We start from the raw sequence: 65329 nt of genomic DNA, 5'->3' as shown, positions 1-65329 counted from the left end.
TATTTGATTTTTTTTTTTTTTTTTTTAGTAGGCCTACACTGTAGATGACACTCAGTATCACACTTAGTACTATATCACTTTAAATATTAAGTGTAAATCAACCCCAGGCCGCTCTTGTAGCTGAATTTGCTCCCATTTCAGATTAAAAACCATAGATGGGTAAAAACATGCCAGGCTGACAATAGGATGATGGAAACAACACTGCTGCAACTGTGCAGCTCTTTGACCTTTTATCTATTTCTTCTCTGTGTAGCCAGTAGGGGCAGTTGCTGACTTTGCAAAATATTAATAGAAAGATTTTTTTGCTAAATGTGTTAATCTGTTGTCTGCTTCCATGGTCTTAATCACTGTGGATTACAATCTAACTACAACAAAAAGTTCTTCCATCTAGTTTTACAAGTGTATTTGTAATGACAGGGAAGAACATGAAATACGTTTACTGTGGGTGTGTGAATGATCAATAATCAGTATTATTGGCAGTAATGGAGGGCTCCAAAATCACATTTTGCGTAGGGCCCCATGGAGGCTTGGGCCGGCCCTGACTGACAGTCTTACTTGTGCTGAGAAAAAGAATTTAGGAACTCTGTCATGGCCTGGGACCTTACGAGGAAACCTGCACAGGTAACTTCTCTCCGTCCAGGTCACATTTGAGGCTTTGCACCATGGCCCACTGGCTGATGGTAATTTGGTAGAAAATAGATTTTATTGAAAAGAATAATACATTATTAATCACAAAGGGAAATTCTCTAAATACTGTGTATGTGTGTAAATAACTCATATAATATAGATACATTCATGTTACTGATAATACATGAAATCAAAATAAACATGTGAAAAATTGGAAAGTAGACAGAGCAGCGTGATGGAAGTGGATGCACTGCTGTTACCTAGCAACAGCTCGACTGGTGTCACCTGCAGCGTCAGCAGAGTGGCGAGCACGACTTCTGTTCCCTTCAGAAAGACCAACTCACTGCTAGCCACGACCAACTCACTGCTAGCCCCCCAAGCCCCAAAATGCACCTACCAAGGTCTGCTTAGAACCCCCAAATCTCCTAGAAGCTGAAAACAGCTCGAAGATCCCTAAGGTTTGGAGGAATGCTTTCAAACTTCTTAAAAAACTTGTAAAAATCTTTTAGGTTTATTTAAACTGCTTGGTACAGAAGAGTATTAGGGCCATGCAGGAGAAAAAATATTTGAGAGGGGAAGATTTTTTTTCATTGTGCACTTCGAGAAAAAAGTTGAAATGTCGAGATTGATGTTGAAATACAATATCAAGAATAAAGTCGAAATTTCGCCTTTTTTCTCAACATTTCAACTTTATTCACAAAATTTTGACTTTTTCCCCAACATTTCGACTTTTTTCTCGAAATTGTACTTCAACATTAATCTCGACATTTCAACTTTTTTCTTGACATTTCGACTTTTTTCTCGAAGTGCATAATGGAAAAAAAAATCTTCCTCCTCTAAAATATTATTTTTATTTTTCTCCTGCCTGGCCCTAATATTCTTCCGTAGCTTGGAAGTTTTCTGTAGGCCTCAAGATTCTTCAGTTCCCAATACCTTTGAGGTGGTTGCTGATGTTCATGTGAGTATCAAGAGAAGTGCAAGGAACCTTTTGAGGGACTGAAGAACCACTGACGTGTAAACGTCTCAAGGATTGTTCAGTAGGTCAGAGAGCTTCTCTGGTCTCTTGGATGTGTTTTGGGAGTCTGCCATTGTGCCCTTGGGCAAGACGCTCCTGTAAGGCCTGGTTGGGAGATTAGTACCCTCCTGCGCCACAGGCACCCCTGGTCTTTGGCAGGGTATCACTAGGCTACTAGAGCATTTCTGTTTGTTTGAAGGGAAGTTAGATGTAACGGGACTTATGTTTAATTAAGAGTTCTTAAACTTAAACTTAAACTTTATTTATTTGTATAGCGCCAAATCATACAATATAAAATGCAACACATGGTGCTTTACATGCAGAATAAAATAACAATAAAAAACACAATTTAAAACATTCCATACGACCCCACCCCCCACGCGTACACACACACTCACTCACACTCATATACCTGTGCACACACTCACACGCCCACACCCACACACACACACACACAATAAGTGGACTGGTGACATGGCTTAGCACTAACGATCCAGGTGAGGAAAACACTACCTATGGGTGGCCGTCCACACCGAGAGGCATCACCGACCACGACCACCAGAAGCATCCCCACAGAGACCCCCCCAACCCGGACAGACCGGGGCAGACCCCACACAGAAGGTGGAGCCCCCCCCCCCAGCTACCCAGGCCTGAGGGATCCCCATGACGACACCCCCATGGGCGGAGCAGGCACACCTCCCAGTGTGAACGACCCCCCTGAGGAAACACTGGAGCTAAAAACTAAAAGATTAAAAGAAAGTAAAAAATGCCTAAAAGTGTAAAATTTTAGAGAAATATATATAAAACTTAAGATGAATAATAAATAACATAAAGTAAAAAGTCACTAAAATGGATTAAAGTTTTAGAGATGATAAAAGAGCTAAAGAAGTACACACAATACATAGCTAAAAACACTAGGTAAATGAGATCAGATAAAAGCCAAACTAAAAAGGTGTGTCTTGAGCCTCCTTTTAAAAATATCAACATTCTCTGCGGCCCTGAGGTTCTCTGGCAGGCTGTTCCATAAAGAGGGGCCATAATGGCTGAATGCAGCCTCACCGTGGGTTTTGGTCGCGGTTCGGGGAATGGTTAAAAGGCCGGTGCCAGAGGACCTCAGGGTCCGTGAGGGTTGATACAGTAAAAGCAGATCAGATAAATAAGATGGCCCAAGACCGTTAAGACACTTAAAAACCAGTAAAAGAACCTTAAAATCGATCCTGAAGCGCACGGGGAGCCAATGCAGCGATTTTAAAACAGGTGTAATGTGCTCCCGCCCTCTGGTCCTCGTCAGCACGCGAGCGGCTGAGTTCTGTAATAGCTGTAAGTTCTTAATACTCTTTTTAGGAAGACCAGAGAGCAGGGCATTACAATAATCTAAACGACTAGAGATAAAAGCATGCATCAGCACCTCCGTGCTGGCCTGAGAGAGAAACGGGCGGACTCTGGCTATGTTCTTAAGATGGTAAAAACCTATTTTCGTGATATTCTTTATGTGTGGAATAAAAGTGAGCTCAGAGTCAAAAATAACACCCAGGTTCTTTACACGTTGCGAAGGTTTAAAATCTTGTAGTTTTGGTAAAAGTTTCTCTCTCCGGCCTTCAGGACCAATAACTAAAACCTCTGTTTTGTCCTGGTTGAGCTGTAGGAAATTATCTGCCATCCATGACTTAATATCTAAAATACAGTTAAAAAGGGCATCAAGTGGCCCTGTGTCATCAGGAGACACGGCGATGTACAGCTGTGTGTCGTCAGCGTAACTGTGGAAGCTGATGCCGTGTCTCCTGATGACGTCCCCCAAGGGAAGCATGTAAAGGTTAAAAAGAAGTGGACCTAAAATTGACCCTTGGGGGACCCCACACTTAATTTCATGCATTCTGGAGGAACATGTATCCAAACTTATAAAGAAAGATCGATCTGTGAGATAGGAGCGGAACCAGTTAAAAACAGTACCAGAGAGGCCCACCAGGTGCTTCAGTCTGTTTAATAAAATGTGATGGTCTACTGTATCGAAGGCGGCACTAAGATCCAGTAGAACCAAGACTGTCAGTTTGCGGTTATCTAAATTGCACCTGATGTCATTTAAAATCTTTAAAAGGGCTGTCTCGGTGCTGTGGTTCATCCTAAAGCCAGACTGAAATTTCTCTGAAATATTGTTTCTTATTAAAAAATAATTTACTTGGTTAAAAACCAGCTTTTCTAAAATCTTACTTAAAAAGGTTAAGTTGGATACAGGTCTGTAGTTATTAAAAATGCTGTGATCTAAATTACTCTTCTTCAGAAGGGGCTTCACCACCGCCATTTTAAAGGCGGCAGGGAAGACACCCGTCTGAAGAGAGTAATTTACTATATTTAAAATATGTTCCTCAAAGAATTACACAACGCGGAAGCAGCACAACGCGGAAGCAGCACAACGCGTTCTTTGATGTTTACAATGATAATTAAACTACAACTAAATTAAACTTTGTCTAAGTGGGCATGTGCACTTTAAGTGGTCAGCCAAGAGGCTAGATCATGAGAACTAAAGCTAAATAGAGGCATTCTATCCTCATTGGCACCTCACAGAGAAATCAAATGTACATCATTTTACCCCCAAACAATGTTGAATTTGTGGAAACACGTCCTGCATATTTCAAACTAACAGTATTGTTGGGAGACAGTTTGCTCTGGTGTTGTTTCTAATTAGATCGTGAACGAGGGAACCAAATCCTATGTGATTTCTGGCTTGTGTTGTTCTCTCAAATGTAAGTTGTGTTGGATAAAAGCATCTGCTAAATGACTGTAGTAGTAGTAATAGTAATAGTAGTAGTAGTAGTAGTAGTAGTAGTAGTAGTAATTGATGATTGCAGGACCATTTGGGAATGTGGTCATCAGTGTTGCATTTACATCAGGAGAAAGTGAGGCTCAGCACAGACTAATCACATCTGAAATGCACCACCCAGCCACCTTTGACATGGTCAATATATCCTGGAGAAAAACGTCTGCTGCTGCCGTATATTGATGGAACAGTAAATCAATCCTTCTCCCTTGTCTGTTCAAACAAACGCTGCACTCTTTGGACTCCGAGCTGCACAGCAGCTCCTGTGCTGCAGGATCAGGCCATGGCCTTTAACAGTGGGATATCTGGGATTGTTTGGGCTGTCCTGTTCCTGATTGGTCAGCTGACCTCAGCTCTACCAGAGGAAGATACTGTCAGCCAATGAGACAGTTGTACACTTTATCTTGGGGCATCACGCCATGTCATAAGTGGAGGTGGACTCCAACTGTGCAACAGCCCCAACACCCCCCCACCCCGACTGTAGCAGAAAACTGCTCCTGATGAAGAGTCCCAGTTCTGGGCAAGATAATATCTTCTGACAGTGACTACGTTTACATGCAGTCAAAATTCAGGAGAGCAACCAACATCATCAAGAACTCCTACCACCCAGTACACAGGCTGTTTGCCCCCCTTCTGGTTAGATGCCAATCTAATCTAATTGGGGTTATGGTCAATATTCCGGTTACTGAAACATTGGGAATAATCTGTTTCCATATGTGAGCAAACAGGGTTATCCCTGTATACATGGTAATTAATCATTTGGGATATCTGGATCAAACCAGCGACGCATGGAGAACGTCATGACGCAATTCCCGTCATTTCCACTTCTTCTTCCTGTATCCGAAATCCAAAACAACAATAATAGCAGCAGCACGGTGGATAATGAACAGTCCAGTAGAAGTCGTTTTGTTTCTCGGCCCTGTAGTTCACCTTTTTCAGCGTCTTCCAGCGGAGCTTGATCTGGTCTGGCGTTCGTACAAATCCTGCTTCACGCAACTTTTCGCTCACCTTTTTGTAAATCTGGCTATCCCGGTACTTTCTACCGTCTACAAATGCCAAAATGTTCATATCTTTCATTACATTTATGAAGTAATTAGTCTGGTCTTGCGTTTTGCCATGTTTATAAGAACTTCCTGGACTCAAAAGACCAAGATTTCTTGCAAAAAGAGCATGCGCAGAAAACAAATTCCTGTTCCTTTTGATGGGGATATCCCGTTAGGCGTATACATGACCAAATATTCGGGTTAGAAAAGGAGTAACCCAGGAGTCATTTTCGGGTTTTTAAAAACCGGAATATGAGCAAATTCGGGTAATTCAAAGGGGTTATTGGTGTTTACATGGCTTTTTCTAACTAAGGTTTATGCATTCCTGAATAGGCATATTTCTCTGGTTTAAGGAGACCAAAGACAAACCCAAAACCCGATTAATCCGTAGCATAATTGAAAGTTCTGTTTGAATCTGCCAACAGTTGTCAGAACTGTTACATCTATATTCCTTATTCAGAATAGTCCGTTTAACCTACATCGTCCCAACATGTTATCATGTCAGGATGAAAGTGGAGTGGACATTAGCCCACCCCCAATTTCTGACAAGCTGAATTTGTATGACTCGTCTACTTTCATCTCTTAACAGGAAACAAAAAGGAAATTTGAGTTAGGAGAACTTTGATTTTGACATGGAATGTACCTCCAACTTCATGAGACAGATGTACTGCGTCGTATACTTGTTAATGTGCTCTTGTCTATGCAGACCCATGAAATCAACCATGTCAGACTGCAGGATTCTGCTTGGAAACACAATCCTAAGTGGTCATCGTGACTTTTTCTGTTAGTTCACTTGAAGTCCAAATGCACTTAAGTAAGTTGAATGTCCTCCTGGTCTCCATTTCTTCTGCCCAGGGACTTTGATTATTTGATTGCACTTTAGTTTATAATGTTTTTGCTAATTCACGTTGCATAAGAGGTGAGGTCAGACAGAGGCGACTGGAGCTGCAACGTGAACACCGGCTTAGCTTGACGCTATCACAGAAGTCTGTTGCACAACTGACTCACTCACTCCACTAATGGCGCTTTTCCACTAGTACCTACTCAGCCCGACTCCACTCGCCTTGCCCTCGTTTATTTTCAATAGCCAGATGAGAAGTAGGAGGTTGGAGCGAAGCTGCTGTTACGTATTAGATTTTTTCCATTTTTGGTCTATTTCGGTTTTTAGCATTTTATACAAATGTAACCCCAAGACGGTATATAAAGTAATGAAATATAGACAGATATAATGAGGCTCTGTGCTGATTGGCTGCCTGAATGACGCGATACACCGCTACGAAAAAATGGCGGAAGCTCCGGCCGGCGGAGTTAGTTGTTGTTGTTCCGGCCAGAGTTAGTTGTGGGCGTGGTTTCACGCATCGGAGGCCAACCGATGCAAATGGCATTTTGGTTACGTAACGAAAGGGAGCAGAATCTGAACGGCTCGTAGATCCACATCACACTGGACGGCTCATCCGGGCGGCTGTACAGACACTGCAGAATTTGGTTACTTTCCTCCTTCTCTGAGTTGGCAGACTGAGGGGAGACCACTTTATATATGTTAAAGCAAGAAAAAAGGTGTTTTTCATAATAGGTCCCCTTTAAATGTTATTCTCGTGTCCAACAAAACATTCCTTTTTAGGCATAAACAAAAAAATACCAAAAGTTGTAATGTAATGATGAAAAAAAAAATTCGATTTTTAGGAATTAATATGAGAATCGATTTAGAATCGGAAAATCGATTTTTTTCAATACAGGCCTACTACACAGACATGCATTTTCTGTCTAGGTACATGCAGGTTTTAGTCTGGTCCCATTGGCATTCCTGCATTGATTTCTTACTATGCGAGTGACTTTAGCCCCCACCACTGAATTTGGTCCTCAGCTTTCCATGTTTACATGGCTGTACTTCATCTAGAGACTTGTGTAACTCAGAGCTGAGGGCAATGGAGGCTTCAATGTGGGCCATGAACAGATTGCTTTGCTTTAGTGGCTCTGGAACTTTGAGGCAAACTGTTAAGCTGTGTACAAAAAGGGCGCCTGTTTTTCTGAGAAAACTGTCCACTTTTAACATTTCCAGGACCATGCTGATCTTGTTTTATCGTGCTTTTATAGAATCAGTCTTGTCTTTCTGTCTTGCTTCATGGTTTGGAAATGTGTCCTTTAAAAACAAAAATTGTTTAAACCAAATCGTGAAAGCAAGCTGACTGGTGAGTCTCAGCTTCATCCAGAATCCCTGTCTACTAACCAGTTACAGAGGATAGCTGGCTCTATTTTAAAAGACAACTCCCCCCTCTTAAAGGTGAGTTTCAGCTGCTCCATCAGGTCGGAGCTTCAGGGTACCTGCTTGCAAAACCAAACGCTACAAAAACAGCTTTGTACCAGCAGCCATCAGTGCTATTAACAAGTGAGAGAGACTGCAACATAACCTTGTATTTATGTTTTGAATAGTTTCCTTTATCTTGTTTTTATGACCTTTGGCTTGGTTTGAATATTTTAGTGTTTTTTATCTACTGATGTTTTAACTTATCTTGCTTCTTATCCGGGGGCCGTCCTTTTTGTTCTTTGTTCTTTAGCCAAAGCACTGTCGTCACTTTATCTTGTCCTGTGTTGTTGAGTGTATGCTTTTGGATTGTATGTATATTTACGAGAATACTCACTGTAAACCAAATTTACCCAAGGGTACAATAAATAAATCTAATCTAATCTGGAGAAGAAAGAGAGGGAAAGATTCCACAGCCACCAGAATAATCAAACATGAATTAACTCCTCAGAATTTGTGATAAATTTAGTTTTCTATTTCTGTCTATTGCCACATTTATCTGTAGGTGAAATGTGAAGCAGTATTCCTGTGCAGGCTGGTGACAGGACGGGTAGTACCTGCTGGTATCGGATCCTCTCTCCTGGTTGGTTCTCACTCCTGGAACTGCCCCTCCTCTCAGAGGAAGTACAAAAAAAACGAAAAGAAGGTTTACAAAATAAAAGGAAACATGCTTGCTTGTTGACCTAAGCTGCTGGGGAGTATTAGGCCCAATCCCAATTCTCCTTCACTCGCCCTTCTTTTCTCCACTCGCACTTCTTTTCTTCCCTAAGCCCTAAAAAAGAAGGGGGAGATTTTAGGGCACTTGAAATCTAGGGCACTTGGCCCAGGTGCCTGTCCCAATTCTCCCCCTACCCCTCGTTTTCATCCCTTCCCTGATCAGGAAGCTGAGAGCCAGCTGTAGCGCTGTTAATATGGCACTTTATTAAGTTTTAATATTTTTTCAGGTATAATGGTAACCTTAAGATCCCCAACCGGGGCTCAGTTTATCCAAATAACGCCTGTTAAGAAATTTGACCCGATGTTTTCGGAGATGAGAAGAGCCGCCGGCCCCGGGGAGCAGCCTCAGCTCACAGCCCGAAAACAGACGTGATCGCTGGGTCAGGCTGCTCCGTCAGCCCCGGGAGAGACACTCTCTCCCGGGACGCAGCTCTGTTGAGAATCACGCCGGCTGAAATAAATCATTTAGGAATATGTTGGTTTAATAGATTAAATCTAACAGTTGTAGCTACGCCTGTTAAGAAATTTGCTCCGAAATTTGGAGATTTCTGTCTGCCGGGTCCGGAGCTTGGGTCCGCGTTAAATCGACGCAGAGCCTACGGCGTAGGTTGCGTAACCTCCGCCGTAGGATCTGCGTTGGTGTAACGCGGAACCATAAATCCCTTTATTCTGGCGTGATCTTCCGCAACTTTATCTGAAAGTGTGTAAATTACCCAGATAACAGCTGGATTACTTTGTGGTTTCTGAAGACTATTATATCAGAAACATCCAAAACAAATCTGACGAGTCACAGGATTATTTCTCTCTATTTCTCTGAGACCAGTCTGCCTGTTTGCCTTCGGTCGGCGAGTCAAATCGACGCAGAGCCTCTTTTTTTCATACCCCCTCGCTCGCCAAGTCAGCATCTGAAATCCCTCGATTTGAAGGGGCTATTCTCAGCCCCTAGCCCTCGTTATGCCCCCTCCCCCTAGGTGAAAAGAGGAATTGGGACACCACTACCTTCACGGGAACGCGCAAAAGTTAGGGTTAGGGAAGAAAAGGAGGGCGAGGGGGAGTATTGGGACGCACCCTTAGTAGACCAGCAGGTCCAATAACACAGGTCCAACTGCAGGACAGGATCCATGTCAGCTGTGGAGCCTCTCTTGGTGGGGCCTCACTGCTGCTGCACTGAAAAAAATACATCTAACATATTTAAATCTGTGATATTAACAATTAAAAATGAAGTTTGTTGCTTTACATGAATACATCTAGTTTTGAACATAATCTGCATTTGTTCAAAAAAAACAAGACATTGCATTTTTTCCTTAACAAGCAGTATTAATGTAATCCCAGGCAATCTTTTCATTTACACATAAACAACAAGCAATGATCTTGTTGTATTTACCTTTCCTCTAACTATTTATTTTTTTATCTATTGGGCAGATTGACCAACGTTTAGATGAAACATGCTTTATTTGTTTAAGTAGAACACCACAGTAAAAAAATATCTTGCTTGATCTACTTTAAAAAAAATGAAGGCAACTTTTTCGCAGGAGATTTTTATGAAGATCAAGAAAGACTAGTCTTAATCATTCCTGGCATTATCATGATACATTGTTTCATAGTGTATTATTATATTAAGTTATGAAATCTCATGGGATGTTAAACTATAGTATTATTATATTGTTATATATTATAGTATGGTGATATAATTTGGTTATATGTTATAATATTTTATAAAAATTATGTTATATTAGGATATTACTATATTATTATGCTATATTTATATTATATCGTGCTACACCACTCTATATGATAATTATTTATTTGTTTACTTATATACTCTCGAATTAATATTCTTAATTTATGTATCTACTTTCATCATCTTATTTACACGTACACGTACACGTACACACACACACACACACACACACACACACACACACACACACACACACACACACACACACACACACACACACACACACTGATGTCGTCTTTTGTCGTTTCCACTGTATGTTTATACATAAATTTTAAAAAATAAATTAAATCTTAGTATGTACAAAATTAATTTGCAAGTAAAGTCATCTTAATTTTGGCAAGTAAAGTCAACTTAATTTTGATAAATAAAGTAAACTTAACACAATTAAGTTGACTATACTTATTTACATAAATAAAATTAAGTAGTGTATACAAAGACTAGTCTTTCTTGATCTACATAATAATCTCATGCAAAAAGTTGACTTAATTTTTTTAAGTAGATCAAGCACAATCTTTGTATCAGTGTGGGGCTTCTCTCTCTCAGGCTGTTATTGTGAAGAGCAGCGCGCACTGCTCCAGTTTGAACGCAGGGCGCTTGACTGCTGCTGATCAGCGCTTCCTATTGGCGGTGCGTGTGCCAGATAAAGGCTGATTTATGGTTCCGCGTTACACCAACGCAGCGCCTACGGCGTAGGGTACGCGGCAACACGCACCGTACGCCGTAGGTTACGCCGTACCCTATGGCGTAGGCGCTGCGTCGATTTAACGCGGAACCATAAGCGCAAGGGGCCGAGCCGTGGGACCGTAGATCCAGATGTGCGTCTGCTGCCACGGACGCGCAGCTCCGCGGAGCGCACTCGCGCTGGTGCCCGTGCAGGATGTAGTGGGGGCTGAAGGAGCTGCACCTTCGGAACGGTGATCCCCCCCGGGACTGGAGGTCGCTGGACTCTCATAGGAACGTCCCTCTGTGCAGCCGCAGCTGTCAGACCCCTGTCTGCCCTCCGGACCTCCGGATCCCCGGACCCCCTGATCCCCGGACCCCGGACCCCCGGACCTCCGGACCCCCGGACCCCCAGACCCCCGGACCCGAGCATCAGACCCCCCGGTAGGCTCGCCACCCCGTCCCTTGAAATACGGAATTGTTACGTAATTGGGAATTAAAAGTCGCGTTCCGTGTTGAACCAATACAGACACATATTATGCTCTTATTTATTGGTGTCATTATATACAGTTGAAGGTCGAAAAATTTGAATATATTGCAAAACTTCATTCGTTTCAGTAAAATCAACTTAAGGTGAAACAAATATATTATTTCATGCAAAGTGGGATATTTCAAGCCTTTATTTGTTATAATTTTGGTGATTATGGCTCACAGTTTATGAAAACCCCAAAATAAAAAAATATAATAAAAAATGTAATATATTATGAAATCAATAAACAATTCAATCATCAACATTATAACAAATACAGGTTTAACATATCTAGCTTTTCATGTAATGAGACTAGTCTCATTGATGATAGACATATGATAGATATACATATGGATAGATAGATAGATAGATAGATAGATAGATAGATAGATAGATAGATAGATAGATAGATAGATAGATAGATAGATAGATAGATAGATAGATAGATAGATAGATAGATAGATAGATATAGTAGTGGCAGTGATAGTAGTAGTTAGATAGATAGTAGTTAGTTATTATAGTCTCATTGATGATAGATATTAGTTTAACCTTTTAAGTTGAATTATTGAAATAAATTAACTTTTACACCATATTCTAATGTCCCGACCTTCACCTGTAGGCTATATTATACATCTGGGCTGATGGACATAGAAGCATAAGCAGAGGCTATTTCAGTTGTATGGTTGACTGTCTCTACAGTCATGCAAGTTCAATGCTATTAAAGCACTTTAAACTTTAAATCAAAGCGTTTTGTTTTTTCATATAAAATAAATACATTTCTATGCAGTTTAGAAGTTTTGGGGATGTCCCTTTTTTTTGGTGCCTGCACTGCTGAAATTGGGGTGTCCCTTATTTCTATTTCTGAAAGGTGGCAACCCTACACCCCAGACCCCCCGGAGCCCCGGACCCGTGCGCCCCCAGCCCCCCCGCGCCATGGGGGGCAGCCTGGGCTGCCACCGCTCCATCCCCCGGGACCCCACCGACCTGAGCTGCGGGAAGCAGCGCAAGTTCAGCGCGGCGTGCAGCTTCGGGCCGGTGCTGGTGAACCAGGAGCGGCTGAACATCAACTGCGCCACCGCGGAGGAGCTCATGACCCTGCCGGGCGTCGGGCGCGCCGTGGCGCAGAACATCGTGGAGTACCGCGACTGCATCGGCGGCTTCCGCAAGGTGGAGGACCTGGCCCTGGTCAGCGGGGTCGGGGCCACCAAGCTGGAGGCCATCAAGCTGGAGATCTGCGTGTCCAGCAGGACCGGCTCGTCGCAGCACTCGCCGTCGTCGCTGCGCCGGGACGCGGAGCCGGCGTGGCCGTGCGCCGGGATCAACGTCAACACCGCCACGCCCGCGCAGCTCATGAGCGTGCGCGGCATGACGGACCGGATGGTGCAGAACGTGGTGGCCTACCGGGCCGAGCACGGGCCCTTCAGGAGCATCGAGGACCTGGTCCGAGTCCAGCACATCAACAGCTCGCTGCTGGACAGGATCCGCTTCCAGGTGTACGTGGAGCGCGCCGCCGGCACGCCCTCCACCTACACGCACGGGGGACACCCCACGTCCCACCCGAGCCCCACGTCCCTCAGCGTGGGCAGCGAGGACCTGGAGCTCCCCCCCGGGGGCCCCAGCATGATGCTGGCCCTGCGCCCCAGGGTGGAGCCGCCGCCCGCGCTGCGTAACGGCAGGCGCGTCCTGCGCCTCGCCACCTGGAGCCTGCAGGGCTGCTCCTGCGAGAAGGCCAACAACCCGGGGGTCAAGGAGGTGCTGTGCATGACCCTGCTGGAGAATGAGTGAGTACAGCCCGCACAGATCCCTGCTCTGGGGAGGATTCCACTCACTTCAGTTCAATTACATTACATTACATTCAATTAGCGTTGTCAGGGCCTTTATCAGGCTGGTGTGGTGAGGACCCAGATGCAGGAGAGAGAGGGAGGCCGGAGGCAGGAGTTCTCAAAAACAAGGATTTATTCCACAAAACACAAAGCGCTGCTTAGCAGGATCCAAAACCGAAACAGGGATCAAAAAACCTGGAGGAAAACCGTGGCAGGAAACATGGAGGGAAGAACAGTACGGACCGACAGGGAACAAGGGAATGACAAGACCAGATATACTCAGGGGATAACGAGACACGACGAGACACAGGTGCAGACACAATCAGGGCAGATGGGACACAGGCGGGGCAAAACAGAAACTCAAAGACTGGAGGAGGGAAGTGTCAAACCCTGACAAGTGTCTATTACAACAGAAGTTGTCTCTAGGATCTTTCCAGAGACCCAGAACATGACCCTCGAGCAATTATTACATAAACATAACATAAACAAAAGCAGGTAAAAACTCCCCTAGTGGGAGAAAAACCTTATACCAAGCAGTGGCAAGAAAAACTTCACTTTAGGAGGGAAGAAACCTGGACCAGGACCTGGATCATAAGGGGGGACCCTCCTGCCGGAGGCCAGACTGGGGTGGTCAGGGGGAGGGGGCAGGCCAGGATGTCAACAAGCATATAGAGCAGGGGTCACCAATCCTGGTCCTCGAGGGCCGGTGTCCCTGCAGGTTTTAGATGTTTCCCTGCTTCATTGCACCATGATACAAGTGACTGTGTCATTAACAGAATTGTGCAGCCCTGGATGACAAGCTGATGACGATGATTAATTGAAATCAGGTGTGTTAAAGCAGAGGCACATCTAAAACATGCACCGGCTCTCGAGGACCAGGATTGGTGACCCCTGATATAGAGGGTATGCATTGACATCACTTTTGCACTGAGTGGAAAAACATCAGCAGAAATGGCTGCAACTAGTGGAGAAGACGGGATAACACCCGATTATGGGCTTAAATTAAAGGCAGTTGGACTTGACAGTGACCCGTACAGTTACCCCAAGAACCAGTGGTCCATGGACATTAATATTTGGCCACGAATCCAGTTTCCTGATATTTATATGTACTTAATTTCTACGCTGGGGAAATACACGAAGCAAAGCTTGAAGGCATACAAAAGTCTTGACGCTTGGTTCTACTTCAAGGCAGGATTTGTTGTAGAAATTAAAGTGATGAGGACACTGAACTTTATGATTTGACCGTTTAACGTTAGCTACCCAAAAATCCAACATGACCTGATACAAAATGGGAACCGCAAATCCACGTTTCGGTGCCTGGAATTAAGTTGTTTCTGTGAATTGCAGCGATCCATTTGTCTCTCTTAAGCTTATTTTTTGGCAGTCTGTAAAACCATAACTCTGATTTCTTGCTAAGTCTATGAGTACAGTTGATCCCACAACAGCTCTTTCCCATTTTGGATGGTGAGTGGTATCGGAGAATTTTTGCGAGTACGAATACGAGTATATGAGAGCAGTATCGTCCCCGATACCGATACCAGTATCGCTATCGGGGACGTTTTCTTTGACTGCGCGGTGAGTCTGCAGAGCTGAAGCTGTAGCCTGTTGATGTCAAAAGGGGGCCAACCCCATAACACTAGCAGACACCTATAGCCATAGCTCCGTTGCACATTTTGTACTGTATATACTGCGTTACAGAGTTCTATTCTATTTTATTTTGTACTATTTTATTTTATACTTATTCGACTTTTTTTTACTTAAACTTTTGAAGGAAAACACCACTTCGTGCTACTTTAATATTGTTGTATGCCTCGTACAATGACAATAAAAGTCTGAAGCCTAGCTATTGCCAAGTGGTGCAGTTGGTTTTTCAGTTAAACTGTTCATTTGTAAATTCATGTAAATTTCATGTATTTCACTCTAAGGACAAAAACTGATAAGTACTAGGCTATAAATATGTAACCAGCATTGCTAATTTAGCTATCAGGTAATCGGGGAAGAAGTACATGTATGCCAGATGCTTAAAATGTGTTTGAAAGGCTCTCAGCCCTAGTGCACTGGGACCGTTAAAAAGTTCACAGCTGTGTCATTTTATGTAAATAATTTCACTTGCACTTTATTTTTGCTGTTTGGGACTCCGACTTGTGAATGTAGCTGCTGTCCCTGGAGGATGCTGCCGAACGAAATGTTGTTGTACACTGTACAATGATAATAAAGCTTCTTATCTTATCTTATTTGGAGTGGGCTGGACTTGGATGACTCAGCGAGAACACTGGGCAGGATTATGACCAGAGTACCTGACAGGTTATCTAGACATGTGTTCAGTACGAATATGGACCTTATATTATGTTTTCTCACCCCAAAATGGACCAAACCCTCAATCCTAAGGCATATTCACAGTTGGACTAAGATCATGAAGCTTTCAATACAAGGAAAAAAGGGTGAAACATTTGAAAAGGTGACCTGAATAAAGGAAACACTGAAAGTCCTGCAGTCAGACAGCAGTCCGGCAACAGCATGGAGACGGCTGGCATTTGGCTCAGATCTGTGGGAGGCTACTCCGGCTGGCACTAGCTGCAATTGTCATTTAACACCTCAAAGTCTTCGACTGACTTGTAAAGAAAATGAATGAAGAGCAGGGAGCAGCGTGTTCAGCATCTGTCCAGTTAAAATGACGTTTTTTTGCCTTCAGTGTAATATCTGAGTGGATAGCAGGATTAAGGTTAATCTGCCTAGATAAACTCTTGAGTTTGTACTGTCAATGAATACCAAGATTTATTAAAAGGGCTTGTCATTGTGTTTAGACATTTATGGCGCTTTTCCACTAGCACTTACTCGGCTCTACTCAACTCGGCCTGGTTTCTTTTCCATAACAATCAGCACCAGGAGCAGAAGTAGGAGGTTGGAGTGAAGCTGCTGTGACGTATTTGATTGTGTGATCTTAAAGAAGAAGACAACAACACTAAAGATGTAGAACCTGGAGGAGATGATATATGTGCTGCTGGGTCTGTGACTTGTGTTCAATATCAAGTTAAAAAATGAGAGTGAGAGAAGCTTCAAGCGTCTACGCTTTTTTTTTTTTATTTGTTTGTCTCGGCGCTGCTGAAAAGTCAGCTGGAGCCGTGAGCAGCTATGAAGTGACAGATCTCCTGGTAGATCTGGTCGTTCCTTATCTCCGTCTAGATCCATTTTTAATTCTCTCCTCAGCCACCAGGTTTATGAACATCTGCACCTCAGAGTTGGATCACCAAACAGACTTTTGCGCTGCCATTGCTTGTTGAATAAAATGAACAATAAGCTGTCAGAGTCGCTCTTTCACTGATTTCCACCTCCTGACTCGGACGTCTGACTCCAACCCCCCGACCAATCGGTGGCCTGTAGTTTGATGACGTCAGATACAGCCGACTCAGCCGCTTAGAACCTCGGCAGAGTAGTTACAGAAAAAGTATCTACTCGGCACGTTAGACCCCTAGTGGAAAAGAACCAAGCCGAGTCGAGTCGGGCTGAGTAGGTACCAGTGGAAAAGTGCCATTATTAGACTAGAAACCGCTCAGGTTACTCTTTCGGGGCACAGCAGTGTAGTAAAGGACAGATAAAGTGCCCTAGTTGTGATGAAATGATGACACACTTTGTTGAAGCAGGTCTGGTGATTGTAGGCTCTGGCAGGCTGCTCCAACACCGTGCAGGATCCTGGTTGGGTGGAGAGCCCAAACCTGTTTGACATGTGGAGGAATGGAAGGAGGGACATTTTTCCTTGCCACTGTTTGGCTTAAGGGTTTTCTCCCACTAGGGGAGTTTCTGCCATTGTTTATGTTATGTTTATGTAATAATTGCTCTGGGGTCATGTTCTGGTGTCTGGAAAGATCCTAGAGAAAACTTCTGTTGTAATAGACGCTATATAAATAAAATTGAATTGAATTGATTTGAATTGAACATAAAGTTATAGAGGACATTCATACCATTATGTATGTAGGATATTTATTTGCTTTTCTTTGCTTTTACTGTTTGACCTTTCCCCTGTCTGTGCAAATAACTGAAATTCGACTTTATCAAGTCAGAATTTGAGTTTCCAAAGTCCTTCAAGATCACAAATCTGCTGAAGCAGAGATATATCTATGATTATACTATAGGCTCATTGTTTTCCATTTTTAAAGGTTATCATTCCAGGTACATTTGAATAAATACTCTGTAGAGTTGCAGCTGTTCACCACAACTACTTTAACACACGTTTGGCTTCAGTAAGAAACAGAGTTGTGAAAGAATAGGAGTTATTAACGTAATAATACTTCAAGGTGTTGAGAAACAACTGTTTGCATCACACCATTTTTTCCTCATCACTCTTCAAAAACACATCCATGACAGATGGACACACTCTTGATGTGAAGCTTAGCAAGTGTTGTGTTTAGGAAAAGCAACTCAGTCTGTGATACAGGGACAAGGCCATGTTCCCAAGGCTTGTGCCAAAGGGGAATTCTTTCAGGATCATTGTCATGGAGGAGGCAGCAGCAGCGAGAGGAAGGGAGATACCGTGTTTGCACACTACCGGGGCTCTGCTGTGTGAGCAATCACAAGATCCAGCCGGCTTTGCTGCACGCAGAAGCACAGCTACTGGAGTTCAATGAACTCTCGCTTACCAAAGGTTGCTCTATAAACTGCTTTCAGCTGCCACAGTGTCGCAAGCAGGCTGCTGTTGCTAATCAGCTGGATGTTAGTCATTCTGAGTGTGTGAGCGACCGAGGCGCCGCAGCTTTGCTGGGGGGTCAGTATGGATCAGAGAGAATCGGCCACGGGTACATGATGTTTTTTAATCCGGAATTTGCACACACCAGTCCCCAAGACCTACTGTACCACACCCGAAGAGCACAAGTAAATACTGCATATAACACAGTCATAACAACAAGAACAACAATATTAATAATAGTCATTGTCATCATCATTATTATGCAATATATGAAAAAATAGATGCATTATGTATAAAAAAAATGACACAAATGACAAGGCAATACCACTAGAGGCAACTACATGGTTTATTGAGATTGGAAAATAGTGAGTTTTTAAAGAGATGTAATGAATTGAGTTCTCTCTCTAGGTTGTTCCAATCTGATGGGTCTTTGAACTTAAAAGCACGTCTGCCAATTTCTTTAAATGTCAAAGGAACGAAAAGAAGGGTTGCTGAGTGTTTCTGAGAGAATATGAGGATGTATACGGAATCAAATATTGTTTTAAGTAAGATGGATAACTAAAGTGGATACATTTGAATATGAGTTGGAGCCAGTGGTATTGTCTTCTTCAGCTGAGGGGTAACCAGTTTAATGATTGATACATCACAGATGCTCGTCATCGCTGATCCGGTTTACCTTCTCTCAGAAATGAAAACAGTTGGCTCATAAAGCCATAAAGGCTCAGAGTTTAGGTGTGGCAGCAAAAACTAAACACAACATTACACAATGTTTCATGTTGACGTTTTATATTTTTTCACAGATTATAACTAGTGATCATTTTCCTCTTAAATACCATGGACAAACAAAAGTAAATGCTAAACCTCACTGGCACTGGTGGTTGTTAGACCTGTGGAGAGTCGTTTGCTTTTGCACGTCTCGCTGTCGGTCTTTGTTCTAAGCTAGTTTTACCTGAGTGAAATTACATTTATGTTGATCGTCTCGTCTCACTCCTGGTTTATTCTTTGTACTTGTGTGTAGGGCTGGGGATCGATTCAAATGTCAAGAATCGATTCGATTCTGATTCTTAAGATTCAGAATCGATTATCACGCTTTGATCCGATCCGGTTAGTGTTATTAAAACTGTTTTTTGAGCTGTTGCATGAATTATATGACTGTGTAGTTCTGCAACATATGAATACTAGTATTATATTGAGATTCAACAGCAAATATTGGCAGCTAATGATGCTGTAAGGACCAATCACCTCCCAGAATGCTGATAGAACTGCTTTCAGAAACATCGTGGCAGAATTATCAAAACGATCCAGGGCAGCAAAAAGGAGGTAGGAAATCGGTTTTATTTTTTCCCACATTCCATTTTAATTTTTTCCACTTTCTGTGTTTTTCGGTTTTTAATTTTTGAGAATTTGGTTTTTAGCATTTTATGTGAGTTTAACCCCAAGAAAGTATATAAAGCAAAGATAACTTTTAAACATATTTAAAGGCAAAAACATGGCACAAGTTATTCTCTATCCAACAAAACATTTCTTTTTTGGGCGTAAAAAAAAAAAATACCAAAAGTTATTTGTATTAAATAAATAACTAAGAAATAAATAATTCAAATATGCCTTTCAATATCCATTTAAAGTGCAAAAAAAGAAAGAAAAGCTCAACAGCGCATGTGTGAGTTAAATGACGTGACTACTGGGATTAAAGTTTAAGATTAAACCGGGCGAAAATGTAATAATGAAAAAAAAATCAATCTTTAGACATATTCATCCATTTTTAGGAATTAATATGAGAATCGATATAGAATCGGAAAAATCGATTTTTTCAACACAGGCCTACTTGTGTGATTTAAAATGTATTCAAATGTATTTGTTTACATGAATTTTGGCCTTTGGTTTGGAACTAGACTGTGCAAACAATCGGAGTCACTTCCAGGCTTTGTGCATGTGGAACTGTGCACATTTGTGGTGCAATACACAATGTAGTTTGCTGACCCTTGCATGCACTAGTCTGCTGTTTTTGAGATGATGTGTCTAACATCTGTGTTGGGGAGCATTCATTTGGAAATAGGCAGGGACCGTGTTTGGCAACACGGACACACATTCTTTAATCCTTTCTCAGACTAACGAGTGTATGAGAAACACACAGCAGACGCAGTGATGACTTTATTCATTCTCTCTGTCTGTTTTCTCTTTTCCTGCTCTGTCCAGCTGGTCTTCAGCAGGAGGACCCCCCTTATGATCCAGGTCCTGGTCCAGGTTTCTTCCCTCCTAAAGGGAGGTTTTTCTTGCCACTGTTTGGTTTAAGGTTTTTCTCCCACTAGGGGAGTTTTTACCTGCCATTGTTTATGTAATAATTGCTCGGGGTTCTGTTCTGGGTCTCTGGAAAGATCCTAGAGAAAACTTCTGTTGTAATAGACGCTATATAAATAGAATGGAATTGAATTGAATTGATGTGGCTCCACTGAAGATCCCTGGTATTTACTAGAGTCCAGGGGTTATGGCATGCATGTCTGCGGGCTGCAGAAGGGCAGGTTGTTGCTAAGAAGCCGGATGCAGAGCTGAAATTAGGTGCTGGCCGTTTGTGTGGAAATTTCCATTGGCACATGATTTCATTGCTCGGACAGTGAGTTAGGAGTATTGCCCAGCAGGCCCTGCCAGCCGGGAGTCAGTCAGGCCAATAATGTGCTTTCAACAAAGCACATTTATGCTCATTTGTCCGCCTTTGCAGCACCCCTGGATGATAAGGGCAGTTACTTTTTAATCTGCAGGATGTAAACAAAAGGTGCATTAACCTTGTAGTGTCAAATGAAAAAAAAAGAAACCAAGGGCAACGGAAAACATTGTCCAGCAAGGCTCTGAGTCATTGCTGATTTGACATTTTGGATTTGCATGGACTCAGAGCTTCTTAGAAAACATCTTATGTTTGCAACAATGGCACGTTTGACTTTTATCATTTTTAATCAAAGAAAGGCACACTTACCTGCCTTTTTCACTTAACAGTCATGGGAGCTGTTTTTAAACACAAACATCACCAAGCTGAAAAATACTTGGTCCTACTTATGACCATGTGATATTTCATGTGATATTTAGTTTTTCTTTTTTAATAAAGTTTCAATAATTTCTACATTTCTGTTGTTTTCTGTAAAGATGGGGTGCTGAGTGTATATTAATGAGAAATAAAATGAACTTTTTTGATTTTAGCAAATGCCTGCAATGAAGCAAAGAGGGAAACATTTAAAGGGGTCTGAATACTTTCCGTACCCACTGGACTACCTCAGCTCTAGTATAGTTTCAAGTGTGTTTTACGTCTTTATTTGGGTGTGTGTTGTTTCCTAAAATCTTGACATGTGAGTAAGAAGATAGTTACTCTTTAGATTGAGGTATAAAAGGATCTAAGGATCTGTGAGCTTTTGGATGCAGAGATGCAGCCTGGACCTTCCCTTTGTCAGTCTGGTCTAGAAAAGGGTTTTATCTCTATTTCTGATGACACAAGCTAAGCTGCACGAATGCCACCCATTACTCGTGATGAGGCAGCCTTGGGTTTGCCCTTGGGTGTGCTTTAATCCGACAAACGCTGAAGCAGACACTTTGGAATGCTTCTTTCTTTGTGTTTATGTCTGTGCAACGAAGAACATGACCCACGCGCTTTGTTGTCACGGTGACGTCAACGGATTAGACCTGCTTTATGGGTTGTCATGCAACCCGTTTGTGTATATTTTTGTATACATATACCATATTTGTGCTCTTCGTGAGATTTTCAGAAATACGGTTGTGCCACGATTCACTTCTGCAGACAAAGCAAATTTGAGTTAAAATATCTGTGTCAGCACTACCTGAAGGAGCGACTCAGCGCTGCCCTGGATGTCCCGATGACACGTGTGAACCTCAGGCTCACTCAGGGTGTGCTGGAGTGTGGTTCCTGCGATGGCAGTGGGAGGAGTGCAGTGATGGAGCATTCATGCGTCCAGCCCGCAGAGGAAAGGGGTATTGTGTGTGGATCTGCAGGTCTGTTTGCTCTGAAAACAGAACCTGCGTTCACAAAGGCCACATTGAAGTCTGTTTTGTGATCTTGCCGCTTGTGAGTTACATAACGGTGAGGCTATTCGGTTCCTGGAGAGTTATAGTTTTATTTGGATCCCCATTAGCTACAGCAAAACTGCAGCTATTCTTCCTGGGGTCCCACACATTGGTTAAAATTAAAAACCGAAATAGACCGAAAAAATAAAATGGAATATGGGAAAAAATAAAAGCGATTTCATACGTCCTCTGTTTGCTGCCCTGGATCTGTTTGGTAATTCTGCCACACGATGTTTCTGAAAGCAGTTCTATCAGCATTCTGGGAGGTGATTGGTCCTTACAGCATCATTAGCTGCCAATACTTGCTGTTGAATCTCAATATAATACTAGTATTAATATGTTGCATAACTACACAGTCATATCATTCATGCAACAGCTGAAAAAACAGTTTTAATAACACTAACCCAAATCAATATCGGATCGAATCAAATCTTGATAATCGATTCTGAATCTTAAGAATCGGAATCGAATCGAATCTTGACATTTGAATCGATCCCCAGCCCTAATTGCAGCTTTTTGTGTGTCTAAGTTTTCTTAACTTGATCAGAGCTGCATGAGGTTAAAGCATAGGTGGCACTAGCTTAATTTTACTGTGGTACACGGCGGTAAATCAGTCAGGCACGTCTAACGTAACAAACAGCTCCCGTTAAGCCATGGCAGACTGTGGCTGTGAAGAAGGAAGCTTATTTCATTCCTTTGACTAAATAAAACTTTACTCATCTCCACATGCCATTTGAAGCAGACCTAAGTTCAGATTAAATATTGAGGGATTCCTTTTTCAAATCCATTGTGAATTACAGTTCTTTCTCCGAGTGAAATCAAGCCAGAGGAAAGGAACTGGTGCCTCAGAAATGTCCTGCTCTTTATTGTGCTGACTGTTGATCTGGAAAGTATTTCAAAAGTAAACAGATAAGGGTTTATTGGGCTCTAAATGCTCTTTCTTTACTCTGTAATAATGTGGTGACACATTGAATCTAGGACAGCCGTCCAAAGTGCCTCAGTAAGAGTCAGATATTCTCAGCTCTCTGTCGGTGAAAATTCAATTCTATTTGTAAATTCCCATGTTTTTATGGAACAAAACCGTTGAAATGATCAGCGCTTCAGAAAAGTAGGGGACCCCTTGAATAAAACAGCTGAAACCTCCTGACAAGGGTGTGTGGAGGACCCAAGTGCAGCACAACGGCACCGAGTGTTCAGTAAAAGTCTTTATTAAAGCCAACCTCACAGCAGGCAGTAGAGCAGAGTTCAGTCCACGCTTAAATACCATGGACAAACAAAAGTAAATGCTAAACCTCACTGGCACTGGTGGTTGTTAGACCTATGGAGAGACGTTTGCTTTTGCACCTCTCGCTGTTGGTCTTTGTTCTAAGCTAGCTTTACCTGAATGAAATTAAATTTATGTTGATCGTCTCGTCTCACTCCTGGTTTATTCTTTGTACTTGTGTGACTTTAAAATGTATTCACTAACAATTGTATAATTTTTTTACAATGAACTTTGGCCTTTGGTTTGGAACTAGACTGTGCAAACAATCGGAGTGACTTCCAAACATCACCAAGCTGAAAAATACTTGGTCCTACTTATGACCATGGGATATTTCATGTGATATTTAGTGATGATCAGGGCAGTTACTTTTTAATCTGCAGGATGTAAACAAAAGTTGCATTAACTTTGCAGTGTCAACTGAAAAAAAAGAAACCAAGGGCAACTGAAAACATTGTCCAGCAGGGCTCTGAGTCATTGCTGATTTGACATTTTGGATTTGCATGGACTCAGAGCTTCTTAGAAAACATCTTATGTTTGCGACAATGGCACGTTTGACTTTTATCATTTTTAATCAAAGAAAGGCACACTTAGCTGCCTTTTTCACTTAACAGTCATTGGAGCTGTTTTTAAACACAAACATCACCAAGCTGAAAAATACTTGGTCCTACTTATGACCATGGGATATTTCATGTGATATTTAGTTTTTCTTTTTTAATAAAGTTGCAAAAATTTCTACATTTCTGTTCTTTTCTGTAAAGATGGATTGCTGAGTGTATATTAATGAGAAATAAAATTAACTTTTTTGATTTGAGCAAATGGCTGCAATGAAACAACGAGGGAAACATTTAAAGGGGTCTGAATACTTTCCCATGTACTCTTATAGCATTTCCCTCAGCTTTAGTATAGTTTCAAGTGTGTTTTATGTCTTTATTTGGGTGTGTGTTGTTTCCTAAAATCCTAAAAAGAGTTGATAGTTATTTTTTAGATTGAGGTATAGAGGGATCTAAAAAATAGGAAGGGTGTACAGGACCTAAACTTGGAAACTTGGGAGTGGAGTCCCAGCCAGTCACTGCCAATCTCTGAGTGACATTTTTTTTATTTCACTTGGAGATTGTAGATCAGCCATGGCTGGTCTGATCTACACTCAGCCCAGGGATGATTGAAGATGCACATAGTCTCATACCATTTTGACAATTCCTCATTACAGAGTTGCTTCATATGAGAAACACTTGTTGGATGTGTGAACAGCTCTCTGGAGCTCATTCCACAGCATCTCCACGGGGTTAAGGTCGGAGCTTTGACCATTGTTTTTTTTAAAGCCAATAAGTGGTGGATTTACCTCCATTCTTAGGAGCATTGCTTCATGATTGAACATCTACTAAGCTGTAGCTGGTAGGCAACCACCCTCACATTACCCTGGAGGATATTTTGGTAAACTTGGGAATTTATTTCCCCCTTCATAATGACAAGTGACGTAGGCCTTTTAGGCAGTGAGGAAATCGTACCGTCCACTGTCGAAAGCAAATCATAAAAAAAACAGACTGGAATTGGTCAAAATGCATATTGACACACGAGAGATTGTACTTGGACAGATGAGACAAAACTGGAGGTTTTTAGCAAGTCACATTCATTGTAGATGCTAAGGTGAAGGCTTTGCAGAAAAGAGCAGCACATGTTCTGGAGCTGCTCTGCTGCATCTAGCACCGGAGACAGCTGGAGCTGCCTCGTGTTTGTTGGTCGTTTTAAACAAGAAACTGAGTGATCGAACACACATTTGGTATATAAATACTGTTTTTCCATGTTTAGTTGACACATAAATAGTGTGCATATGTAATTCCCTCTTTCTGATTGCAGCATCAAGTTACTGGCGGTGCAGGACCTGTTGGAGCCGGAGGCGCTGGAGAAGGTAGAGTAAAGGCCACGTCTCTCACTGCTGCTTTGATTTTCAGGAGTGTTTGGTCAAAATATTTAGTTCTTCTTTTCTTTTTTTGTGGGGAAAACTCTTCTACTTAACGTTTAGCTTCCCTAAATATTACATCCCTTCTCTCTGTTCCAACCTTGTGTTAGATAGATAGATAGATAGATAGATAGATAGATAGATAGATAGATAGATAGATAGATAGATAGATAGATAGATAGATAGATAGATAGATAGATAGATAGATAGATAGATAGATAGATAGATAGATAGATAGATAGATAGATAGATAGATAGATAGATAGATAGATACAGGGAACAACTTTGCTTCAGTTAAGCAGTAGTCTGAGTTACAACCGATCATACAAAAAGTGACCATCATCAGTGTATGGGCATTTTCCAAGTAAATAATAACACATAAACACCTTTATTGCAATATAAACTGGCATTTTCTGACAACAAATGGCCTTTGTGTACAGCAATAACGACATGGGTATATACTCTAGAGCAGTGGTTCCCAACCCTGGTCCTGAGTACCCCGTCCTGCGTGTCTTAGATGTGGCCTTGCAGCAACACACCGGATTCTAATGAACGGCCCTCAGCAGCAGGGTAGCATCTAATGGTGCTTTTCCACTAGTACCTACTCAGCCCGACTCGACTTTCCTCCATTCGGTTTGGTTCTTTCCCACTAGGGGTCTAACGCGCCAAGTAGATACTTTTTCTGTAACTACTCTGCCGAGGTTCTAAGCGGCTGAGTCGGCTGTATCTGACGTCATCACACTACAGGCCACCGATTGGTCGGGGGGTTGGAGTCAGACGTCTGAGTCAGGAGGAGGAAATCAGCGAAATAGCGACTCTGACGGCGGCTTCTTGTTCATTTTATTCAACCAGCGGCTTCTTGTTCATTTTATTCCACCAGCAATGGCAGCAAAAGTCTGTTTGGTGATCCAACTCTGAGGTGCAGATGTTCATAAACCTGGTGGCTGAGGAGAGAATTAAAAAGGGATTTAGACGGGCGATAATTTTTTATTTTATTGTTTATTTAACAGGGACGATACATACAACATTGTCACAAAGAATGAAAAATGTGATGCATACAAGACGTCTAGCTTCAGCTAATTTGCAGTCTTTGTCCCTGGTCAGGCAAAAGAAGGATAAAAGTTACTGAATACAAAATACAATAATACAAATACAGTGAATAATGCAGTGAACAGATATCATAAACAAATAAACACAGCTCCAAAATTTTGATAAAAAATTGCACAAGTTAAATACATTAAACATTAGTAAAATACTGTACTGACAGTGACTTGAGAGAAGTTTGGTTCTCCGACCAGATCTATCAAGAGCTCTGTCACTTCATAGCTGCTCGCGGCTCCCAGCTGACTTTTCAGCAGCACCGAGACAAACTAACAAAAATTAAAAAGCGTCGCCATTTGAAGCTTCTCTCACTCTCATTTTTTTAACTTGATATCAAACAGAAGCCACAGACCCAGCAGCACATCTATCATCTCCTCCATGTTCTACATCTTTAGTGTTATTGTCTTCTTTGTTTAGATCACACAATCAAATACATCACAGCAGCTTTGCTCCAACCTCATACTTCTGATCTGGGTATTGAAAAAAATGAGGGCAAGGCAAGTCGAGCCGCGCTGAATAGGTACTATTGTAAAAGCGCCATAAGACATGAAGAGCAGGGGACTCGGGGACCAGATGTGTGAACCACTGCTCTGCAGCACTGAAAACAGGAAGCTGTACTTAAAACCTTTGATACAAAACCGGCAAACTGCTCACATGAATATGCTCTTAAACAACCACAAATGTGTGTTTGTGGTTGCGTTAAATTCTGGGGTAAGTGAAGGACATCACGTGTGGACACGAGGGAGATTAATTGTTTGCTATTTTAGGGGTAAAGTTCTAGCACATATGACTATTCTAAGAGCAGCTCATGCATACAAGCACCATAACTGGAATATTGGATTGTTTAGAAAAAGCTAAAGCTGAGATTACTGCTGTCCCTGTAAATGAGGTCAGATTAGTTTTAAGGTTGTGGGAGGTTCTGTCACCAAAGGTTGAATGAATTATATCTGAAGGAGACTGTAGTCAGATCATCCACTCCTCTAACTGAGAATAAACGAGGAACTAAATGAATGAATATGCCTCCATATCCATTGAAATGTGCCCCTTTAAAAGGTCAGTGTTCTTCATTACGGGCCTCTGTTCAGCCTCCACATGAAGCTGATGCCAATGTCTGCACAGGTTTCTGGATGGATTCTTGGCAGGGGAATGTGAGCCCGGTGAGAGGGAACTAGGTCAGCAGCAGAGTATTTTGGACTGAGAAGGGGGGGCAGTCCCCTCTTGACAAGCAGTAGCCCACATAGCCGTTTTTGTCATCCCTGCCAGTCTACAATTACATTCAATTCAGTTTTATTTATTTACCGTCCTTTGCAAAGTGCTGTACTTTAAAAAAATATATATAAATTAAAAAATGTTATTAACGGATAGCCCCTTGAGATGAATCATCTCGTTTTCAAGGGGGTCCAACATAAAACATACAACACAGTACAAAACAGTCACATGCAATATATATAAGCTGTATATGTATAGAGAGAGAGCGAGAGAGAGAGCGAGAGAGAGAATAGACAAGTAAATACTGCATATAACACAGTAATAACAACAAGAGCAACAATATTAATAATAGTCATTGTCATCAGCATAATTATACAATATATGAAAAAATAGATACATTATGTATAAAAAAAAAGACACAAATGAGAAGGCAATACCACTAGAGGCAACTACATGGTTTATTGAGATTGGAAAGTAGTGAATTTTTAAAGAGATGTAATGAATTGAGTTCTCTCTTCAGGTTGTTCCAAATGTGATGGAGCTTTGAACTTAAAAGCACGTCTGCCAATTTCTTTAAATGTCAAAGGAACAAAAAAGAAGGGTTGCTGAGTTTTCTGAGAGAATATGAGGATGTATATGGAATCAAATATTGTTTTAAGTAAGATGGATAACTAAAGTGGATACATTACATATTATTTATATAGCATCTATTACAATACAAGTTGTCTCTAGGATCTTTCCAGAGACCCAGAACACGACCCCCGAGCAATTATTACATAAACAATGGCAGGTAAAAACTCCCCTTTAGGAGGGAAGAAACCTGCACCAGGACCTGGATCATAAGGGGGGTCTCCTGCTGAAGACCAGCTGGACAGAGCAGGAAAAGGGGGATAGGAAAGGGAGGATGAAGTACAGATACAATATAGACTTTGTGTATGGTGTATATAATAAAATACCATGCATTGCGATCTGTATGTGTAAACTAAGGATTTACTGTAGTAGACATTTATTGCTAAAGGGCCACATTCATCAGTTCAGAATAAAATGAGTGGCACTACAGAGTTGAGATGTCCCTCCATATTTCTTGGAATTAGCTCAGGTTAAATCTGTAGTAGTATCTGGAATCTGAACCTTTCTGAGCTAATCTTCTGACACTTATTCTGGTTCCCTGGAATAACCTTTTCTGCAGAACCACTTCTCTACTGTTTCAGCCTGCTCTCGTGATGTTGACATAAGGGGCTTCCTCTTTTTCTCTGCGTTTCCTCATTGACAAGAGGCTATTTGAGTTCACCGAACTCTGTATTGTTTCTTTTCCACTACAAACAAAAGACACGTTCATCACCAGTTAATTTGCCCTCCAGTGTTTCAACAAAATACTGCAAGCCCTGAGTTTAGGTGATATTTATGTATGTTTCTTTATTATATTTACATCATATGTTTATACACTATAAAGTTAGTGATTTTTTAAATAGATTTTTATGATTTCTTAATCTGAAGTTAGTCATTCTGTGAATTTTTTTTTTTTTATTCTTTATTTAGGTATGGCAGTACATATCACTAAGTAAAAGCAGTAATATTCTTATCCGCCATCCAGTTTTTGCATTTTAAGTAAACATATTAAGAGATTAGAAAAGGAAAACAGAAAGAAAAAACAAAAACTACAAGAACTCTATACAATATGGGCGAGACGGACTATAAACATAAAACCTCCATACAGAAGAAAAATAACATGATTCTCAGTTGGGTGGAGAATGAGATAATAATAAGGATAATGATATGATAGTATTAGTGTCTGTCTTCAGATCATTCAAGAATGTAAGGTAGAAGGAGGAGAAAAACAACATTTTATGTATTCAATACCTGCATCTGTGAATTCCTTTTTATTTTTCATGTATAAAGCATGAAGTTAGACTAATTAATTGAGTCTAACTTATTCTGGATAATCTCATATTTACTGAAAGGCCCAAAGTTTATGTCTGTGTAATATACAAAATAGCCCTCACAGCAAGGTACTAGAACCATTTTAGTCAGCACAGCAATAAGTCCTCTTCCTTATTTTATATTTCAGTTCTGTGTGGAGTTAAACCAAGGAACACTTGCCAGTGTACGGAAGTGGAAAAGGCCGCGAGGACTGTGGAAAAGCATTGTGTCTGAAAAACCCACCGGACACTCCAGCAAGGTACGGTAGCCGCGTCTTCATCTCAAACACTTCTCGTCCTCAATAAGACAACACGGTACAGTGTTTTGTTTTGTATATTTCCCTTCATAAAAGCAAAGTATAGTGCTTTCACTAAACTCCAAAAAGTCTGTTTTCTCCATATTTTGAACTCTGATATCAGGAAAACACTGAGGAAAGAGCAGTCAGTTGTTTGCTCAGAGTCTAAACATTAACTGGGTCTGTTATGTGTCTGCGGGCTTGTCACATGAAATGGTTGAGAAACATATCTTCAGAAACATTCCTTTTTATTTACAATTATTTCATGAAAACATAAAATTATTTTATTCCAATTTCATGGGCAGCAGAGTATATGTTGCATGTCCAAACCTGGCCAGATTGTCAGCTCTCTTAAATGGTTTTCACAATCTCAATCTTTCTCTCTACATTTTTTGAAAATTTCCATCTTTAATCATATGGAAGCAGCAACAGGGTAGTATTGCCTACGTGTTTTTTTTTTGTTAAATAATTGCACAGTGAAAAAAAATTCCCTGAGCTGACATCAGTCGTGAATAGAGCTAGATCATCCACGTGTATGTTAGACCCAATCCCGACTCGACTATTTAAAAATGTTCTTTCTCTTATTGGCACGACAATACTGGACCAGGGGTCCGTTTCACAAAGCAGGTTAAACAAACTCTAAGTCTAATCCTGAACTCTTAGTTGATCTACTCTGAGATCGGAAACTCTGAGTTTTCGGTTCCAGAACAGCGGATTTGAGGTAATTTACTCAACTCTAAGTAGTTTCACCTGGAGTTACAAGCGTGCGCCACAACTATAAAAAGCCAGTATCTATAGAGCCCTGATACAAGGATTCACCATGGCAACCGGCGACAACAAAAGATACACATACTTTTTCTTTTTTTTTAAACTTTATTTAACATTTCAATTTACAAAATCCCTTTGAGGAAAAATTAGTTTGCATCTGAAGATCCACATACTTCACGCCGTGTCCTTTTTCAGCCGAATGGAATTAGAGATTTTAATGCGCGCATACGGCGAATTTGAACACGTTTTTTGAAAAAAAGAGTAACACCGCAGCACAGAATATAATATAAAATTAATTTAACAGATCTTTACATCATTCACCTGCAATCCTGTGGAACTCCTCCTTGGTGGCTTGGACAGGTTGATCATAAACCTGTCCAAGCCACCCGTCCCTTGAAATACGGAATTGTTCCGTAATTGGGAATTAAAAGTTGCGTTACGTATTGCAGTGTTTCCCAACCCTGGTCCTCGAGGCCCACTGTCCTGCATGTTTTAGATGTTTCCCTGCTTCAGCACGCCGTGATACAAGTGGCTGTGTCATCAACAGAAGTGTCAAGACCTTGATGACAAGTTAATTAGGACCATTAATTAGAATCAGGTGTGATGATGAAGGGAAACATCTAAAACATGCAGGACATTGTGCCCCGAGGACCAGGGTTGGGAAACACTGCCGTATTGAACCAATACAGACACATATTATGCTCTTATTTATTTATGTAATAATATACAGGTGGAGGTCGGAAAATTTGAATATATTGCAAAACTTAATTCGTTCGTAGTAAATTCAACTTAAAGGGGACCTATTATGAAAAACACGTTTTTTCTTGTTTTAACATATATAAAGTGGTCTCCCCTCACCCTGCCAGCACAGGGGAGACAAAATACCATGGAATTCTGCAGGGTCTCTGACCCCCACCGGACAGAGTCCCCCAGTGTCACGTGACCTTTTTTTGAGCCATTCTGAATCTGCGCCTATGGTGACGTCACCATAGGCGCTCATTTCCATAGGTTCAGCCTCCGCTGCTGAAACCACGCCCACAACCAGCTCTCTCCGCTGCTGGAGCGGTCCTTCCTTCAGCCAGTCGGACGCGGCGCCGCGGCGGAGCGGATCCGGGTTAAATCGTCCAGCTTCCCGGGTGGTTTGGGAGCTGGGTCCTCGGGGGTCTGTCCCAGTCTGGACCAGCTTCACCCTCAAAGATTTTCAGGCAAATCTGTCGGTTTGATCACCGGTAATGGGCGATGCGCCGCGGATGCGCTCCGGAGCCGATCTGTGCGCCGGCCGTGGGGTTGCGGCGCCCGTCGCGCAGCAGCCGCCGGGCAGATCCGGCTGAAATTGCGCTGGTCGGTCCCCGGGAGTCCCTGCTACCAGTCCAGGCCGGTTCCTGCGGTCCCGGCCGGTCGGAACCGGTCAGATTCCCCCGTTAAAGCCGCGGTGACGCGCGCTGCTCCAGCAGCGCTGCTCCCGGGCGCCCGGCGTGGCTCCGGGGCCAGCGTTCAGCATCCGCCGGGTAGACCCGGCTTAAATAGTGCATAAATGTTATTTATATACAACTCATATTTTATTTTTTTAACAATAAAGTTTCCATTTGTGAAAATTCAGTGTTGTGATAATTTACAGGCTCGGGCTGCTCTGGCGGAGCGAGGTTTATCCTCCTCCCCTGCTACACGTCATTCAGGGAGCCAATCACCACAGAGCCTCATTATCATACCCCCCCCTTCCCTAAAAATGAGGCGCAGAAAAAGAGGTTAGAAGCGGTAAAACTAGTGACAGGGCCCACAGGCTGGATTTCTGATTTATGTCGAAAAAACAAGCTTTAGATTGTTTTTAAGACATTCAAGGCCTGTTTAAAATATACATTAAATGCCATAATAGGTCTCCTTTAAGGTGAAACAAATATTATTTCCCACTACATGCAAAGTGAGATATTTCAAGCCTTTATTTGTTATAATTTTGATGATTATGGCTCACAGTTTATGAAAACCCCAAATAAAAAATCTAAAAAAATTAGAATATATTATGAAATCATTAAACAATTCAATCATTAAAATTATAAAAAATAAAGGATTAACATATATTGCTCTGCGAGTACTGAGACTATGTAATATACATGTATTACGTGGTCTGATAACCATCTCCCGACGAATATTTATTGAGCTGCGCATTAATGCTGCACCTTCATCAATTGTGTCTTCATCAAGGACATGCCATGTTCGTGACAATGGACTTCTAATATACTGACTCTGTTTTTAATGACAGACGGCAGAACTTCGCCAAAACTCGCCTGCTGACTGAATGAATGAGGAAATCAAATGTGCGTGTGTCTCTGAAAGAGGCGGAGACACAGAGAAACTCCAGGTTCATTCATATAAACCTGGTCCCGACCAGGTTAGATTCAGAGAGTCTGTTACTACGGTAACTGACCGAGAGCTTAAGTTACCTCTCTTTGTGAAACAGGCTAGAGTTACCTCTCTTTCTCTGGTTTGAGTTACCTCCCTTTGTGAAACGGAAAACTCAGAGTTTCCCTCATTTCAGGGTTAACAGACTCCGAGTTTTCACTAAACCTGCTTTGTGAAACGGGCCCCAGATCAACTTATCCCTAAACTTAGGATGTGTACCACAGGTTTTCAAAGTTGCAGTAATTGAATCTTTACTAAAAAAAACTTCTCTTGAACCAGACATCTTAGTTAATTATAGACCAATTTCCAATCTTCCATTTATATCTAAAATTCTGGAAAAAGTAGTTGCAAGTCAGTTATGTGACCATTTGTATAGAAATGATCTGTTTAAAGTTTTCAGTCAGGGTTCAGAATGCATCATAGCACAGAGACAGCACTGGTTCGAGTCACGAATGACCTCCTTATGGCCTCAGATGAGGGATTAGTGTCCATACTGGTTCTACTGGACCTCAGTGCTGCTTTTGACACTGTTGATCATGGCATTTTACTGCACAGGTTAGATCATGTTGTTGATGAATGTGTATGAATGTGTATGAATGTGTATGAATGTTGGTGGTGGTCGGAGGGGCCGTTAGGCGCGATATGGCAGCCACGCTTCCGTCAGTCTGCCCCAGGGCAGCTGTGGCTACAATGTAGCTTACCACCACCGGAGAGAATGTGTATGAATGAATAATGATTTCTGTAAAGCGCTCTGGGTGCCTAGAAGGGCGCTATATAAATCCAAGTCATTATTATTATTATTATTATTATTATTAAAGGGACAGCTCTACGTTGGTTTAAATCAGATCTATCTGACAGATTCCAGTTTGTTCATGTATATAAGGTTTCTTCAGAACAGCCGAGGGTCTGTTATGGTGTTCCGCAGGGTTCAGTGCTAGGGCCAATCTTGTTCAGTTTATACATGCAGCCGTTGGGAAGTATAATCCAGGATCACGGCATACACTTTCATTGCTATGCTGATGATACAAAGCTCTATTTGTCTATGAAGAGGAAACAGAACCGTTAGCTAAACTTCAGGCATGTCTTATGGACATCAAGGACTGGATGGACATAAACTTTTTACTTCTAAATTCAGATAAAACAGAGGTGATCATTCTTGGTCCAGAGCATCTTAGGAAGGGACTAGATGGTGTTGCAATGGCATCCAGTGCAACTGTGAGAAACCTTGGTGTTGTTTTCATCCAGGATTTGTCATTTTAAACCATATATTAATCAGGTTTGTAAAATAGCGTTTTTCCATCTCCGTAATATTGCAAAGATTAGGAAAATCCTCTCGCAGAGTGATGTGGAAAAACTAGTTCATGCTTTTTTTATCTTCTAGACTAGATTACTGTGATGTGTTTTTTCAGGATGTCAAAGTAATTAGCTGAATAGGCTCCAGCCGATCCAAGTGCTGACAGGAATCAGTAGGAGAGACCACGTCTCTCCAGTGTTAGCTTCGCTCAATTGGCTACCCGTAAAACTCAGAATACAATTAAAAATTTTATTACTTGCGTATAAAGCCCAAAACATCTTACTGTAGCTCCGCAATATTTGCAAGACCTGATAGTGCCTTATGTTCCTAACAGAGCTCTCCGTTCTCAGAGTGCAGGTTTATTTGTAGTTCCTAGAGTATCCAAATGTAGATTTGGAGGGCGGGCCTTCTGCTATCAGGAACCGTTATATGGAGCTAGAACAGTCTCAAAAGTCACAAATGCACACGCTGAACCACAAATGCACAGGACAAGATTCAAATGAATGCAGGATACGCCTGGCGGCCATGATGCGTACGTGTTCTGAACAGCAAGTATATACGCCCCCTTTGTTTGAGGCTTCGACAGGCACGTTCTCCAAAAGACACTGAACGCGTACGCGACCTGCAGTTCTTGCTCTGGCCACGAGTGGCGCTGGTCCCGGTCAGATACGCTGGTTCGGGTCAGTGGTTCTGGTCCAGGTCCGAGCACCAGCTGACCACAGTGAGCAGACGCAGAGAAGAGAAACTTGGGACTGTTCTGAAGAGGCTGAGCAGCTGTTATCCTCACATTTATGATGTGACATTGCCGCTGCACAGAGACAAACATGCAGGTCAGAAGAGCGGCGGCAGATCAACACAGCCCTGGTGCAGATAGTCGTGCTCGTTGTGTCCGTGCTCGTGGGAAGATGCAGCGGTGATGGTGCTTTGCTCCAGATATTTCGGTATTTAATCTCCTGACATGCGGGTCCACCTGAATGCTGCAGCTCGACAGCTCGTCCCCGTCAGGTAGCAGGATGACAGCCAGCTCTCTGCTGCGGTCTGTCTGGTTTAGACCTGAATCAGCGGGACAATCCCATGTAACAAGTCGTCAAACCAAACGAAGGAAATGCAGAAATATTTGCGCTGTTTCTCATCATCAGTTGCTGCATCGGCAGGATGAACAAGCTCTCCTGTCTCCCGACGGCCTAAACAAAAACCATCTCCGATGGCGCTGTTTTCTTTACCGAGATCACAAGAAAAGCAGAGCAGTGATCTCCTCTCCATCTGTGTTGCTGTCTGGTTTATTTATCTTTATTCCACCAGCTGGTTTATTATACTACTATGTTATTACTTTTCTAACTCTGGCTCTGCTTACTGCCTCCAATCGGTCACAGCCCGCTCTCCTCGTGTACTATGCGGGTGACGTTGCAGTTGGTTGTGAAAGGAAGACAAAGGAATATATCTGATTGGTTGCAGATCCTTCCGTGGTTAAAAAAATCGCATTTGTGGATTGAGGCACGTCTCAAAAGTCCCACACAAATGCAGCGCTGCCCATAGATTACAAACCGTTTGTAAATCAGGTTATATTTGTGTGTGCATCAGAAATACATTTGTGTATCTTGTCCTACGCACGTGTGAATTTTTCTGTGCATTTGCAAATCATCCCGTGCATTTGTGGATCGGCATGTGCATTTGTGACTATTGAGACTGTTCTAGCTCCATACTGTAACTATGGAGGCTGACACCACCTCCACCTTTAAAACCAAGCTGAAAACCTTTCTGTTCAGTAAACCTCTAGTTAGTGTTTAGTAAACCTCTAGTTAGTGTTAAAAAACCTCTAGTTAGTGTTAAGTAAACTTCTAGTTAGTGTTAGTAAACCTCTAGTTAGTGTTAATAAACCTCTAGTTAGTGTTAGTAAACCTCTAGTTAGTGTTAGTGTTAGTAAACCTCTAGTTAGTGTTAGTGTTAGTAAACCTCTAGTTAGTGTTTAGTAAACCTCTAGTTAGTGTTAGTGTTAGTAAACCTCTAGTTAGTGTTAGTGTTAGTAAACCTCTAGTTAGTGTTAGTAAACCTCTAGTTAGTGTTAGTGTTAGTAAACCTCTAGTTAGTGTTTAGTAAACCTCTAGTTAGTGTTAGTGTTAGTAAACCTCTAGTTAGTGTTAGTAAACCTCTAGTTAGTGTTAGTAAACCTCTAGTTAGTGTTTAGTAAACCTCTAGTTAGTGTTTAGTAAACCTCTAGTTAGTGTTAGTAAACCTCTAGTTAGTGTTTAGTAAACCTCTAGTTAGTGTTAGTAAACCTCTAGTTAGTGTTTAGTAAACCTCTAGTTAGTGTTTAGTAAACCTCTAGTTAGTGTTTAGTAAACATCTAGTTAGTGTTAGTAAACCTCTAGTTAGTGTTTAGTAAACCTCTAGTTATTGTAAACTCTAGTGTGTTTAGGGCCAGAAGTCATAGCTGCATCTTTTACACAAAACTGTATATTATAAAACACAACTCAAAAGCCATATCATTAATATTACACATGATGTGAGCTGTGTGTTAATATCTAGTTATGGGATGCTTGATGATATTGAATAAGTATCTATGTTTTCAACAGGGCGACAGCTACTCTGGCTTTCTCTGGGACACCTCATCAGGAATTAGTCTGAAAGATGCCAAAGTCCTGGAACCTCCTGCCGTTAACAGCAATGGGAATCATTCTTACCCCCGATTCCTCCTGGCTCACTTTTCAGTAAGTAAAACTGTAAAAGTTTAAAGTAAACGTTTAACACACACTTACTCTCTCTCACACACACGCCGCACAAACGCACACTCTTCAGATTAGATTAGATTACTGTATAACAGGAATATTATACAACTTTTGCTTAAAAAACTGAGGCTATATTGTCCTAACAGTGTTATTTAGTAAAAACGTATGTTTTTAAAAGCAAGAGAATGATATGGAGTTGAAGGGAGGGTGAGATAAAGTGATTTGCCTGAAGCAAATAAGGTGCAATATTCAGTGTTGCTAGTGGCAGGACAGCAGGGGACAGAGGTGTGGAGGGTGACTCTGGTGGAGAGGAAGATGAACAGAATGGAGGTGTGGAGGATGACTGGTGGAGATGTAGATGAAGATGATGGAGGTGTGGAGGGTGACTCTGGTGGAGAGGAAGATGAAGAGGATGGAGGTGTGGAGGATGACTGGTGGAGGACTTGGGGTGTCATCTGGGAGGAAGGAAGACAAGGAGTCCTGTGATGGAGGAGTGCAGCAGCATGTACAAAGAAAGAGGATAGCTAAGAAGAAACATGGGGAAGTGAAGAACTGTACATGAGCTCAATTATTTTATAAAGCATGAAAAGCCAAAATGCATTATTGCCAACATCCATAATAACAATAAATGTTCAAATAAACATTATTTTAGTAATTATCCTATGTAGGGTTCACATAATAGGAATGTGGAAGGAAAAAATGTGTGTAACCACTGATTCTATTCACCTTAGGACCAAAAACATCCTAATGTACTATATTATATTAGTCTTTGTAAAATATACATTTTCAGCCATGTTTGGCAGTCACATTATTATTATTATTATTATTATTATTATTATTATTATTATTATTATTATTATTATTATTATTATTATTACAAATATCAAGAAATGCTTGAGTTAATCTATTTTATAAAATAAAGACAATGTCCACAAATAAACAGTGAAAGCACTTTTGTAAACATAACACATTTGAAAAATATCCAAAGTATGAATTATGTTATTGCACGTCTAAAAATAACCTCCCTTAAAAAGGAAATGTTGTTTTTCAATGCTAATAGACAGTGTCATCCATCATGCCTAATCCAGCCTCTTCCCTCCAGGTGGGCTCCAACGACCTGACGCTGGTCAACGTCCACATGAGGGCCGGAGCCTCAGGAGCAGAGTCCTCTGGTAAAACGCACAGTTCAGACGACGCTAGGTGCCAGCGCTTCTCCCGCAGCATCCAGGAAGCTCTCAAAGGTTAGAATTATTAAGATTATCGGTTCCATACATCTCAGTAGTACGGAAGAATATTAGGGCCATGCAGGAGAAAAAAATATTTGAGAGGGGAAGATTTTTTTTATTCTGCACTTCGAGAAAAAAGTAAAAATGCTGAGATTAGTGTTGAAATAGAATTTTGAGAAAAAGTCAAAATTCCGTGAATAAAGTCGAGATTTCGCCTTTTTTCGCAACATTTCTACTTTATTCACGAAATTTTGACTTTTTTCTCAAAATATCGACTTTTTTGTCGAAATTGTACTTCAACATTAATCTGGACATTTCGACTTTTTTCTCAACATTTCGACTTTTTTCTTTAAATTGTACTTCAAAAAAGTCGAAATGTCGAGAAAAAAGTCGAAATGTCGAGAAAAAAAGTCGAAATGTCGGGAAAAAAGTCAAAATGTCGAGATCAATGTTGAAATACAATTTCAAGAATAAAGTCGAAATTTCGCTCTTTTTCTCAACATTTCAACTTTATTCACAAAATTTTGACTTTTTTCTCGACATTTCGACTTTTTTCTTGACATTTTCGACTTTTTTCTCGAATTGCATAATGAAATAAAAAATCTTCCTTCTTTAAAATATTATTTTTATTTTTATCCTGCCTGGCCCTAATACTCTTCCGTGCAATAGAAATGTTCAATAATATCAAATGACTGAATTGAAAGAAATATGACATTATTATGCTCTGAACAACTTGAATGAAGTGAATTGTATCCTATTTTCGCCATCTCTCTTTGCAGGTGAGAAGGAGTTGCTTGTGATGGGAGACTTTGGCTCCCCTCCCCAGAGCTCGGAGCTTGACATACTGAGAAAGGAGAAGTTCTCTGCCCTGTTACCATCCAGCCAGTTCACCAACATCAGCACCCGCTGCCCTCAGGGCACCCACTGTCTGGACAACATCTGGGTCAGCCGCTCCCTCAAGAAGATCTACTCAGGTGGGCGCAGGATACCGCTCTTTCTGGAAGTAACACCATATTTTGATTTAAAAACAATTCTAATTCAGTAGTAGTTCCCCAATTGACAGAAGAATGTGATAAATCGTTTTAATTCAGAATCACATTATTTAAGAGTTTAATTCATGCTTCTGGGACTAGACTTGAATTTTAAAGTGGCCAAAAGATCTCCTCAAATCATTTTATTCAGTTGAGAATATTATCATTACTCAAGTTATGTAAGCCTACCGTAAGTCAAATATTTCAAGAAAGCCTCTTAGAGAAATTAATTTCATTAATTGCTTACTTTCTTACAGGTTTTTTGTGTTTTTAATTACATTAATTGTTGTGACTTATAGGAGTGATAAAGGTCAATTTCTAAAAAAGTATCTCTTGAGAGATGTGTGGCATTGGACGTTTCATAAACCACGTATATATTTCCATGCTAATGTGAATGAACCGCACCAATGAGAAGAAGAACCCTTATACAGACCTGTTGCTAAGAAAAGAAAACATTCTCTGACCAAGATGTCAATGTTAATATACCATTGCAGCACATTACCATACAACTGGAACATCCATAGTCCAGCCTTGATTCTAGAGAACCTTCATGTAAAAATGGGGTTTTCCTTCTCAGTTTTCTGTCCAGTTACGGTTGGTTGGGTTTACCTTGAGAAATGTATTTAATATTTTGTGAGAAGGACCAACATGTTGGTGTAGATGTCACGTCACGGCTAAACGGCTTACAGTACAGCTCTGGTTTGAGCCCGTCTGTGTGGAATTAGTTTTTTCTCCCTTTGCCTGGATAGATTCTCATCTAGTAGTCCATTCCTCATCAATGTAGGTTGGTTGGTAGTTCTTTTTTATTTTTTTATTTTGTCTGCATATATATTAATGGTTTATACCAAGTTGGTAAAAACCTAAGGCATATATATGCAATTTTAATATTTAGTTATCAAAATTAAGTTGACTTTACTTGCAAATGAATTTTGTACATACTAAAAATTAAGTAGTTTATACAAAGACTCGTCTTTCTTGATCTACATAAAAATCTCATGCGAAAAAGTTTTTTTAAAGTAGATCAAGCAAGATATTTTTTACCGTGGTGTTCTACTTAAACAAATAAAGCACGTTTCATCTAAACGTTGGTCAATCTGCCCAATAGATTAAAATTGTTAAAGGAAAAGTAAATACAACAAGATCATTGCTTGTTATTTGTGTGTAAATGAAAACATTGCCTGGGATTACATAAATACTGCTTGTTAAGGAAAAAATGCACAATGTCTTGTTTTTTGAACAAATGCAGATTAAGTTCAAAACTAGATGTATTCATGTAAAGCAACAAACTTCATTTTTAATTGTTTATATCACAGATTTAAATATGTTATATTTACATGCGCTTAGATTTATTTTTTCCAGTGCACAAGAGACCATCCTTTGTGTGTCTCCCTCCTCTCTGTGTTCCTGCTGACTGTGTCTTTGCCTCTTCCCCTGACAGGCCGGTGCGTGGTGGTGCGGGAGGGCCTGACTAATCCCTGGATCCCTGATAACTGGTCCTGGGGGGGTGTAGCTTCAGATCACTGCCCCGTGGTGGCAGAGTTTTACTCCGACCCCTTTCTTAAGGAGATGAGCGGACCTGGCACGGCAGTGGTGGACAGAGGAGACATTGTACCCAAACATGAGCGGTGACAGCACTGCTCCGTTTCCACGGAGACATCAGACTGCCATCTCATGGTTGGCCGTGGAGCAGCGTTCCCCATGAATGTGAAGTGCCAAAATTGCCTCTTGGGTTTTAATATATCTAATGTAACTAATAAGTCATAAAGCCATAAAATGTTTAAATATATATATATATATATATATATATATATATATATATATATACACATATAGTTTACTTTAAAAATAAATGTGCCAAACATTTTCTATATGTATATAAAATAAAGAGAAGTGAATTGAAGTTAATGGAGCGTTAATGTCATAAATGCAAATCCATGCTTGGAGGCTGTAATGAAGCTAATCTGTTCCGTCCCTGGATAGCTGGAACGCTCAAGTGCAGAGTTCATCCAGGCCTTGGATACCGAGTGTGAGCTTCATCTCTCTGGGATGGAAGTAAAGTCCTGGGAACGCTGGGAGACGTTGCCTTCAGATGACTGGTTCAACAAAACATTCTTTGAAAAAGCACATTGAGTTATTATATGTATTTTAAAAAAATGATTAAGTGCAGCAGAATTTTCTTTGATATTAGTTAAACTGTTGTAGTTAATGACAATTGTCTCAGGTCATTTGAACAAGATGATTTATCAGAGACTTTACATTAAACCAGCTGATGTGATGAATCTTTTTATATGATAAGGTTTGGTTTTTGAAGACCATGATAACCCTAACATGCAAACATCTGGAAAGTATGGAAGAGTATTAGGGCCAGGCAGGAGAAAAATAAAAATAATATTTTCGAGGAGGAAGATTTTTTTTTTTCATGATGCACTTCGAGAAAAAAGTTGAAATGTCGAGAAAAAAGTGTTTACTACTTGAATGATGTTAGGTTGGTAACAACAAGTTTCAGAATACAAGAATTGGCTTTACGATATTGATTTGAAACACATCACACATATGCAGTTGCATAACTTCAGAAACGTACCCTTAACGTTCCACTCCAAGGATATAAGTTAGTTAGTTAGTTACGGCCGCTGCTGCATAGCTGTCAGTCGCTCTGCTAACTGGATTTGATGGGCCAGAGGAGACATTTCCACTTTATTCACCAAATTGTATTTCAACTTTATTCTCGATATTTCGACTTTTTTCTCGAAGTGCATAACGAAAAAAAAATCCTCCTCCTCTAAAATATTATTTTTCTCCTGCCTGGCCCAAATACTCTTCCGTAGAAGTATGCATATGCATATGCATATGTATATATATATATATATATATATATATATATATATATACACACACACACAAAGTTTTTTATTGGTTTACATAAAATACATTTATTTTATACTTTGTTCATTATAGTATCAATTTTTTGTTTGCACGTGTTTTTTTATGTTAGGGGTTTGGCACATCTATTCCCCATATCTATTTTTTTAAATAGTAATTTTAAGTTAAATAAATGTGGGTATTTTACATTTATGCCAACATTGGCATGTCCTACATTTAAAATATAAACTATTTGTTGCAATGGTTTCTTCCTCTCATTACTTTACTGCAGATGAGGTGGATCATAAATTGTATTCTAGTACTAAAGAGGAATAGCTTATAAAAAAAAAAAGGTTAATGTTAAAGCGTTTCCAGCTATTGATTTATTAGTTCACAGGTAAGTGAATAGCCAATTCACCTTACAGAAGGGAGACTGTGACTAATCGATAGGCAATGATTAATGATTAATCAGTAGGTACCAGTCTGTTGTACCACTTTACTTGACCGTACACGATACTAGTTTCCGGGTAATGATTAACGCACCAGGTGCTTTGCATGATAGGCAGTAATGCAGTACTAAACGGTAGCTATTCTGGCTTGTGTCATTACCGGGGATGGAAATGAAGACGGTAGCTATTGTTAGGTAGTGATTAATGAGCCATCTTAACCTTTTGGTTCAGAATAAATTCATAACTGATGAGTGAGATCAGTGTGATCAGTTCAAAGAGAATCATTAACTGAATATTCCCAAAGGGCTCATTAATGTAGGATTTTCCAGTCCTCTTTGGTAACACTATCCAGCCATTTATGGTTAGTTAAGTTGACTTAGTCTTTAACCTATACTTTTCTTAAAACATACTGTACAACTCAAAGAATAAGTAATGGTTAAGTACTAATTGGCTGCTCATTTGCTTCCCAGTAATTAAGCAACATTGTTCCAAGTCAAAACTTAATTAACTAATGGGGACTGGTTAGTTCCTCATGTTTAGATTTACCACCTACTTATAACCCATTTAGCTACATAGTGATTAACACATGGTTATAGGCTTGTTAGTTGCTAAGCAACATGGGTCTCCTACCACACCGTAACACACTGCACTGCTAGAACAGGCCTTGCCATCCAATCACACGGAGCATATTTAAGTTGGGCGTTTTCATCGAAGGATTAAAATGTACTCATTGAGTGGGTTTACATGGGAAGTTTAATTCCTCTTTAATTCAGAATTAAAATTAAATCCAATTTAAAATGACCATGTAAACACCAAATAAGTTTGTTTTTCTTCCGGTAGATGTAACTTCCGGTCCACCCCCTATCCAATCAGAACCTTCCCAACCCCCAGACCTTAAGAGGAATTGGATAAAGCCGATCAAACGTGTTTTCCATGTAAACCTCAATTCGGAATTACTATTTCCATGTAAACTCGAAGGAAAATAGTTTAATTTGGAATAATTAATTCCGAATTAAAAAACATCATGTAACCGTGGCCAGTGACAATGACCATGTTATTGCACAGTATCCTTTAGTTTTTAAATGAATAACACTGTCTTGAATGCTACATTAAGTAATGAAGATTATGGTTGAAGTGTTTGGCTGTGGAATCTCCAGTACGGCTACATCCTGTAAACAACATATGCTGGTAGTTTGCTTGTGAGAGCCACGTATCTAAAACGTTCATGAAGTCCAGAACACGTGGAGACGAGGCTTTGAGTTGAGGATGCCCCGGTGTGGCCGCGGCGCTGAAGCCAGCAGACTGGACCAGAGACTTGAGGCTGCCCGTTTATTCTCAAAGCTGTGAACTACATAGCAGTTTGGTGACCAGTGCTATACGCACGGACAAAGCGGATAAAAGGAAAGAAAAACCCTCTCATGTCCATGTTTCACCACATGCATAAAATGCTCATGTTATACACATTTAACAGAAAAGAGCATTGGCCAAATGATTAGGTTTTAAAACAGCAGTTGGTAACATTTGGGTGCAGTGTAGATAACATTTCTAACTCTGCAAAGACAAAACACTGCTCACTGAAACATACATATATATATATAAAAAGAAGACAGAAGCATTGAAAGTCTGTGCATTTAGCTGATAAGCTCACACAAAGTACAAAGTTGCCGTATGTATTAATGCTGGTTTATGGAGTCTTGTAGAAACAAAAGTGTCGTGTGTTGATTCAGTACTAATATCTCAGTACTGAAAACAAATCATATAAAGCCGTGCATCATATTAGAGGATATCAGCTCTAAAAACATCATGAGAAACCGAGCTGGAAATGTGTGAAATATATAGCGTTAAGCCCAGCTCTTAAACAGAAAAGCACTGTGAAATGTCTCAAATGTATGGCTTTATCCTTCTTTCTTTTCATTGCTCCTCCTGCCAAGTGTCTCAGAACCTTCCAACGAGGGTCAGAGTTTATTGCACGTCGCTGGCTGCAGCACGGCGCTGCTCACTGCGGCCTGTAACAGGCATCCGGCTGCCACATGCGCAGGTCCACCAGAATCTGGTTCAGTTTCTTCATCCACAGATTCCTCTCATCCTTGGTGTCGGCACTTAACCAGTTTCTGGCAAAAAAAAAACAACAACAACAAAAGACCCAGTAAGACAAACGTGTACAGTAATCCCTCGTTATACCGCGGCTGTACCTTTCATGTCTCGCTGCTTCACGGATTTATTGGCTAAACAGTCTCCCCGCTTGTTCACTTCCTGTGTCAATAACCTTGGTCGCTTAGCAACAATGGTGAGAACGGCCAATGAGCTTCAGCAGCAGCTCAAGAACGGGACCCTTTGATGAATTGTTCATTACAGTTCTCAGATATAATCCATGGTGGCATGTCAGTTTATAAGAATATTTTTGCCCAGAAGAAAAAAGAGCGAGAACAACGACCCATAACTATGTTTTTCTCTGGAAAAAACACTTCTGCACCGCGGGCTTTAGAAGAAAAAAGACGCTACAGAGCAAGTCAGGATGCAGCAGCAGTCAGAAGAGCAGTGAAATACGCACCAGTCACAATGTGTCCTACTGAACTTATTGTATTTTTCATAATCATTTTCCGTTTCCTCCCGTTCAGATCCAATTAATCAGGTCGCGGGTCACGGGTTCTTTTTGGAACGTAACCCCCGTGAAAACCCAGGGATTACTGTATATTCTATATAGATTCTATGAGAGTAGAGATGGCAGGAACTTACTTGGTGACACACATGGTGTTCTTGCACTGACTGACCAGCGTCTCTTTGTCCTCGTCTCTCTGCGGTCGGACTGTGATGAGCTCAAAGGTGTTGGGTCGAGCACAGAACTCCCTCTTGGCGGGTTCCACCGACCTGCTGGTGCAGCTGCTCAGGTTGAGGCGGCCTATGGGGTTCTGGGAGGAGAAGAACCAGCTTTCAGAACAGCCCCTCCACACACTCTTCATTCGGAATTTACAATGACTACGTTTCCATGCAGTCAAAATTGGGGTTAAGGTCAATATTCCGGTTACTGAAACATTGGGAATAATCTGTTTCCATGCGTGAGCAGACAGGGTTATCCCTGTATACATGGTAATTAATCATTTGGGATATCTGGATCAAACCAGCGACGCACGGAGAACATCATGATACAATTCCTGTAATTTCCGCTTCTTCTTCTTCTTTTATCCAAATCCAAAACAACAATACACACAGCGGATACTGCTGCTTTTCATTGATCCCACAACAAACAGCCTGGGTTTGTTTTATTATTTTTAACTCATGGCTGTCTGTGTTTAATTTTGGTTTTAAACTCTTGGAATTCATTTTTAAAAACGTTTTTATGTAAAGCACATTTCATGTACACGACGATTGGAACCTTGCCACTATTTCCAACCGCAGTCATATTGAAAGGTTTGAACATACATTGGATTTTAATACTTCTGGTCAATAACAGTGTAATTCAAGTCTATTTAATTAAATTATTACATAAAAATAACAAACAGTGGCAAGGAAAAACTCCCCTTTAGGAGGGAAGAAACCTGGACCATAAGGGGGGACCTCCTGCTGATGACCAGCTGGGCAGAGCAGGAAGAGAGAGAGGAGATGGACAGATATGTTGTCAATGGTATAAAAGACAAGACCCGTGTTACAGTATTGGCCCGAATATAAGACTGTGTTTTTTGCATTGAAATAAGACTGAAAAAGTGGGGATCGTCTTCCATTCGGGGTCTAGACATTATACCCATTCACAACGCTAGATGGAGCCAGATATCTTTAAAGCAAATGCTGAACTTAACTCCCCAGGCCAAAGCAAACCCCTGTCCCAAAGAATAAAATAAAAAATAGCAGTAAGAAAGAAAAGAGAAGAAAATAAGAGAAGAGATAACAGAAAATGGAGAAACGTAGCAACAATCTGGAGAAAAGTGGGTGGAAGATCGGCAGGTTAACCGGCAGCAGAGGAGAAGTTATGACGCAAACTTCAAGATGATTATTTGAATGAGGCAAAATAACATGATTTTTCTCTCCAATATATTGTTATAATCATTTGTTTCAGATGTACTGTAATATTTTCTGTATAAAAACTCAATTTGGTGTTTAAAAAGTATTTTTTCAAACTTGAGTCTAGAAAATGAGGGTCGTCTTATATTCGGGCCAATACGGTAGTGGTAATAATGATCCGTTAACTGAAGAACCAAATTTAGGTACTCGTGACTGATACGTGGTTCGTTGATGTTTTAGGGACCATTTAAGTTGGGGGTGCTGTAGCACTGAGCTCCTACTCTGTAACAGGGAATGGATACAATAACAAAGTTTTCAAATGTTGATCCAACTCCAGGGACGGGTCCAGGAGCTGGGGGGGGCTTTCATAACATTTAGTACAAATCTAAAATGTTAATCCATCATTCCCAAAGGAAGCCTAACCGTTTGCAGAATATGATTACCTTTCTCTTCTCATCATCTGGGTACGTCCAGTAGGAGATACAGTATCCTGACAGCACACACCATCTTCTGTGCCACGCTCCAAATCCACTCACATCTTCAAACATCGTCTTTGATCATGGATGAATAGGAATATTCAAAAAAAACAAACATCACAATAAAAAAAAAGGACGGTCAGACTACATGTGTAGCAATTGCAGCCTCAACGCCAGGTATTTGTGTGGCATCTCACCAGGAAGCCCCTCTCCTCCACCTTGGAGCCGACGTCACACTGCATCCTGATGTACACGTGGCCTTCCAGCGGGCACAGGAACGGCACCTGCAACACCGAGCACACGATACGCTCAGCCCTTTAGGAAAAGCTGGGACATCACTGGCCCCGGTTCAGACATTTTGAAGCTCCCAGACCTGAGGTTCATCTGGATCTGGTTTGTTGTGGTTCCCAAGAACAAGAACCAAGCAAGGTGAGGCAGCGTTCAGTTATTCTGCTCCTCACCGGTGGAACAAACTTCCTGTAGACCTGAGGTCTGCTCCAACTGTAGATCCTTTAAATCAGGCCTAAAAACATTACTGTTTACTGAAGCATAAATACTTACCTGCCGTACTCTACTGCTCTTACTTTTGACATTTTTCTCGAAGTGCACAATAATAATAAAAAAAAATCTTCCTCCTCTAAAATATTGTTTCTCCTGCATGGCCCTAATACTCTTCCATAGAAATTACATCATGTGAAAAAGGGGAATAAATGGATGATTTCTACCTTCTCCAAGGGGAATTTGTTCTTGCCGATAGAGGCCAGGGTGAACTTGTGGGATCCCACCAGAACAAAGTTACTGGTGCGAACAGCGTTGGGGCCTCCGGGACTCGCCATCACTGCGGAAAAGGACAAAACTTTGAAAAACCCTTCTCATTTTACACAGATTATTGCAATTCTTTTAATGATTTTTCAAAAGGATTGGATGAACAAAGCTCAGGTCTGAAAAAAAGTCAAGCTCAAAAATGTAAGACTTAGAGCTGAACAAAAGATAAAATGAAATAAGAGCTCCTCAGATTTTAATAATTTTTTAAACCTAAAAACACAAATTTAAGTTTATACTTTAACATACCTGGTGTGTGTGCACTTTTCTGTGAAAGAATGATACAGAATAAATTAGAACACCACATACACATTGCCAGGGTCATTCATTTGGTATTAGGGGGAGATGGTCACGGCAGAAAAGAATAAGATACTCACATTGGCAAGGAATCTCTTTGGAGTGATGGCCTAGACCGAAAAAACAAACAAACAACTTTCCTTTAAAAAGGTACAATGCAAGTTGGAACATATCAGTGTTGTTTTTGGCAGCCATTTTAGATTTAGCCTTAGTGTTTTGGACGAAAATGCTTATTAGTTTTAGTCACATTTTAGTCATTTATATATGCAATAGTTTTGGCCTAGTTTTGTCAACGAAAACTCAAAGGTTTTAGTCCAGTTTAAGTCAGATTTATTAAAAAAAAAAAAGAAAAAAAGTATTTTCACCAATATTTACAATAAAGAAATGGTTTTAGATATACAAGTTTTCCACCCAACAGCAAGTATTTTCTGATCTACTATAAGGATTAAAAAGGTCAAGAACAAAAACGTACTTCGGCAAATGCCTTTATTTCTTAAAATTGTGCAAAGACATGCCCAAAAATGGATGAGGAACACATATAAATACACTCAACCTGACCTTGTCTGCCAGTGCAATTAAGATGCAGCTTATTTGTAAAAAAAAATAAATCATACAACCCCAGTGCATCTTTAACTTGTGCAAAAATTCTAAAATAAAGTGATAAAATAAATACAAATCCCAGAGGTGCAGTGAGGGAGGTTGTAAGTTATGCATACTTGAAAGTATGAAAAACATGATGCTTGAAGTTTTGAACATAAATTGACAACCAGTGAATTCTGTAAATACTATATTGGGTCTTTAAAACAAATTAAAGAAATAAAAAACAACCAATGTCATGCATTTTTTTTTTCATCAACAAGGCCCCGGAAAACTCAAAACACGTCTCGTCATGTTTTAGGCCACGTTTACACATATGTATGTACATGTATTTACAAAAATGGATATTTCCCCCACTACGTTTGGAAAAAATTCCATCATTTACACGAGCCGCATAAAGCTTTGTTTTCGTGTAAACGAACGGCCAAAACGCATGAAAACGCCACAATTTTTGCTACGTGTAAATGGGGCCTTAGTCATCAAAGAGCCATGTTAAGCTCGTCACCGTCTCGTTATGGAAAAAAAAAAAAAAAAAAAAAGTGCGTCAAGTTAACGAAATAGTTTCGTCATCGAAAACACTGGAACATATGTAGGTTTACAGGATACTTGTGCATTTAAATTCTGCCCCACAGTGCACACCGGCCCAGACGTGAGGAGCAAAAACACGGGTTCGTACCGGCATGCACAGACTGTGGGCCTCATGAACCCGTCTCCACATCATCTGGAGGTGAACAAGCACGCGTTCAAAATCCAAGCAAGAGTCAGTCTGTCATATCTGTTGTGTCCAGTGTGGTTGAGAGGGGAAGGGAAGAATGAGAGTTACCTTTGACTTGCTGCTTTTTTTCTTCTTGTCACTGCAAAGCTCTCGTTTCTGCACCTATAAAATGAATGTTGGTAAATCAGGAGTTTGTCATTCTTTTCACAACATCCCAAAGAGGTTAGAGTCCGAGTGCTAAAATCTAAAAATGTTATTCAACTGTTTTGGTATCAGAAATAACCCTAATTCATTATACTTATAATAACAATGATTAAAAAAAAAAAAACATTGTAAAAGCGTAAAAGCGCCATAAGTGTGAGCAGTGAGAGCAGGGTCATGCTGCACCTCTAAACCAGGAGACTTACCAGACAGTAAACTTCCAGCGCTACTTCAAAATCACTGGAAACGTCAGATCTGAAAAAAGGAGGATTTTCAGTCATTCATACAGCTAAACACCAAATAACTTCCAAGTCTTGGTTAGACTCAACGGTTCTGTGTACTGCATTCAATTATGAAAAGAACAAAAAAACACAACATTCAAATGGTTCATTCAGATTTAGCCAATAAGACAAAAAGTAGTTGATGGATCTCAAACAGACCATTCATATGGAATGTGTTCTCCAGGCAGGAACTCACAGAGTGAACTTGGTGGGGAAGGTGAGGGTGTCTCCGCTGAGGCCGCAGTGGGTGCTGGCCAGGGGCGTGGCCACGGCGTGCTCCGCCCCCGCGTGCAGCAGCATGAAGAACGAGTGTTTCGTTGACTCTGAATCCACCAAAGCACAGTGTTAATAAAATAGATTTAGTTGGTTTCACTTCAATGAGCCTGAAAGCACAACTTGGAAAACATGAATGAAAGCGTCTGGGGAAAAAAAGGCCAGCGTCACTTTGAACTTCCAACCCTGCAGCTCTACCTGGTTTATTCACGATGGAACAAACGAAGTCGGCCTTCAGCGGCAGGCGGAACTCCTGGAGGGTGACGGAGCCCTTGGAGGCGGGAACGCCGTCAGACTGGGGAAGAACAGGAGACCGTTTCCGTCCTGTCGGGTCTCCTCTGAGACGCTCCAGCTCTGCCTTCAGCAGCTCCCTCTTCTCCGCTGAGAGGAGAGGGGAGGAACAGTCAGCTCCACAAATTCAATAACCAAACATGGGAAAAATAAAATACACCCTATGTGCGTGAACACAAAGCCAGAGAGGAAAGACATCAGCAATGATGTTGGATGGTCCTGTTTCTGTCCACTCTGGAAGAGTTACGGCATGTCAAGAACAAGAGTCTGCTCTCCCATTGCTCTAGTGAGAACAGATTCTTCACAGGTGGGAAACATTCACAGTTTCCAATCTTCCCTGAAGTGGAATACAACCTCAAGCCTGGATTAAGGTTCGGCGTTAAACCGACGCAGAACCTACGCTGTTGCCGTGACGCCGTCGTGAACCCTTCGGACTTCTCCGTCACGCCATTTCTCCGCGGGGCAGTACCCCCCCAGAGCGCTAGGGGGGTGTGTTATTTTCCTGAATGGTTTATCGTCGTCTCTAGTTGACTCTTTGTTTAGCTTCCGGCTTTTCCGGTCACAGTGAACAATGGCGACCAAGAGAGACGGGATCTTGCTGGATTTGAAGTTGTTGGATGTCGAAAAAAGTATTCTTATCTTAAATCATATTTGCAACAGAAGAAGGAGGAGGAGGAGGAGGAGGAGATGGGATGTGTGCCCATTGAACCAATCAAGGCAAAATACGAGTGAATTTTCGGTGCTTGTTTGACCTTTGCAGGACATGGACGAAGAAATGCACTTCAGGTAACTATTGTTCTCAGGCATCATGCCTGATTTCATGCATAGAGCAGTCTCACATTCATATGAAACTTATTTCAGATGTCTTGTTACCATTGTTGTACGTGGTGTGTATTTTCAATGTTTTATGTAGGACTAATGAGATGGAATTAGCTTTCTACTAAATCTGGTGCCCATCTTCTCGTTTCTTGAAAATTATCAATGCACAATGCAGTCTCACAATCGATCGGAGAGGAAGAAAAAACAAACAAAAGAAAACAGAAAACGAGGCACATCTAAGATGTTTCAGGCCAGTGCAAATCAAAGGGAGGGAAGGATGGCCTGTCAGGAAGGGTTACGAGCTGGAAAGCGCTTTGCACTCTCTTCTCTCTTAATAAAAAATGGCTACATAGAACATCATAATGGACTGTCACCATATCATCATAATCATCAGAAGAGCAGCAATTCAAAGGCAGGGCTGGCTGAGGTTGTAGGGAGAGAACAAAACATCACTTCTTATCCTATGCAGATGTAGATGAACTCACTTGCCACCAGTAGCAGCCTCTCGGCCTCAGCTTCCACCTGGGATCCTTTTCCATGCTCCTCATCTGTGCAGCAGTTCAGGGCCTGGCTGGCTTGATGGATAACCGTCTGCTGCAGGTTCATCTCATTGGTCAAAATCTACAAACATACAGTCTGGTTCAGTCACAGAGAAAGCTTCTCTCAGATAGACGTCTTCCTGCCCTGACACTGCTGTTGGGGCAAGAAAGACCAGGAGGTTTATTCTCTACTCCAAGTTCTCTTTCACAAAACCCCATAACTAGTGATGGGTTAAAAGCAGAGGGCACATTTCAGTGCGTTTCCATGTATACTGATGAATAAAGTGGTTATAATTATTATTAAAAGTCACAGGCGCTTCATATAGAGGGTCTACCACGCCCCCTTACTCGCACTGAGTGGCAAAAACAGCTGCAACTAGTGGACAAGACGGGATAACAGCCGATTATCGGCTTAAATTAAAGTTAGTTGGACTTGACAGTGACCCGTACAGTTACCCCAAGAACCAGTGGTCCATGGACATTAATATTTGGCCACGAATCCAGTTTCCTGATATTTATATGTACTTAATTTCTACACCGGGGAAATACACGAAGCAAAGCTTGAAGGAATACAAAAGTGTTGACACTTGGTCCTACTTCAAGGCAGGATTTGTTGTAGAAATTAAAGTGATGAGGACACCGAACTTTATGATTTGACCGTTTAACGTTAGCTACCCAAAAATCCAACATTACCCGATACAAAATGGGAACCGCAAATCCACGTTTCGGTGCCCGGAATCCAGTTGTTTATGTGAATTGCAGCGATCCATTTGTCTCTCTTAAGCTTATTTTTCGGCAGTCTGTAAAACGATAACTCCGATTTCTTGCTAAATCTATGAGTACAGTCGATCACACAACAGCTCTTTCCCATTTTAGATGTTTTCCAGTTGCTCAAACTGAAAGTCTACGCTGCCACTCAGTCTTTCTGCCACTCATTGGGCATAACCCGCTGTGAAGTCGCATCTGTGACGTCATGCGCATTCCCTCCATAGTTCACATGTCTGTATGTAATCCAGCAGGAACAAGAATCAAATCAGTTCATTCCAAACCTTCGTCTTCTGCTTGAGACTGAAGAGACTGGCACCCCTGGCTTCATCTCTCTGGGAAACATCCTCTTTTGGCACAGTGACCTGCTTTACACTGGATCTCTCCATCTCCTTCACCCTGGTTGATCTGTAGGCATCAATGCTGAAGAAAACCAAGAAACACCTTCATATCAACAACTCCATTTACTGCAGCAATGCAAACAAGACAATAAGTGGGGGCTGAATGGCAGTTCCTACCTGTAAGGCAGGTTGGGGTCCTCGTCTGAGGCCTCCAGACTCTCTGAGGAAGCAGTTCGGATCATGGTAGATCTCTGGAACTTGCTTGCTTTGGAGATATTCGGTGGAATGCTGGTCTTTTCATTGAATGAGCTGGCTGGAGTTGATGTCTAGACAAAGCAAAGCAGGTTTATTAGTACAGAACATTTCATACATAAGAGCACCTCACAGCGGGTTCCACAGCACTTGAGAATAAAATAAAACAAGAAAAAAACCCTCTAGGTCAGCTGTTTGTTTGGACTAAGGGAGAAGAAAGAGACTCAGATCCATGTCAGCACCTACCACTAGTCTCCTCTGTGGACTCTTCACCACAGCAGCCACCGTCTCCGTCAGCGGCGCAAGGAGGGACATGGAGGAGATATTCAAAGCATCTTCCTCCTCATCTTCATCTCCTTCCTGCACAGTCTGGTCATCGCTCTGCTCCAGGACGCCATCAAACAGCTCGTTGATGACCATAGAGTTGATCTCCACTTCCTTTTCTTCTTCCGTCTCTGGGGTTTCACTAGACGTTTCCTCAGTCGTCACCCTCTCAGTGCTCCTGGCCGGCTTGAGAGGGGTGGATGCCGAGGCTGGAGGGGAGTGCGCCGGCCCAGGACCTGCCACTTCACGCAACATACAATAACATAAACAAGGATTTGAGCAAGGAAAGTTGAAATGTCCAGAAAAAAAAGTTGAAATGTCGAGATTAATGTTGAAATACAATTTCAAGAATAAAGTCGAAATTTCACCTTTTTTCTCAACATTTCAACTTTATTCAGGAAATTTTGACTTTTTTCCTCGACATTCCGACCTTTTTTCCCCAAGTGCATAATTAGGGCTGTGCGATTAATCGATTTTAAATCTAAATCGGATTTATTAATCAAGACGATGTTAAAAAAGGAAAATCGATTTTTTACTTTGTTTGGTGTTAATGTTGTCACTTTACTAAACTCAAGGAGGATTTACAGCATCTTTCAATTGCACTTCATTCCCAATAGGGAAATTTGTTTATTTTTCTATCAAAATAAAGATAAAATATTTGAAACAATTTATTCCATTTTCTTTTGTAGTTTTACCAAAAAAAAAATCGAAATCGAAAATCGGGTTTTCAGGAAAAAAAAAAAATCTGGATTTTATTTTGTCCAAAATCGCCCAGCCCTATGCATAATGAAAAAAAAGAATTTTCCTCCTCTAAAATATTACTTTTAATCCCGCCCCCCCAGAAATAACTGTCCGGAGCTGTCATCAAAGTACCTGGAGAGGTGCTCTGGAGTGTATCTGCGCTCTCAGTAACCGGCGCGGGGGGTTCATCCTGCCGCTCACACTGCACAGGCTCATCCAGCACAGGCTCTTCCAGCTGAGTCAAAGAGAAAACAAGCTCACATTACATCTCAAGTATTCTCAATTTACAGCTTGAAAGGATAGAAATATTTGTCATTTGTATATTAGCTGCTTAGTGACCAACCGTCTTGTCCGTCTTCGTTTTGGCTCCTTCATCCTTGTTTTCCCAGACATTGTTCCCCTTCTGGAAACGACTGCGAATCCGAGCCAGCTCAGACTCCCGCTCCTGGAACAAGGGGGATTTCCTTCCTTTTAACTCCCCAAAAATCACATTTGTCTAGTTTTGTTTTTAAAATAATCTCATCCCAACGGCAACCCCACCACGGGACATGTCCCCCCCCAGCCTACCAGCTTCTGCCTCTGGGTGAGCTCAGCCGTGGTGGTGTGTGCAGCCTGGGCGGCCTTCAGCCTCTCCTGCACCAGCTGGGTGTTCCGGGCGACGCCTGGACTCTCAGCACTCGTCTTGGGTGCCGGGGCGGCTCTGGCTGTCGTCTGATTGCTGCGCTCCTGGCACCTCTCTCCAAAGCGCTCCAGGAAAGATTTAACAACTATTTAGAGAGAAAGATAGACGTATACTGTAACTTAAGTTACCTTTATATGAGTCAATAAATAATTTCATCAAAACACAGTAAGTTATTTAGCTCTATTTTTTGTTTTTAAATGTAAAGAAATTCACCAGGTGCTCCAGAAGAGACTTTTTGCTGATGGGTCGACGCTCCAGCGACAGAGGGCTTCTCACAGAGCCCGGGTTTGTGGGGGCTGTGGTGGGGACCTCCAGAGAGGGCCTGGTTCTTCTGGGGGCTGTAGTTTGGACCTCCGGAGAGGGCCTGGTTCTTCAGGGGGCTGTGGTTTGGACCTCCTGAGGGGGGCTGGTTCTTCAGGGGGCTCTGGTTCTTCAGGGGGCTGTAGTTTGGACCTCCGGAGGGGGGCTGGTTCTTCAGGGGGCTGTAGTTTGGACCTCCGGAGAGGGCCTGGTTCTTCAGGGGGCTGTGGTTTGGACCTCCGGAGAGGGCCTGGTTCTTCTGGGGGCTGTGGGACACCGCTGTGGAAGGAATCTTCTTAGGACTGGGCACTGACTGGGAGCTCGGTTCAGGTGCAGGTTTACATGCAGCTTTAGATGCAGGTGGGTCAGCCTGTTGGGGACTCGGATGAGCCGCTTGATGAGACTTTGGTAGAAATCGCATGCCCTGATGAAAAGACAAAAATAGCAAGTACATTCAAAGATCACTTTGAGATCTGGTGGTGGACTGTTGAATAAAGACTTAACAAAACAAGTGAATGCTCTTCCACTTTTCTAGGCAGTGCTGACAGAGTTGTGTTCATTTTGGGGATTTAGACTGGCTGTGTTGGTTGAGGTTTGCAGACATCAGACCGTTGCAAACATGTCCGCTCTGCAGGATTCCTCATTTAAAACGTTTTAGCTGGCTTTTGTGGATCAACTTAGCAAGCTGAACCAGTTTCAACTCTTCACCACAAGTCATGCTAGACCTGTGAAAAAAGCCCAGATATCAATTCTGCAGCGTAAAAAGGCCTGCTGAATCTTAAGTACATGTCATGCCCGAGGAGCTTGCTCAAGGGCAGGGCTGACACTAGTAAGTAGGGCTGGGCGATATATCGAGTATAGGCGATGTATCTCAGCTTTTACTCTGTGCGATGTACAAAATGACTATCGTGAATATTCGAATATACATTTGCTTTTAGCCGCGGGCATTAAATTACAGGCTTTTCTCACTCTCTCGTCTCGTCTCTCCTTCTCTGAGACATAAAACAAGCGCACCCTGTTAGATACGTCAGTGACGTGCTGTCGTGTGTGCATTATCATTGGCCCCTGACCAGCTGAAGGTGTCGGCGCTGCTGTCCGGGACCGCCGGTCAGTTCCACCCCGCTTTAACTTTCCCAAACTCGACCTGTTTGCACCGTGAGCTCATCCGCGCGGTTGCTACGCGCAACAGACTCTTTTCAAAGCAAACCGGTTTAGTAAAGACGGGAGGGGATGTTTTCTCCTCGCACGATGCGCCGACTCTCCGGAGAGCTGAGGAGCCGCTCAGCGCGACACGCACAGCCGAGCCTTTAGACGGATTTATGGTTCCGCGTTACACCAACGCAGAGCCTACGGCGTAGGTTCTGCGTCGATTTAACGCGGAACCATAATTCAGGCTTTTCTCTACCAGAGCTGAGAAACGTCACCTAGTGTTGCTTAAATGTGGCCACATGAAATCAATCACTATCATCGAAACAAGTCAAATAAGACTATATTACGTCATATTTCTAAAAGTAAGTGAAAGTGATGCAAATTAAAAGGAGGAGAGGATGAAACATTGCAGTCCCTACACCTACAATAGTCTGAATATAAAGGTGCTCTAAAAGCCCCTCCTGCTCAGATCAGCTCATCCTGGTAAAACCAGGACCAGAAGATGTTCTTAGCAGATGTTCTTCATACGGGGAGTCAGAGAGATGCAACATGCACTTTCTGTTTTGAAATGACACTTTTCATGTTTGTGCCACTCACTAAATTTGACTTATTTGAAAGTTTAAAATTAGCATACATTAATGCAGTATGAACAAGAATGTTTTAATGTAGACATATAGAATCATCATACTGGTGTGATTGTATGCATCAAAGTGTTAATTCAAGGCTAAGGCAAAATATCGAGATATATATCGTGTATCGTGACATGGCCTAAAAATATCGAGATATTAATAAAAGGCCATATCGCCCAGCCCTACTAGTAAGGACAAAAATAATCCTTAACATTTAGATTGCACTTGTCCTTTTCAATTATGGCGCTTTTCCACTAGTACCTACTCAGCCCGACTCGACTTTGCGCTTTCCCACTAGGGGTCTAACGTTCCGAGTAGATACTTTTCTGTAACTACTCTGCTGAGGTTCTAAGCGGCTGAGTCGGCTGTATCTGACTCATCACACTACAGGCCACCAATTGGTCAGGCGGTTGGCCAATCAGATGTCTGAGTCAGGATGTGACATCATTTCAAGAGTTACTCGCAGCATCTTGTTAATTTTTTTTGAAGGACAACGGCAGCACAGAAATCTGTTCCGTGGTCAAATTCCAAGGTGGAGGTGGAGGTAAACCTGGTGGCTGAGGAAAATATCCAGAGAGAGCTAGATGGGGCAGCGAGGAATGAAAAAAATATACCGGGAGCTTTCTCAGTCCATGTCTGCTCAAGGCTACAAACAGACTTTGCAGCAGTGCAGAGACAAACTGAAAGAGTTAAAAAGCGATTATCGTGCGGTGAAGGACCACAATAGCCAGAGTGAGTCTTCTTCGTTTGTTTTGCACAATCAAATACGTCACAGCAGCTTTGCTCCAACCCTCCTACTTCTAATCTGGGTATTGAAAAGAAACGAGGGCAAGGCGAGTCGAGTCGGGCTGAGTAGGTACTTGTGTAAAAGCGCCATTATACTGAAGAAAAAAAAAACAGATAAACCTACCGGGGCAGAGCTGGATCCAGACTTTCCTGCTGAACTGCTGGCAGCAGCGCTCCGATTGCTAGGACCTGGAGAGGCATCTACGACAGGAAACCTCCGAACAGGGGCAGGGCCAGGCTTCTCTTTGGGAACACTGGCGTGGCTGAGATCATCCTCCCAGGATCCGATGGTAACAGCCAGGTTAGCCAGCCTGCCTCTCCGCCCAAGAGGAGCTCCCGAAGAGGGGGTTGGCAGGGCAGGTGGTTGGACCTCAGCTGGTTTCAAGGACAGAGGGGTGCAGTCTGGTACCTCAGTAGAAGTACCTGGAAACAAAGTAACATCTGTCATGTAGGGGAAAAAACACAACTTTACGAAAGAAATGAAAATAGACTACACGCAAAGCTAACTTTGAACGTTTGGACAGAATGATACGTAGCAGCGTCTTGAGCAGTTTACACCTTTTAAAATGAGGAATCCTGCAGAGCAGGATACAGCAGGAGTACAGAAGAGACTAATACAGAACTGTTTCTACCGTTTCTTCTCCCGCTCCCTCCCCATCCACCCTGCAGCAGGATTCCCCATCTCTGTCTTGTCATTCTATTGGAGTCTATCTTCGCATATCCTCGGTATATTTCTAAAATCATGGAATTGGTCATCTGGTTTCTCAACGCAATCGACCAAATGAGAAGACGGGGCTTATGGGAGCCCTCATGCCTTGACGGGACGTTTGCTTCCGGATACATGGTGGACTCCCGGAATAAGTGGGGAGTCGTGTGTCTGTCCATACTGTCGGTTGAGGACGTTGAAGATGCTTCATAATTGGATTTCTGGTAACAGGATTTCTGCTTTTTGGAGTTGGCGGTTACCTGACAGCTATTCTGGCCCTTTCAGAGCTGCCTGCCGCGTCTGAAGGAATAAGCTGTGCGACCAACACTCAGACTCAAACGTTGGGGGAGCAAGATCCCAAACTGGACGCGTTTCTTGAACAGAATCCCCGGCTAGCTTGGTCTTTGAACTCATTGGCAGGATGGAAAAGACCTTGGAGAAATTGGAGGCTCGGCTTGGTTGAAAGTGACCACAAATAAGTCTGTTTTGAGTCGCCACGGAGATGACCCAGAGAGACTTTGAAGCAGACGGAAAACAACTGGAGTCAGCCTGACCCAAAACAATTGGTGCCATTTTCTGGCAATCACAAAGATGAATGTAGGTAAATCTATTAGTCCATTTTCTTCCCAAACACAGCACCATCAATGCACACACCAAAAAAACAACAAACATGATGGTTTTTTAGAAATAAAAAACAAAAAAAGCATGCTTGCAGTCTTAATTGGCATTTACTTGCCAATGGAAAGATGATGATGTGTTTTTAGTTATTTTTCCCCCGAAAACCTCATGGTAAACTAGGAATACGTCCATCATCATAGATAATAAAGTATACTCACCATCCCAGCCCCTCCGCTGCTCTGCTAGCCTCTGGAACCGGGATTTCATGCCAGTACCAGACGATGTTGAATTGTCCATCGGCTCCTCTTTGTTCTTTTGCAGAGCTGAATCTAAAGATTGCATCTGTTCTTCTCTGTTTGTCTGAGGATCGGGACATGGGGAGGCAGGAATCATGTCCAGATCCACTTTCTTCTGGACACCAGGCTGTGCTGAAGGCTTCTCAGAGGAGGGAGAAGGTTGAGTGTTGGTGGGGACCATCGGGGGTTTCTTGTCTGTGGGAGGATCTATGAGCACAGGAACCCCAGCTGGTGTCACTACGGGTTCCTGGTTCTCCTCATCTGCTGCAGGCTGAACATTTTCCTCGGAGCACCTGCGCTTCGAAGGGGAAGGCCTGGAGGGCAGCTGTGGAACTGGAGAGATGAGGAGACGTCAGTGAACAGGCCATTCACAGAGGAAGACAGAGCAATATGTCCATCACATTCAGTCATACCTTTACTGGTGCCAGACTCACTGATCACACTGTTAGTGTCAGTTAATGGCTCCCGGGATCTTTTCGCCATAGCTCTGTTTGCTGCATTTGGTCTCTCTGCCAGTTTCTTCTGCAGGTTTTCTCTGCGAGCCCGGGTCCGCTCCAGCAGTTTCTGGTTCAACAATCAAGAGGGAATTTTTTACTCAGGATAAACATTGCTGTAGAGTTTGTAGCTACTAAGTACACTACCAGTCAACAGTTGGGACACACTTTCCCATTCAAATGAATGGGAAAGTGTGTCCAAACTTTTGACTGATAGCTTTTGCAGGTTCTCTAATCCCAACACAGAGAGAGGGGGGGGTTTAGGTGCAGCTATAAGGAGACCCTATCTGTCAGTGATAAAGTAGTAGGAGGAGTGAGTCCGATGTTTGAACATCGTTTAATTAATACCCCTTTGCTGATTAATAAAGTATTGTTCAATTTGTATTTGTTAAAGTGGCCGATATGATTCCACACATTCTGTCAAATGATTAAAGCTCATGGAAAACAACTTCGGAGACATACATACAGTAGTTTCCAAAGCATTTTAAAAATAGCATCTTGAAACATGTGGATAGAGGGAATGCGCACAGATGCAACTTCACAGCGAGTTCCGCCCACTGAGTGGCAGAAAGACTGAGTGGCAGCGTAAACTTTCAGTTTGAGCAACTGGAAAACATCTAAAATTTGAAAGAGCTGTTGTGCGATCGACTGTACTCACAGATTTAGCAAGAAATCGGAGTTATCGTTTTACAGACTGCCGAAAAATAAGCTTAAGAGAGACAAAATGGATCGCTGCAATTCGCAGAAACAACTGGATTCCAGGCACCGAAACGTGGATTTGCGGTTCCCATTTTGTATCAGGTAATGTTGGATTTTTGGGTAGCTAACGTTAAACGGTCAAATCATAAAGTAGAAATTAAGAAATTAAGTACATGTAAAATTTCAGGAAACTGGATTCGTGGCCAAATATTAATGTCCATGGACCACTGGTTCTTGGGGTAACTGTACGGGTCACTGTCAAGTCCAACTGCCTTTAATTTAAGCCGATAATCGGCTGTTATCACGACTTCTCCACTAGTCGCAGCTGTTTTTGCCACTCAGTGCGAGTAAGGGGGCTGGTCCAGTGGGGAAGTGACGTCAATGCATACCCTCTATAATAATAATAATAATAATAATAATAATAATTATTATTATTATTATTATTAAAAAAAAAAAAAAAGATTTCCCAGATTACAGTGGTTCTTTGGGGGAAATGGATGGACTATTCAGTCTTGTATCTAGTTTGTGTCTCACGAAATCAGAAAAATCCTTTATCTTCCCAGATACTTTGTAGGTATCTGTAAAGAAACCTATGCAGTCCAAGAAACCCCCTTTGTCTCCATAGAAGGGCTACTTGAGTGAGTGGGCATCCTAACACTCAGCCTGTTATGTGTGCTGGCCTTTCACTTCACATTCCTTTCCCAAGTTGTCACTGAAGGCGCTTTTAGTAACTGGTTTATTGCGTTTGTCCCAGTCCCAGCAACACATTCCTGCGGCTGCGATGCAGGATCCAGAGCAGCATGGAAAACGTGACTTCACATGTCTCAGGAACGAGCCCCGCCTGCTCAACGGCCCACGGTGCAGCCGTGGAGCTGCTGGCCGGGGGAGTGAATTATGGTCTGCGTTAAATCGACGCAGAGCCTACGGCGTAGGGTACGCGGCGACGCGCACCGTACGAACGCGTCGCCGCGTACCCTACGCCGTAGGCTCTGCGTCGATTTAACCAGAAGGGTGATATGCAAAACGAGGACTGACACGTCGCGCTTTCATTAGGCTGACTTTTAACATGCCCTATATGTATGGAAACATCTTGCCTAAAAGTGTGATGAAGATAAACAAGTTAAATGCTTGTGTCTCTGCTTAAATAGGTTGAAAACGTTGGATTGATTATGATGAAGCTGCTTCAACACAACAATACAGTACAGTTAGTGTTGCTCAACTCACCTCAGTAAACGGATCCATTTTTGGACGGTTTATCCCCAGAAGTGGAGTTTTCAAAAACAAAATACTGTAAAATATCCTGTTCTTCGACCAGCGGGGACTTCGCTTCTCTCCTTCGGACAAAGCTGCTGCTGACAACAACTTCTGTTCAAATTTAAATTTACCGCTGCAGCTACTGCGCAGAATCCAACTGTCGCGCGGAAGGTGGGAGAACCAATCAGAATCAACTACAGTTTAGTCAGCCAATCACAGACTGAGTGTACATACACACACACACACACACACACACACACACACACACACACACACACACACACACACACACACACACACACACACACACACACACACACACACACACACACACACACACACACACACACACACACACACACACACACATGCATAGAGAGGGATAAAGAGTAAGGTTGCTTGTAATTTATTTATTTATTTATTTATTTTTTAAACAAAACTTTATTGAAAATATACAAACTCTCAGAGAGGATAATGGACACATCAATTTAAATGCAATATGAAAAAAAAAAAGTGGATTCTTGTAAGGAATACAAAAAACAAAAAACAAGGCGCTCTAAGAATTAAAAGGTGCATTTGAATAACAAAATAAATTAAGCATTTAAATTCACATAATGGAGCATAGAAAATGAGAGGAATAAATAAATATAAATAATAAATAATATAATAAATAAATAACAAGCAATGTCTAGACTTATTTTACTTGCATTTTTGTTTTCTACTCTTTTGAGACATGTGAAAAAAATCTTAAAATTGTTAATAAAACCCCAGAAGGAGGGTTTACAATTTCTCCATTTGGCACAATGAATATGGTACTTACCCAGTAACAAAATAATATTAATAATATCAGAAACAGAACATTACAAATCATCCATGAAGAACATAATATGGTTTGTCATATTATGACTCAACTAATTAGTTGCCACACAAAAAGAAAAAGCCCAAAGCCCCGCTGTAATCATGACCTCTGGAGGTTTCAGCTAAGCCTCTCTCTGTTAAACTTCCTTCTTGTCTAGAATAGAATAGAATAGAATAGAATAGAATAGAATAGAATAATTTATTGTCACTCATCAAGGCGAAACGGTTGTGATGAGTTTAACTCCCCATACCACCTTAAAATGTTGCTATATGGTTCACCTGTGTTTTCGCCTTGATGAGTGATTGTTTTCACCTGTGCTCATTACCACACCTGTGGTTATTTATATGGGTTCCTTTCCTCTGTATTGCTTTTGCCCTGATGAAGGCCAGATAGGCCGAAACATGTTGGCAGCCCTCTTCTAATAAAGGCTTTTTTTATCTTTTTATCCACCTCGTCTCGAGTGCCTGGATCTTTAGTTTCTATTTTTTCACATTGTCTCCCGGGTCTGATCCAAGAGCACCATTTTACAGCGGTCACACCCTAACGAGCACCTGGTCGACTCTTTTTCTATTTTCACTTTATTGTCACTATTCATCTGTACAGTGAGATTAAAAGATTAGATTCAACTTGTCATTGCACATGTCAAAGTACAGGGCAACAGAATGCAGTTAGCATCTAACCAGAAGTGCCTATGCAGTGAAATAAACACATATACACACACACACACATATATATATATATATATATATATATATATATATATATATATATATATATATATATATATATATATATATATATTTTAATGTACATAGTGCAGATGAATAAATAACTGTTGTTATAAGGTGCAGGTCAGACATGAATGAATGATAATATATTAATATATATTATGAACAGATGAGATGTGATTATACGATTTACACAGATTTGAGTTGCATATACATGGGTGATTGAAGATAATACAATATTTACATGAGTGTGGAGGTATCAACAGTATCTAAAAGCAGCATCACCTTTCCAGTGCAAGACAGTGCAAACAGATACAAGAAATATAAATAATATAAAAAGGTTAAGGTGCATTTTTAAATAGTCAAATCAAGACCTGAGATCCTATCTACAGATAATTACACATATTTACACATGTGGTGGAATATTGCACAGATAGGCCGGGAAAAAGTATTGCACGGTTAAAACAGCAATTGCACATGAAGACATTCACATTTTGTTCAAGGCGATTATGGCTTTAGGGAAAAAGCTGTTTTTCAGTCTGTTGGTTTTGGACCTGATGACTCTGTAGCATCTTCCTGAAGGCAGCAGGTCAAACAGGTCAGAGCCGGGGTGGGAGCTGTCTTTTTTTATTTTAGTGGCTCTGCTGAGGCAGCGGGAGGTGTAAATGTCCATCAGGGGAGGAGGGGGCAGCCGATGATCTTCTGCGCTGCTTTCACCTCTGGAGCCTTTCCCTGTCCACAGCAGTGCAGCTGCCAGACCAGACTACAGTACGTCAGCAGGCTCTCCATGGATGAGCGGTAGAAGGTCAGCAGCAGGTTGGAGTCCAGCTTGTATCTCCTCTCAGGAAGTGCAGCCGCTGCTGAGCCTTTTTGGTGATGGCGGTGATGTTCTCCGACCATGAGACGCTGTCGGAGATGAGGAGGCCAAGAAACCGGAAGGTGTGGACCCTTTCCAGTCTCTAGCCGTTGAGAGGGGGGCTGGGTCGCTGTTTCCTGCTCTCCACTACTTTCCTAAGTTATTCAAACTGCAACATTATATCCCATTTGGAGAGTAATGAAGTTTTTATTCAGTTAAATTAATTTCAGCACTTTCTCAGGTATCACCTTTCCCGTTACTTTGTGAGAAGGAGCAGTATTGAGTATCACCACACTTTCTGTATCTGTCTCTCTAGCAAAAACCTTGTTTAAAAGTCAGGCATTATGGAACTGTAAAATGTTAAACTAGATAAAATAAAATAAAATAAAACAAAAAACATTAAAAAAAAGAAAGAAAAATGGCAGAAAACAAAAAGAACATATATTTACATATATTTAGTCATGTGTCTGCCAAAGATTAAGATACGCTGGATCAACTGAATCATAAAGATTTAAGATCTGCACGATGGCCCCTCAAACAGTTGTACATACTGAGAGCAAGTTTCAAAATATTTTTTTCTTAAAGTTTTGGATCATGAACAGAGAGTTGAACAGATAAAATATTTGATTTACCAGTCTATCTTCATGTAAACCCAAACCAAAGTTTGACAGTGTGATCGTCCCTGGTTCGGACATCCATGCCTCCAGCTCTGAATGCTTTATTCTCCTGCAAATTTTGTGGAAATATCAAGCTGGAAAAGAAGTACAGGGTCACATGGAAGTAACCACCGTTATACCAGTTGGTTTGTGGACTTTTTGCATCATTTGGAGCAGGTACTGCATCCTAAGCTCATACATAAATATCTTTGCAGTTAAAATTAACCATAAAGGCTTTTAGCAACCATTGAGAAGAATGCAGGATTAAAATACTGTGCACTGACTATATTTTTAAGATTCAGAGGCTACAACCATCTTTTATGCACAGTCTGTACTCAGAAAAAACTGAGGTTGAAGCATAACTTGGAACACC

At 41.6% G+C, this 65329-nt stretch overlaps 2 protein-coding genes across 2 annotated transcripts; one reads left to right on the top strand and one right to left on the bottom strand.

The window, feature by feature from the left end:
- Positions 1 to 12345: 12345 nt before the first annotated feature.
- eepd1 (endonuclease/exonuclease/phosphatase family domain containing 1) lies at positions 12346 to 41106 on the top strand. Its single transcript, XM_061741170.1, has 7 exons — positions 12346 to 13230; positions 25137 to 25188; positions 29618 to 29728; positions 36797 to 36931; positions 38052 to 38190; positions 38955 to 39149; positions 40645 to 41106. Exons 1-7 carry the CDS (start codon positions 12383 to 12385, stop codon positions 40833 to 40835), a joined length of 1671 nt encoding a protein of 556 aa, XP_061597154.1. The 5' UTR covers positions 12346 to 12382; the 3' UTR covers positions 40836 to 41106.
- A 3208-nt stretch (positions 41107 to 44314) lies between these two features.
- Positions 44315 to 61940, bottom strand: anln (anillin, actin binding protein). Its single transcript, XM_061741169.1, has 24 exons — positions 61828 to 61940; positions 59824 to 59974; positions 59333 to 59743; positions 57915 to 58213; positions 55380 to 55650; positions 55140 to 55319; positions 54812 to 55011; positions 54588 to 54689; positions 54377 to 54479; positions 53426 to 53745; positions 53105 to 53253; positions 52871 to 53009; positions 51768 to 51903; positions 50371 to 50553; positions 50096 to 50222; positions 49825 to 49873; positions 49526 to 49579; positions 48186 to 48215; positions 48058 to 48076; positions 47712 to 47824; positions 47184 to 47270; positions 46954 to 47061; positions 45251 to 45423; positions 44315 to 44625 (listed from the first exon to the last, which is right to left on the bottom strand). Exons 1-24 carry the CDS (start codon positions 61843 to 61845, stop codon positions 44511 to 44513), a joined length of 3537 nt encoding a protein of 1178 aa, XP_061597153.1. The 5' UTR covers positions 61846 to 61940; the 3' UTR covers positions 44315 to 44510.
- Positions 61941 to 65329: the final 3389 nt, after the last annotated feature.

This window comes from Cololabis saira, chromosome 15 (genome assembly GCF_033807715.1).
Source record: "Cololabis saira isolate AMF1-May2022 chromosome 15, fColSai1.1, whole genome shotgun sequence".
Lineage (NCBI taxonomy): Eukaryota > Metazoa > Chordata > Actinopteri > Beloniformes > Belonidae > Cololabis > Cololabis saira.
Note: the sequence above shows the minus strand (reverse complement) of the source record. Positions and strands in the feature narration are given on the sequence as shown.

Bases quoted from the DNA above. Each gene is read 5' to 3' on its own strand.
- eepd1 (XM_061741170.1), top strand. From the start codon at position 12,383: ATGGGGGGCAGCCTGGGCTGCCACCGCTCCATCCCCCGGGACCCCACC. The intron at 25,189-29,617 runs GTAGAGTAAAGG...TTTATATTTCAG, and splicing joins AGCCGGAGGCGCTGGAGAAG to TTCTGTGTGGAGTTAAACCA. The intron at 29,729-36,796 runs GTACGGTAGCCG...TGTTTTCAACAG, and splicing joins CCACCGGACACTCCAGCAAG to GGCGACAGCTACTCTGGCTT.
- anln (XM_061741169.1), bottom strand. The intron at 49,580-49,824 runs GTAAGTCTCCTG...TTCATTTTATAG, and splicing joins CGCTGGAAGTTTACTGTCTG to GTGCAGAAACGAGAGCTTTG. The intron at 47,062-47,183 runs GTGAGATGCCAC...CCATGATCAAAG, and splicing joins TGGAGGAGAGGGGCTTCCTG to ACGATGTTTGAAGATGTGAG.